This window comes from Boleophthalmus pectinirostris, unplaced genomic scaffold (genome assembly GCF_026225935.1).
Source record: "Boleophthalmus pectinirostris isolate CB_2022bp ecotype Guang Dong unplaced genomic scaffold, ASM2622593v1 HiC_scaffold_3, whole genome shotgun sequence".
NCBI lineage: Eukaryota > Metazoa > Chordata > Actinopteri > Gobiiformes > Gobiidae > Boleophthalmus > Boleophthalmus pectinirostris.
Window position 1 is genome coordinate 9,459,233 of NW_026571299.1, and position 72,089 is coordinate 9,531,321.

A 72,089-nucleotide genomic window follows, 5' to 3' on the forward strand; every position below is an offset into this window, starting at 1 on the left:
AGCATGATGTCTTTATTTACTGCACTGGAAAACAGAGAAAAAACATGCTTTTCTCCACGGACATGTTATTGCTTTGCCTGGAATGTTTCACAGTATGGCATGAAACCTTTCTATCTTTATGGAGACCAAACCAGACCAAGTTAGAGATCAGATCTGTGGAGAGGCGACCCCCTCACAGTCAGAATGTCTGTTTTTTCTAGGTATTTTTGAGCTGTAAAACCACTTGTAATTGAATAAATGTAACGTAGAGCTGTTTAATGTCATGCTTAGGGGTGTCAAATGATCGCGTTAATTGCGGTTAATTAATTACAGTCATATTTAGCGCATTAATCTCATTTTTAATCTCTAACTTTACTGTTTCTGTACACGAGTTTCCTTATTATAAAATCTGTTTTTATCGCTCCAGCAAAGAATTGTAATTTTCATTCCCGTTTCCACCCACATTTGCGATAAATTTGCACATTTATGATCGACACAAACACACACAGAACAGACTCACCTTCACCATCAACACCCTTATGTCACAGAAACAACATTCACATTCCACTGAGTCATGTCCTTTAGTCCGACAGAAGCTGAACCACATCAGCGCACAAGAGCGTTTTTTTTTCTTCGCTTAGTTTATGCAAATGAGCCATGCGGTTTTAAGTTTTGTTTCTGTAAAAATTGAGCTAAGCTGCATTAAGCACATTATAATGTCAAACGGGCTGATGTGGCTCTAGAGTGTTTATGTTTATATGTTGTAAAGTTTCATTTATTTATGCAGATTAGTAATAGTAATAATAATGATGATACTTATTATATAAAAACATTAATGATTAATCAAAAATCGATAAAAAAAAAAAAAAATCGATCGTTAATTCTCCTGGAAATCGATTAATAAAATCCCATCCCTAATTAAGCTCTATCGAACATGGAGAAGCAGAAAGGAATTGTCTAAAATGTGTGCAAGAATAGACCACGTCTGCAAATTCAGGCTGCTTAAAATGTTTTTATTAATGCCAAAATAAAATATCCAACACAAATGATGAATGAGGCAAACATGAATCATTTGTAAATTTTACTTTACACTCATATTTAGTTTGTGGCACTGTAGTTTATCATCCCGCCTGCCCGCTCCCGCATCGTGCAGTCTTGTTCCGCTCGCACAGCAATGAGCTTTCAGAATGTGTCCTGCACTGCACTGTTTTGCGTCGGGTCCCGCGGGTGCAGGGCTCTAACCTGATGTTTTATTTTATTTTTATTTTCTAATTATTTAGGGTTTGAAAAAGAACACAGAGGAATGTAAATGACTACATCTTTTAAAGTTTGTTAAACAATAAATAATTTTTGTTCTATATCAATCTTTTGATCTGCCACAATAATGTCATGATGAATTTAAATGAAAATACTTCAAGTTGAGGCTTTTCTCTGCAATTTTTAAGTGAGATTAAAAAAGAGATTAATCAGATGAATTCATTACAGATCATTATTAATTAATCTCTCAATTTTTTTTTTTAATCTCTTGACAGCATTAGTTATACTGTGGGACATTTTTGGTAGTGCAATGACATTTCCATAGAAACAAGCAGGTTACGAACCCCCCAACCAAAAAGTTACACAGTGCACCTTTAAGAGCTGCTTATACTATATCCATACTGGAGCAAGACACATGGAAAAATCAGGTAGAACCACTTTAAATAGTCAACAAATCTAAGGTGCAGGATGTCCAAAAGGCCTGATAATGCATCAGATGGGACCATTTAACCTTTATTTTTACCCAGAACTGTTCTCAAACTCAGAAGTCCACACGGTCCATGAAGATGTGCCTGGATCATCAGTCTTGTCTTGTCGTGAGTCTGCGCTAATTGCTTTAACAGTGAAACGGAGCGCTCCCCATAGACGGGGGCTACAGAGGGCTTTACGGGCTCTCTGATTGGACGATTCGTGTCAGAGGGAGATGAATAATGTGTTGTGATTGGCCGATTAATGGTCGTCGCGGGTGACTGATGTTGGAGCCAAGAGACTGTGACAGAAACACTTTGGAGAATGCGCAGAATTAATGGCACTAAATATCCAGGTTGAACTTATCCATGTGACTTATGTTAAAAACCAAAGCCTGTAGAGCTGGCTGATGTCAACATGTTTAAAGACGCACTGTGGAATGTTTTATTGGGCAAAAATACCTTGAAAAACATCCATTCTTGCTTTGAGTGGGGTGTGCTCTCCAAAGATCTGCCCTGTAACATGGTGGTGTCATCTGCTTGTCTCGAAGAAGATAAGTTGGTTTAAAGCCATATTGTGTAATATTCCAGGCAAATCAAAGGCATTTTATTATATTTCCATGGAGACAAGAACATGTCAGTGTTGTTAGCTCCGCCCTTCAGGCAGATATAAAGCAGTGTCCACTACCAATCTGACCAGAACTGAAGAAGCAGCTTGGATGATAATATAAAATGATGAATGATAATTTCTCGATGCATCAAACCGTTGTGGTGAAGAGGAGCTGAGCCGTAAGGTGAAGCTCTCGATTTACCGTCAGCCTTCATTCCTCCCCTCATCTATGATCATGAGCTCTGGGTAATGACTGAAAGGACGAGATCACGAATACAAGCGGTCGAAAGAGTTTCCTTCGCAGGGTGGCTGGGCGCTCCCTTAGAGACAGGGTGAGGAGCTCAGTCACACGGGAGGAGCTCGGAGTAGAGCTGCTGCTCCTCCACATCGAAAGGACCAGCTGACGTGGCTCGGACATCTGTTCCGGATGCCTCCTGGGCGTCTTACTCGGGAGGTGTTCCGGGTATGTCCCACCAGAAGGATTCCCTGGGGAAGCCCAGGCCCTGGGGAAGCTCGGGACTGTGAGTTCCCCCGGAGGAGCTGGAAGGAAGTGTTTGGGGTGAAGGAAGTCTGAGACTCCCCGCTTAGACTGCTGCCCCCGCGACCCGGCCCCAGATAAGCGGAAGAAAGTGGATGGATGGATAATTTCTAATAAACCTGAAGTTGTGTCTTGTTTCATTCACATATACCGTATTTTTCGGCCTATAAGTCGCACCAGCCAAAAAATGCATAATGAAGAAGGAGGAAAATTTTATAAAATCAGAGACCAGAAACTGACATTTCATCTTGAAAGTCAAGTTCTAGTAAAAACAACAGAACAGAGAACAACAGACTGTTAACATCACATATGAACAGTTTTTCAGATAAATATAACATAAACAACAGAACAGAACAAGTTTAACAAACTCTCCATCTCACTCCAAATCACTAAATCCATTCAATTCTTCATCCTCGGTGTCACTTCTGAGCAACTCCACGACCTCCAGAGGTAAACAGAGCGCCGCTTCCTCTTCTGTGTAGCTGCCATCAGACTCAGCATCAGTTCCACTTAGAATTATTCCGGCCTTTCTGAATCCCGACAGGATGGTTTCGGTGTCACTGACTGTGTGATCGACTGACATGATACAGACAGGACAGAGGCTCTTTCTGCAGGAGACATGCGCAGTAGAGCCAAGTGACAGTGGTACAGGAGGAACAGGAGCAGCAGATACTGACACACAAGACTAAAGTGCAATTTACAGTCCAAAAAATACTGTACTTGAGTGACCCTGTGTTCTCTGGTGCCGAGTTTCTGAAATTTACAAAACTCCACCCACTTCAGGTCAACAAGCCAAACAATGACTTTTCTACATCCTGGAGGGAGCTACCTACCTGCCCATGGCCTGGAATGTTTCACAGCATGTCTTAAAACAGATTTGTCTAGCATTTATTACTCTTTTTAGTTTTTTTTTTTTTTTGTCTGACAATACATTCTTACTCTGACCAGCTTTTTCCACAAACTAACTGATGTAAAACTATAAACATTTACCACCCAATATTTAAATAAATGCCAGTTATGCTGTGAACCTTTAAATATTTATATCACGCCCAGAGATCGCTTTCTGTTCTGGTTTTTGTTGTGTTGTTGTGTTTATACTTGGATTGGACAAAAAAGTGTCATGTGTTGGCATCTCTGACAGTTCAAAAAAGCAATATTAGAATCAAAACAAAAATATGAAATAAAACAAACAACTTTTTTCTCGTTCTCAATGGGTCCAATCTTGTATTTCGTCTCGGGAAAACTGTGTCTCATCTCATCCCCAGTGAAGCCTGTCACCGTCCGGGGTCATGAGGCGGAAATTTTGGACTGCTACAAGTACCTTGGCATCCAGGTGAACGACAGACTGGACTTGAGGGACAACTGTAATGCTCTGTACAAAAAAGAACATGAGTAGACTCGACTTCCTGACAGAGCTCAGGTCTTTCAATGTGTGCAGCAAGTCTGTGGATCTTCTACCAGTCTGTGGTGTCCAGCGCCCCGATCTTCTCTGTGGTCTGCTGAGGGGGGCACCAGGAAAAGGGACACTGGGCGGATTGACAAACTGATCCGTAAATCTGGTCATGTGATCGGGACATTTGTCAAAGTGAGGGACACAAGGACACTGGACAAACTGCTCTCCATCATGAACCCTACTGCTCACCCACTGCACCGGACTATAGAGGGACAGATAATACTCCCTACAGCTGTACTACAACTCACCCGCTGCACCGGACTAAAGAGGAACAGATAATACTCCCTACAACTTTACTACAAACTCATCCACTGCACCGGACAATAGAGGGACAGAGGAGCTCATTCTCCAACAGGCTCCTCAAACTATAATACTCCCTACATCTATACAACAACTCACCTTTATGTAACAGATAATACTCCCTACAACTGTACAACAACTCACCATTATGTAACAGATAATACTCCTAACAACTGTACAACAACTCAGCATTATGTAATAGATAATACTCCCTACAACTGTACAACAACTCACCCTTATGTAACAGATAATACTCCCTACAACTGTACAGCAACTCACCATTATGTAACAGATAATACTCCCACAACTCAACTCACCATTGTAACAGATAATACTTACTTTATGTAATAGATAATACTTAAACTGTACAACAACTCACCTTATGTAACAGATAATACTCCCTACAACTGTACAAACTCACCATTATGTAACAGATAATACTCCCTACAACTGTACAACAACTCTTATGTAATAGATAATACTTTTATACCAGATAATACTACAAGGTAATGACTTATAATCTGAAAAATACGGTATTTAATTTTAATGTTTGCTGTTCAAGCTGGGGGGAGCCAACATATATACTTGATTACATAACACAACTTGATTACATAACACCATCTCTTTATTCTATTCTATGCAAATTAGTTCATGTAGAATGCAGTGCTGCTGTGTTGTCCATGTCGCCACGACGATGGAATGTTCATATGGTATAAAGATCGTCATGACCTTCACTTTTCTCATTTCTGACCAGACTCTTGAACTGGAAAGACGCACTTGACGAACTCAGAGCTACTTTACGAAAAACCTCCACAGTCTACCGCTGTATCATCACTGCACATTCAGAGCAGATACACAGCTGAAGATGGCTGCTACACGAAACCACCACACGTCCACAGCCAGTGACAAGAAGACCCTGACCCAGGTTTGATAAACGTTTTTTGTAAAACTTGTGCTACTACTTGTGCAAACAGTGACACAGAAAGGAGAAAACTCTTTTCTAACTATTTTGTGTTAAGCTTAAATAATCAACAACGAAGCAAATGTATAGACAAAACATGTTTGACCAAGACAACAGTTTTCAAAATAGCTTCGTTCTGCTTCTCCAAACAGTGAGGCTTTTCAATCAGGTTCATTTTTCCAATCGAAAGACTTCACAAAAAAGATGTTGATTTAACCAACAGAAACAGCTAAAAACTTCACAGTCAGTTATCAATAAAACATGTACATGTGTCCAGAACGTACACACACCTGACTGCAGTTCACAGTTGGGTCCATCTGCTCCCTAAATTTACATCAACCAAACTAAATCTTAACTCCACTGCTGTGTCACTGATGAGCACATGTGATCTTGAGTGTGGGAATGATCATACAGTGAATATTTGATTTTGATTTGTGTTACAGGTAAACCATCTGGCAACAAAGTTCAACTTGCCCGTTGACTTTGTTGACTGTCAGGAGCCTGGCCCCGTCCACCACAACATCTACCCCACCACCATAAAAGTGGAACCTCTCTCAGCTGTGGGGGAGGCTCACTCCAAAAAACAGGCCAGAGTCTGTGCAGCAGCCAACATCCTGGACCATCTTAAGGAAATGTGCCGGAAACTGGACCTTAAACCCAATGAGCTCCTGTTGGAAGTGGCCCAGGCGAACGGGTGGGGGTTTCCGAGGTACGTGCTGTTGGACATCAGGGAAGTCCCATGGGGCTGGCTCTTCGCCATGAAGGTCTCAGTCCACGGTGTGGAGGCGGTCGCGACAGGCCCCACCTGCCAAGCTGCCAAACAAAACGCAGCAGCCAAAATGTTGGAGGTACTGGGGTTTGAGTGCCCAAGCTACAACCCCCTGCTTCATAAAAAGGACAACGTCTCAACAGCTCCACAGGTACATAGACACAGGTGTACTTTCATGACACAAACATTATATCTGTAAAGCTTAAATATCTATGAATACAAACTGCTTATCCCACATTTGAACACCAATAATAATATGTTAATTTCACTTATATTTCAGGCGAACCTGCTTAATAAGGAGCAAGTGGAGAAAGAGGACCAAAGGAAGAACACGAATTTCTTCAATTCCGAATCGTGTTTGGATCAGACTCGTCAGGATCTCTGCAGCTCTCCTGATGTCATCATTGAGGAGATTGTAGAATACCTCGATGAGGCCTCGGTCCCGTGTGAGACAGATCCTGTTCTGGACTCCATCAGTCTGTGTGAGATCCTCCTCGAGATCCAGACTGGATCAGAGGAGCAGGGTCTGTGTGAGACCCCAGACAAAGAGACAGATCCAGAGACAGAGAGAGATCCAGAGACAGATCCAGAGACAGATCAGAGACAGATTCAGACAGATCTGAACCCTGAGATTGCTGAGTTTCAACCTTCACCTTCACATAATGATTCTGATGTCTCTGAAGACTGTACTGGACCGGACCGCTCAATCCATTGTGTCCTGGACTCCATAAGTCTGCCTGAGATCCTCGTCAAGATCCATACAGAGGTGATTTCTGAAAGCAGTCCTGTTGAGGTCAGTGTCCCTGAGGAGGAGACTGAGGTGTTAGAAGACATGAGAACCCCAGGACCTGACCAAAATCATACCTCAGACCAGGACATGACTGAAAACTGATATCTCCAGGTAAAAAAACAACAACAACAAAACCAAACAAATCTAGTGCTATTTGAATATAGAAAGGTATTACGAAATAATAATAACGTGATTTTTTTTTTTATGCCTTACAGTCAAATAGAGCCCACCAGTTCTCAGATCCTGGAAGGACCTCCTGTGGCCTGCTTCATCATCAGAGCCCTGGTCTGAAAACTGGTCCAAAAATCCAACCTACAAACCAGAAGACCAAGCAGAAGTGATCAAATTGTTACTTGAAAAAGACAAAAAACAATATTCTCCATCAGGACGTCCCTATCTCCATCACAAACATGAGGGCTCTGGGCAAAGCTGCAGCCAAAGACCTCCTGAAGGAAATTGAACTGCAGGGGGGGCAGATGAGCGCAGAAGATGAAGCCTTCCAGAAAGCCACAGTGAAACACATCAACAATCACCTGAGAAACTTTCTGTTTGGTCCCAAGAAGAAGAGACTCTCTCGGCTGTTTGCAGCTGTGGGCAGATTCTTCTGTGCCCAGTGAACTTATTCATTGCATTTTAAATAAACAAATGAAAAAGCAACATGTTTTTGTTTAATGTATGTCTTTTATGGGTAGTAGTAATAGTAGTAGCAGTAGACTGATGAAGTCCAACACCTTAATCACTCGACCACCTGGTACAGACACATGAGGTTCATTCACATTATTTGCCTCAATCAGACAGTTATAGTAAAGCCATTGAACTTTACAACATTATCTTCAACCTTAAAACAGTTCCAGTGAAGCCACAGGATTTAACCTTTTTGTTGATAACCTACAGGCTGATTTCTAGATGGGATTTCTGCTTTTAGCAATTATCTAAATCTTGATTTTGTCTCCCTGTAGTTCACTGTTGTTACTGTCCAAGCTGAAACTACAGTGTTACTGGAAAACTTTCAGGCCAGTCAAACCAAGAATTCAGCTTCCATTAAACAGGAGTGGGGTTTGAACCCAAAACGGACAGTTCTTACTAGGGATGTACCGATGACATATTTTTGCCCCTGAGTTCGAGTCATTTGATTTTGAGTATCTGCTGATACCGAGTCCCGATTCAATACTTCTATAAAACATTATAAAATGAACTCAGAGCAAAGAATAAGATCCAGGATGTTTGGGGGATCAGATTGTACTGATTTCATGTGTAGTATTTGGGCTGAACGTGTGAAAAATCAAATGTCTAAAACTTTATTTTTATTAACTTTTCAAACCATTCATCATCACTGTTGAAAATCTTGACTTTTCACAGTCTGGTCTTTGAATGTGTAACTTAGTAAACTTAATGAACTGAACAAAACAGAAACCAGACCAGAATCAGATCAGACCCTGTAACTCGACTCTGCACAATCTAGAGTTTGTATATTTGATATTATATGGAGGCCTGTGCTTTACATTTTAAACATTTAGGCTCGTCTATGAAATCCAAATAATACAAAATCTTACCAAATAAAAACAAGATGACAGAAGCCCCACAGCCCCTGTCCCCCGGCCGCCCCCACTCGGGCCACAGAACCACAGGCAACAGCGCCGGAGTACGGCACGGCCCAAAAGTCCCAGCGTAAGTGCACCTCTAGTACAACAGGCGCCGGGACAGACAGTCGCACTAACTGGACGTCCTTGAGCAAATCCTGCTGCTCAGTAAAAATAAACAAAAAACTGTTGTGTGTCCTGCGTGCACTATCTGTATATTATTTATCTGATACCTGATTAGACATTAACATAACATCTGAGTCCAGATCAAGTCCACAGTCACGTGATCGGCACCAATTTCTAATCATGTGATCAGATCAGGACAACACTAGTTCCTACTCAATCTTAAGTCGAAAACCTTTACCACAGCAGCATCCTGGTACACCTACAGTCATAGTTCTTTTTTTTTTAGCTTCATATTATTCTAATTTATTATTTGCTATAGATATTCAGCCAGTGATATATCAACAAAGTGCTCCCCTTTTGAATTGTGTAGTTCAAACCTAAACATGACTCTGCCAGGAGTGGGGTTAGAACCCACAAGGACTTCTGTCCACTGGATCTTAAGTCCAACACCTTAACCACTCGGCCAAAAAGCTGTGATCAATATGAGAGTCCATGGTCCTGTTTCAACAGAAAGGTGAGAGGTGACCAATCTTGGGAAGTTTACTTTTAAAATGTATTCCCCTACAGATTACAGATTACATATCCCAAAATGTAGTTTGTAACGTAATCCATTAAATTACTTAGAGTGAGTAACGTAATCTGAATACTTTGGATTACTTGATATTGTCATGATTTTTAAAACTACATGAATGCAGCGACCACATCCTGAAAATTCATGTTTGTTCAGTCTTTACTTGACCATATTAAAAATATAATTGATAGAGAAATATTTTTTATATGAGATCACAGTTATGTCCACACTACTGTTAGTGTCAAATTGTATTAGTTTAGACCTGGTTTAAGACCTGGTTTAGACCTGGTTTAAGACCTGGTTTAAGACCTGGTTTAGACCTGGTTTAAGACCTGGTTTAGACCTGGTTTAAGACCTGGTTTAGACCTGGTTTAGACCTGGTTTAGACCTGGTTTAGACCTGGTTTACCTGGTTTAAGACCTGGTTTTGTCCTAGTTTTACTCCTGGTTTTAGTCCTGGTTTCGTTCTTGTTTAGTCCTGGTTTAGTCCTAGTTTAGCCCAAAATGTGAAAACAGGAAAATCCCGCCATGTAATCCATTTATTTCAACAAAGTAACTGTAATCCAATTACCACTCACTGAAACAGTAACTGTAACTGAATACAGTTACTCATAATTTGTACTCTGATTATGTAACTCCGGTACATGTAATCTGTTACTCCCAAACACTGGAGGTGACTAACTGAAAAACACAAATCACAAATCGTCTCACCTGTTGCAGTTTCAGTTTAGTCAGTTCTTTCTGGTCAGATCGTGTGAAATTAAAGCTCAGATTAAAGTCTAACTTGAGTAACAGATCTTTCTTCAGACAGAGCAGAGCTACATTCACATCACAGCCCCGGAGAATGTTGATGACAACAGCCGCAAAGTATCAATGAAGAACCTTCTAAACCAAGTCAGAAAAAAGTAGAAAAACCTGAAAACCTGTCATATGTACTTTGCATCCGTGAAATGTGGAGAATAGAGATCTTCACTTTAGGTTTGACAAGGAGACAGGATCAGGATCAATCCTACTCATTGATCAGTGAAAGTTGTGTCAGTGAGATCCAAATGTGCGTCCTATAATTAAATAAATACATGACCGCACAGACACAGAGGGCTGTAATCTGATTCAGAGACATCGACCATAAAATCTAATGACATTATTACACCGATGTCTCAAACGTCCATACCGAGCGACAAGAACGGAAGCACGGAAAAGAAGACATAATAATAATAATAATAATAATAATAATGAAAGGCTTTGTCTGGAATTGGTCTAAATATTCATGGTTTTGTGTGCTGAATGTGTGAATGAAACAAAACAAAGTCACCCCAGGATTTATATTTCACCCTGTGGACTCGAAGAACTCAAATAGTTGTACAGACAATGGCTCCCTCTGGTGGAAATCCTTATATCTGCACACATTTTACATTAGAGAAGACAAGGAGATGAGGAGAGAGGAAGCAAGGAGATGAGGAGAGAGGAGGCGAGGACACGAAGAGATAAGAGGGCAAGAAGATGAGGAGAGAGGAGGCGAGGACACGAAGAGATAAGAGGGCAAGAAGATGAGGAGAAAGGAGGTGAGGTTGCAAAGACAAGAAGACAGTCGTACAAGGAGGTGAGGACAGAGGAGACAAGGAGATGAGGAGGCAAGGAGATGAGGAGAGAGGAAGCAAGGAGATGAGGAGAGAGGAGGCGAGGACACGAAGAGATAAGAGGGCAAGAAGATGAGGAGAAAGGAGGTGAGGTTGCAAAGACAAGAAGACAGTCGTACAAGGAGGTGAGGAGGTGAGGACAGAGGAGACAAGGAGATGAGGAGGCAAGGAGATGAGAGGGCGAGAAGAGGAGACTATAGAGAGAGAGGAGACAAGGAGGCGAGGAGAGGAGTAGAAAGGAGGTGAGGGAGCAAGGAGACAGGAGACAATCAGAGAGGAAATGAGGAGAGAGGGGACAAGGCCAAGAGGAGAAAGCGATGAGAAGAGAGGAGGTGAGGAGACAAAGAGATAAGAGGGCAAGAAGATGAGGAGAAAGGAGGTGAGGGAGCACAGACATGAAGAGAGACGTACAAGGAGATTAGGAGGCGAGGAGAGAGGAGGCATGGACAAGAGGAGAGAGGGATGAGGAGAGAGGAGGCGAGGGGGTGAACATACCACAAAACTATCCTCCTTTAAAAAACACACAATTTAAAATGTTGAAACGTGTTTATTTAAAAAAAAAAAAATCCATTTCAATTACGATCACTAAAAAAATAATGATAATAAAAATCTTTTTAAAAATTCATTAACCCAATTATTTTTACTCTACTTTTTAAGACAACACAGACCAACCTGCTGGACTTTACCGGGAGAGAAAACTTTGACACCAGATGATGCCTCCTCACTCTGTTTTACTGAACTTTGTAAAAAATGTCACAGAATTTATTAATGATTTCTTCATTTTCTGCAGCACCAGTGTTTATTATATTTTTATATTTTGTTCAGCAACAGGCACTTGCAAGTTTTGAACTAATTTAATATAAAACGTTAATTAATTGAATGTAACTTTTGCCTCCCTACGTTATATTTACCGTAATTTATGGACTATTGAGTGCACCTGAATATAATGATGCGACAAAATTTTAACTAAATTTTAAACTTGGCGAGGAGAAATTTCAGATGGACAAAAGTTAGTTTGGTTGAAGATGTTTCGCAGCTCAGAGTAGTTAGTTAGCTCCTCCCTGCAGATATAAGGAAGTGTCCACCAGCGTCTGACCAGAACTGAAGAAGCAGCTTGGATGAGCTGTGAAACGTCTTCAACCAAACTAACTTTTGTCCAGTCGACAAACTGAATTTTCTCCTCGCCGTGGATTCTACCTGGACAACTGAGGGATTCTTCACACATCTTGAGAATAAATTTTAAACTTGTACATATATAGTCTACACCTGAATATAAGCCACACGTGTCCACATCTTCAAGAACGTTTTCAAGTTTGGGCCACCTCAAAGAACAAAAAGTCGTCTTTTTGCACTGAGTCAGTTCGTCATGCTGCCGTCACCAACGATAAAATTCATCAAACATTTTCTTCGTTCCGGCTTTAAATCCTCGATCTCGGGATTGCCAACACAGAATGTATGTCTCTTCGCTGATTGGCTGATGCCCAAACTCACACTTCCGGTGTTTTTGCGAAATGTCTAGTGTATTCTGATTCCTGACCAAGATACTGGAAAGAAATTAAATTGAGAAAGAATGTTATGGGAATCTTTACATAATCATTTTAGTTACTTGTGTCAGCATTTATGTGAATGTGTAGGTTGACTTAATTCTGGTTAAATCAGACTTTATCATGTAGTCCGAGGCCTCGTAGAAACCTCCAGGCTCCAGACTCAAATAGTTGTGTCTGGGATCTTTTGTTATCCACTTGTTTTTCACATGTTGTTTTATTTGCTTTGACCCAGCTTTGTGTTGACCGTTCTTGAAAGATGGTGTTGTGTTCTTTTTACATATTCCTACAATTGCTTTAACAAATCAGAGTCTTTAATTTGAGACAACTTCAGATAAAATAAGATAATCCTTTATTGTCTGAAATTTGTCTTGGGACATGGGGTCACATGCTTTATCAAAAAACAGGACAACACACAAACACAAAGCACCACATAAACAAACACCATAAAACAAAAATATATACGAGACCAAGTATGACCACGAGTGATGCACCAACACGACCTTTAAGTCATTCAGCTCAAACCCTTTGCATTCTTGTTTTCTATTAATAATTGCACATTCTTTAAGCCTATATGCAGTTTTGATTGCACATTTCCTAGGCCAGGGGTGTCAAACATAACCAGATCCTCCAAGACCTTTAATCTGGCCCTCGGCTGATTTTCTACTCAAATATTTTAATTATATTTTCTATAAAAATATTGGTAATTTTCTGCGGTGCTTATCACAGCAGCGTCTCCAGCGTCTCTGTACGTGGCCCCTCCCACCAGAGCAGCACAAATGAAGCCTTGTCTCTTTCCAAACGCTCTCAAAGGACGATCGTTTTGACTGTTGACCGTGACACCCTATTAAAAAAGATTTCTGTAATAGATTTGTGTTTCTCTGCACAAATATTTGAACTTATTGCTATTTTTGGGGTTTATATGACATGAGTGTTTCTGATCCGGCCCCTTTGGGATAAAAAGTAGGTTGGATACGACCCCCGGACCAAAATGAGTTTGACACCCCAATCAAAACTGCACATAGGCTTAGGGCAAACCTGTGTGCAGTTTTGATTGCACACTCCCTGAGCCTTTTACATTTATTTTTTAACTGCACTATCTGAGTTTAGCAGATTAACGGCACAAAATAATGCTTGAATCTGTTCAGTTTACAGTTTGGGACCCTGAACTCAAACTCACTGTGAAGAACATGGGTTGGGTCACTGTCCACCTTACTGCCAAAATTCCTTGCAGTCAGCTTGGGGCCACGGCCATTATTTTACCTGCTCTTTTAGTCAAGGTAAAAAGCTGTGATTAAAGATTGACTGACAGGTTACCAAACCATGCCATAAAACTGATTCCATCCACGCTCTGTAAAACATCAGCATTACTTTTGTATCCACTCCACGTAACCTAAACCTTCTTAAAAAATAGAGACGCCGGTTAATTCTTCTCAGTCTATTCTTTATTATAGAAATTCCACAACATATAGTGGGCATATTTCCCACTTTGGTCATATTTAAGGTTTAAAATTTTACTACGCTGGAAATTATAACATCACAGTAGGGAATTCAACAACTGTTACCCGGCAACCATGTTATAGAATGGTATAAAACTCCTTTAAAAAAAAAAAAAGAAAAAAACACCTTTATTTTCTTGAAATTATGTTTAAAATATCAGAATGAATGTGGATTTTTTTGTGTAAATTGTGATAAACTTTTAGATGAATAGAAACCCACATTCCCTCTGGTTTGCATTTGCATTTGCAACGAGGTCAGTAAAAAAATAAAAAGTCAAATATTCTATTAAGTTCTTTTGCTATTAGGAATTTGCTATAGACTTTTTCAGCATTGGCTCTGTGGACTCCATCGGGAAATGATTCATATTTATTTTATCTAACTCGTCTGTGTCTCCACGTTGAGGCGCTGGCGGTTTATATTTGACTTTGAAAACGTCCCATTTTTCCGGAAGCAAGCCTTTGTTGAAGAGCACGGACGTGAGCCAGGAGAATATCAAAACGGCCGCCATCGTGGTCAACATGCTGATGGTTTTGACCGGCGCACACTGCACGTACTCGCCGTCGTCCGAGGCGCACGCCGGGAAACGCAGCACGGGCTTCAGATTCAACGAGGCCTCTCCGAAAAGCATGCGCAAAGGGAAGCCGAAGACCCATCCCATTATGGACCCGTAGCCGTTGGAGAACTTGAAGTACAGGATGCAGATGAGCTGAGGGAAAATGATGATGTAGGCAACTTCATAGCCGAGAAACCAAAACAGGATAATGCTGTTTTTTAGCAGGGTCAGAGAGGTGCCGATCACACCCGAGACCACCACGGAAACACGGATCACCCACTGGATCTCCCTGTCCGACGCCTGTGGAGAGAGAGGAAATGTGTTATTGATTTTACAATGTTTTTCAGTACCGTATTTTTCAGACTATAAGTTGCACTTTTTTTCATGGTGGTCCTGCGACTTATACTCCGGTGCGACTTATATATTAACATTTTCAGACTGAAAGCTGCGAGAGGCTCTAGTCTTGTGTCAGTATCTAGTAATAGTATTACTCCTGTACCACTGTCACTTCACTCTACTGCGCATATCTCCTGTAGAAAAAGCTGCTGTCCTGCTGCTGGAGTGAGCGAGAAACTTGTGAGGGACTGGAGGAAAGCGGGGACGGAGAACACAACTTCACGGTAACCGGACGCGTGCGCCATGTAACTTTCCTGGAAATCACTGGATGAATCGACAAAGCCTGGACTTCAGTGACAATCGAAACCATCCTGTCGGGATTCAGAAAGGTCGGAATAATTCTAACTGGAACTGAACTGAAGAGGAAGCGGCGCTCTGTTTACATCATGGATATATGGTTTATCTCCGGAGGTCGCGCAGAAGTGACACAGAGGAAAGAAGAATTCAATGGATTTAGTGATTTGGAGTGAGATTGTGAGTTTGGTGAACTTATATTGTTTATGCTATAATTATCTGAATAACTCTTAATATGTTACGTTAACATATTAACACCTATTCAGTCTGTTGTTCTCTGTTCTATTGTTACTATAACTTGCCTTTCAAGATGAAATTTCGGTTCCTCGTCTCTGATTTTATAAAATACATTTCCCCAAAAAGTGCGACTTATATATGTTTTTTTTCCTTCTTCATTGTGCATTTTTTGGCTGGTGCGACTCCGGAGCGACTTTTAGTCCAGAAAATATGGTAACCCTGTATGTCTACTACAACAGATGAAAAATCTGGAGGGGTTTTCTTTTTTATTTTCACACAAATTTACCTAAAAGTTGTTTTACCTCCATCTTAAGACGTGCCAAATATCCATTCAGTGTATACGGCTGACAATCAAAGGAGCATTACAGTACCATTGTTTTGTCCCTGTCTCCCTGACACAGATGCATGTCCACAAACTCAGTGAACAGACAAACCCCCCTGATTTGGCAGCAGTTCATCAAGGACACGTGAGTGATGAAGATGAACTCGAAGGCCCTGTCGATATCCCTCTTGTTGTTAGACCTCAGAACTTCGTATGCTGCAGCTGTGATAACCTCCCATGGATTGGTCTGGTGGAGGAGGTTTCAAAAGAATTTGGTGACTATAAGATAAAGTTCATGCACCCTCATGGACCAAATAAGACCTTCTACTGGCCACCCAAAGAGAGATGGATACATGATTCAGACATACACTGTGTGATAAACACTCCTTTCTTGAAATCATCTTCGACAACAAACTACAGCATTTCACATCATGACATGTCCAACATTTCTAACCACTGTTTGAACTGGCCTGCAGATAAGGAGTAAATATCCTGATTGCATGAAACAAAGGCAGTTGTGAAATTTTTTGGGACTTTTGGTTCTGTGTGATTGACAATTTTTCTTAGAGTATATTAACTTGGACTCTGTGTATAAATGTACAGCCGTATACACTGAATGGATATTTGGCATGTCTTAAGATGGGGGTAAGTCAACTTCTAGGTAAATTTGTGTGAAAATAAAAAAATTAAATCCCCAGATGTGGATTCCTTATGATGTTTCCTTTCCAGATATACCTTGGTTTTCATATCGGACCAGTAGTTGCTGAATAAATGCAATTTGAAATTTGGCGACCATGCAAAAATTTGAAAACATGAAATTGAGATATTTTGGAAATCGTTGGTCCGATCAAACGAACATTGAAATTTTTGTCTTTTCTGGTTATGATTGACCTAAATATCAAGTTTCATCAAAATTTGAGAAAGTAGGGTCTTTGTCAAACTGTAACTGTAACACCTGTAACTGAATAAACGTAAGGCAGAGCTGTTTAACGTTCCAGGCAAAGCAATGACATATCCATAGAAACAACCAAGCAACGGCCCTCCAGAAGAAAAATTACACAGTGCCTCTTTAAAACCTTCAAACCTGCGGTCGAAGGATCTTCTTGTAGATGTTTGCGGTGAAGACGGAGGCGGCGGAGAGGAGCACCGAGTCTGCAGAGGACATGACAGCAGCGGCCACGCAGCCGATGCCCAGCACGGACACGTAGACTGGGGTGAGGTACTGCAGGGTCAGGGGCAGGATCTGTGCCACCTGCCCCCGGTCGAACGGAGTGGGCAGCCCGTAAGACGTCTGGTTCCAGTCTGAGGAGAGAAGCCACAAGTCACTGGACGTTTCTGGTTGTAGGAATCTGTGAATCATTCCTTCATTAATTTTTCAAAATAAAACTAAATAATTTTCTTCATTATTTGTCTCCAAAACCAAAATGAAAAAATGGATAATGATTCATGTTTTTTTTTTTTTTTCAGTTTTCAGTTTTGTGTTTAAATGAGTAATGGAAAAAAAAAAGTTTTTATTTGTATATTTTTGTTTGCTCAAACTAGAAATATGTTAAAAATAAACCCTCAGCCTTTTCAGCAGGTCTAAAAATTTTACTTTTCAGTTCTGCTCAAACATGCAGTGGAATAGAAAGTACAGATACCAGCTCTCAAATGTAATGAAGTAAAATAAAAATTCCAGTCAAATGAAGCTCATTGAAAGATGATATAGACATTTTTCACAATGGCCAGAAGTGCCGCGATGTAGGGTAAACGTAACTCCTACTCCACATAGAAAATGTTTGCTGCAAACTCGGGATGATTTAGGCAGACAAAGTTTTCCTTTTTCATCCTTCCTGTGGATCAATCCTGCCCATCGCCTTCACCTTTCACTATTTTTCAGTTCCGTTGGGAAGGGAAACAGTTTGAAGGGAAGTTTGCAGTCACACACATCTGATTCCCTTTTGCAGTTTTGGAGTTCGCAAACACATTTCTTGAGCCGTTTTCCGCTGTTAGGATCCAACAACCACACAATTACAATGTCCAAATCCCAAAACTAAAATATGACAATATCAGAACCAGAAACAAAAGTGATATGGTTCAAAAGACTTGAAAAGATCGACTTTGTCAATAGACGCAACCACTGGGAAATCAAACATGGCGGTTTGATGCTCACTTTTTCGGAAAATCCTTCCCAGTATGCACTGCGCAATGACTGGAAGACCGAAATTCGTGATGCACATATTTGGAGTCAGGTCCTGTATTTAAAATTCAGACCACGAGTATCATAGCAACCAAAGAGCCAATCAGCAGTGAGTCTGTGGAAGGTAACGTCCCTTTCCGCTGATTTAGCAACGCTGTCAATCAAACCTGTTGATTATTGGGAGTGATTTTGGGGAAAGAAGGAATCTGATTGGTCTGATTATCTTGATTTACAGGCAATATAGGGAAATATAAACACCTGGATCATGCAGAGTGGGTTAATACAAACATTTTAAGAGACAAGACATTACAGTAGTGATGGGCAAATGAGTCGGAGCTCCGGAGCACGTCTAGTTCTTTCTGAAACAAATTGTTCTGAAGCGCTGCCTCGGAGCTCGTCTCGCAGCAGCCGCTCACGTGACCGGAGTGTGGAAGTGTCGGTCCCTCCTTCTACTGCTTCGCTCTGCGCGTCAATCGCTTCAGTGTATCGAAGCGTTTCATCGGCTCAGAGAATGTTTCATTTTCGATGGCATCTACAAGTGGAAAAAAGCGATCCATGGTTGGTTTGGGATCACTTTGATCTAATTCCACCCAACAAGGTAACACCTATTTTCTTATTTACAGCATGATATTTATGTTGCTCTTTACATTTTATTTTAAATCATCATTATTATTGTTGTTGTTAGGTACGGTGTCGCTCTGCACACAAGTATTGTCTTACACTAACAATACTTCATCGACGCTGAGACACCTGCTGCCAATGGTTAAATTTGTCCACTAGAGGTCAGTGTTTCTCCGAGGCCTCAGACACGTCGAACCATTTGAGACAATATTGCGACTGAGGTGTCAGTGCTTCACGAGGCTCCATTCGCCCGTCACTACAATACAGGATTATTAAAAACGCAGTGACAGTTCAAAACAGAAACTCTAAAAGTGAGAGAAAAGTGTTAAAAGCTCACGAAAGTCAATATTATACACACTATGTCCCCTTTAATGTCCCAGTGCAAAAAGTGAGTTCCCAGATGTACCTGTAGAGGCCGCTGCAGCCCCCATGAGCACAGGTGGGATTCCAAACAGTAGAATAATCCAGGCCGCTGCCATACAGGTGATTTTAGCGCTGCGTGTAGAAGAGACGGCTAAAATCCTCTGGTGGAAGCACTGGTAGCCCAGACTGCCCAGAGTCTAGAGCACACACAGAGTGGACTGTGTGGTTACATGGAAAAACATTATGTAAATACACTAAAAGTACTACTACTTTTACTATTACTACTACTATTACCACCAATACTACTATGAATACTTTTAATACTACTGCTGCTACTACTACTAGGAGCACAGGCAGGGTGGACTTTGAGGTTAGATGGAAAAACATTATGTACTACTACTACTACTACTACTAGTGCTACTATTACTACAGTTACTACTACTCTACTACCGCCAACTTCTACTACTTCTACTACTACTGCTACTACGACTACGACTATTACTACTACTACTACTACTACTACTGCTACTACGACTATTACATCTACTACTATTACTACTATTGCTACTATTACTACTACTACTACGACTGCTACTGCTACTACTACTACTACTACTACTACTACTACTACTACTACTACTACTACTACTACTACTACGACTATTACTAGTGCTACTATTACTACAGTACTACTACTACTACTACCGCCAATCCTACTACTACTACTACTACCATCTTCTACTACTTCTACTACTACTGCTACTACTGCTACTACTACTAACTACTACTACTACTACTACTACTACTGCTACTACTGACTTACTACTACTACTACTACTACGACTGCTACTGCTACTACGACTATTACTACTACTACTACTACTACTACTGCTAACTACTTACTACTACTACTAACTACTACTACTACTACTACTACTACTACTACTACTACTACTACTACTACTTACTACTACTACTACTACTACTACTACTACTACTACTACTACTACTACTACTACTACTACTACTACTACTACTACTACTACTACTACTACTACTACTACTACTACTACTACTACTACTACTACTACTACTACTACTACTACTACTACTACTACTACTACTACTACTACTACTACTACTACTACTACTACTACTACTACTACTACTACTACTACTACTACTACTACTACTACTACTACTACTACTGCTACTACTACTACTACCTACTACTACTACTACTACTACTACTACTACTACTACTACTACTACTACTACTGCTACTACTACTACTACTACTACTACTACTACTACTACTACTACTACTACTACTACTACTACTACTTATGGACTTATGGGCCAGTGACTCGAGACTCGACTTGGACTTGCCTGTCTTTGACTTGGGACTTGACTCGGACTTGAGGTCAAAAACGTCTTGAGACTTACTTGAGACTTGCAAAACAAAGCCTTGGTCCCACCTCTTCTATTTACATATTTTAAAGCTGAATTATGTAACATTTCTGGTGGAGGGTCCGTCAAATGCTTTTTTTTTTTTTTTTCCATGGAGCTGTTGTTGCTCTAGTATGGCATTAAACCTTTCTATCTTCATGGAGACCAAACCAGACCAAGTTACAGGTCAGATCTGTGGAGAGGCGACCCCGCTCACAGTCAGAATGCCTGTTTTTTGTTATTTTTGAGCCATAAAACCCCATGTAATTCAATAAATATAAAGCAGAACTGTTTTATGTCATACTGTGCGACCTTCAAAATAGAGCAACAAAAAGGTATTATGTATTTGGCATCCTATTGTTATTTATTATTATTATTATTTTAAATTTTTTCTCACCATAAGAAGGAAGTCATCCATTTTGGTCCACATTTTGTCCCAGCTGAACTCTCCGATCCAGGGGGCGTGGAGGGAGTTGTTAAATACGGTCTGAGTGATGCTGACGGTGTGAGGGCTGCTCAGGACGAAGGGAACACAGATCCACTGCAAAGGTCAGAGGTCAAATACGAGCTCATTAAAATCAAGTCTAGGATTAACACAAAACACCATGGCTACATACTGTAACTGCATCTGTTTAGTAGCGATTACTGAAAGGAATCACCGTATCGGAAATGATTTGCTTCCAGACACGTTGTTTCTGTGTCCGCAATCCTTCTCTATCCACGGAGCTTTGAGCATATTTGTTCACGTTTTACAGAAACAAAACTTCAAACCGCATGGCTAATTTACATTAACCGAAAGTTCAAAAAACAACTCGCTATTGTGCACTGATGCGGTTCAGCTTCTGTCGGACTAAAGGACACGACTCAGTGGAATATGCGTGTTCTTTCTATGACAGAGGGGTGTTCTGCTGATGGTGAGTCTGTTCTGTGCTTCTATCGTGTTGGAGATGCTTCATATTAAACTTTTCAGAGATTATACGTCTGCAGGTCGTACACACAGACTGTATATATGAATGGACATATATTCTAGCCTCTTATGCCCTGTCCACACTAGTACATATTCGAGTGTTTTTTGTTGTTGATGCAGTGTTCGTCCAAACTAATCCGACTGAAAACGGCTCCAGAGATGGAACGATTTGGTGCCGCCAACTCCCACGAATTTATCTGAGTACAGATCTGATCCGGCACTGTGTGGACGCCTGAAATACACTGATGTAGGTCTGTGCACCGCAAAGTAATTCAAATGCTAAGAGGCTAGAATATATGTCCATTCATATATACAGTCTGTGTGTACGACCTGCAGACGTATAATCTCTGAAAAGTTTCACATGAACCATCTCCAACACGACAGAAACACAGAACAGACTCACCATCAGCAGAACACCCCTCTGTCACAGAAAGAACACTCATATAATCCACTGAGTCGTGTCCTTTAGTCCGACAGAAGCTGAACTGCATCAGCGCACAACAGCAAACTGTTTTTTGAGTGCTTAGTTTATGCAAATTAGTCATGTGGTTTTAAGTTTCGTTTCTGTAAAACGTAAACAAATGTGCTCAAAGCTGTGTGGATAGGGAAGGATTGCGGACACAGAAATGACGTGTCTGGATGTAAATCGTTTCCGATACGACGATATGGTGATTCATTTCAGTGTAAACGTAGCCTTAGCATTTTGGTGGTGAATTACTTCGCGGCACATAGACCTATGTCAGGGTATCAAAGTTTTCAGGCGTCCACACTGTGCCGGATCAGATCCGTACACAGATGAATTCATGGGAGCACCAGATCGTTCCGTTTTCCATTGGATTAGTTTGGACGAACGCTACATCTGCTACGAAAACAACTCGAATTCGTACTAGTGTGGATGGGGCCTGAGTGAGAAGCGAGTGAGATAGTAGCTACAGTTAGGTATAGTTTTTTTTAGTTTTGTTTTGAATGCTTAAAACTAATGGAAAAAAACGCCATGAAGAGATACTATCTGGAAAAAATCTGTTTGATCGGTAATAGGGATCCTTATGAGATACCTGCAAAACAATGGACTCGAGACATGGAGATGAAGAAAACTGGGACATTTTCTCATTTTTCCTAGATTTTGTCAGAATTACTACCGCGAACAGAGCCGGAAGTTGTCATCGCGTGTTTCCAAGCGTCTTCCTCGAGCCTTTTTTAACTCACCAGACTGACGAATATGAGGAGGAGCTGGATGACGTCAGTGTAGGCCACGGAGTAGAGTCCTCCCAGCAGAGTGTACACGATCACCACAGCAGCGGAGATCCAGATACTGAGGGAGTAGGGCAGGTCCAGAACCACGCTCATGGTCGATCCTAAACAACACATATTCTACTATTAGGATCTTTAGGATTTTTATTCATACCAAAATTGTGTATTATTGTGTAACTTTTCTGGTGGAGGGCTATTTTTTATGTTTATTAAGGACATCACAGTCGCATTAGACAAGCCAGATACGTTGCGTTGAGTGTGAGTTTTCCATATAAAAATATAAACTATGTGCATAAAAACAGACAATACAAGACACATAAGTTACATACAGATAAAATATATACAGTACATTTTCTATGGATGCATTTTTGACTGAAAACATACAACAATTTTAATTTACTTTTAAATTTGTTTGTTATAGGTTTCCAATTTTAAATCAACAGACAATCAACATTTTCTTTGGGTTTGTATGTGTCCAATCTGTTCCAGAGTTAATTTAACATTTTTGGAAATGTTAATTGAGTAACACTGTACCAAAGTTCCTGTTTAACCCCAAAATCAAGAGTTATATTAACATTTTGACAGTAAACAGATAACACTTTGTAGAGTTATCCTGATTTAGCTAAATAACACACAGAGGTATTTTATTTTTACACTTTATTTTAGTTCATTTAAGGTGAAATTATTTACAAAACTGGTTCAAACTGGTCTTCTCTCGCTGGAGTTTGACGCCAAATTAACACTAAGCAAAGTTGAATTAACTTCAACCATATCAACTCTGACAAATAACCCCAACTCGAACCCCCATTTAACTTTCAAATAGTTAAAATAACACTTTTTGTGTTAAAAACAACTCTGAAATGTTTCACCCTGAAATTTTCATCCTCCAGTTTTTGCTGTGTACTTGTATTTGAGTTGTGTTTCTTGCCTAGCTCCTTCAGATACAACATAGTTTTTCAAATTTTTGGTCTACACTTTTTGATTTTGTGCATTATTTGATGTTTTGTCCTTAAAATTAAATCAACTTTAGATGTTACGTCCAGACAGATACTCAATTACTTTTACTTTTTGCTACTCCACCCATCGTTTTTAATTTTTTTAATTTGACTTTTATTTAACCAGGATCAGGGACCATCGTGCATATTTGGTCTTATCAGTTTCAGACTTCATCTCAAACGTCTGCATGCCCCAATGACACCCCTGTGTGTTTTTCCTGCACTAATCCATGTTTGTTGACAGGTTCTCCATTCTCGGTATCTGCAGCCTGAAAACGCTCTGTTTGATGGCAAAACATTCGCTTCCAATTAGTCTGAGCTGCAGCATGACTTATTTGGTAATAAAGCGTACACTCAAGCGTTCAGTATCCGGAACTTTGGAACTCACTGCTGACGAGCTCGAACCCGTTCACTTGTGTAAATGTTCACGAGAATATTCAATCATTCTTTAAGGTCAAAATTGAGTTGTGCTTTAAAGAAAATGTATGTACCCTGCGCTCTTACTGTGTTACTGTAATCACAACTGAGCCCAAAGATTAAAGGACGCATACGAGTTTTTCTAATTCTCAGTTCATGGACGCATCTCATGTGAAAGTTCAGAACCTCCAGAATTCACTCACTGAGCTGCAGCACAAAAAAGTAATGCTTTTCTCAATGGAGATGTTTGATTCCTTTGTCTGGAATGTTTCACAGTATGGCATTAAACATTTCTATCTTCATGGAGACCAAGCCAGACCAAGTTACAGGTCAGATCGGTGGAGAGGCGACCCCACTCACAGTCAGAATGTGTTTTTCTAGGTATTTTTGAGCTATAAAACCAACTGGAATTGAATAAATGCAGTGGCGAACCGTGGACCTGGACCCTGGGCCTTCACTAGGACCGACTGCTGGCTATCATTACATCATTTACCATCATTTAAGCCTCCAACCCCATCAAAAAACGACTGCACGCCCCACAATACACGAATCCACTCAGGTGTCCCAGCACGACTTCAGTAAACTACAAAGCCGCACCACCCACAGCGAACGCAAACACACACGGAGCAGACAGCGACCGCACAGCGAAAAACACCCGCAGACACACTCATCACTCCACGCCGACGAGGAACGGAACGGAGGAACGAACCGAAAAAGCGAGCGCAATGTGCCACTTCTAGACACGACTGAACAACTGAGTCACTGCGAACACGCCGACAATCCAGCGATCCCAGACAGCACCTCCCTACACGCCACAACTGAACAAAGCCCAGAGTCACCGTGAACGAACAAACAAACAAAACCACTGACCCATCCAACTGTTGTGTTTCATTTAATGTCCGGTGCGGTTTATTTGTGAAAAATTTAATGACAGTGCGCCTTATAATCCAGAGCGCCTAATAGTGCGGAAAATACGGTATTTAAAAAAAGTAAATGAAGAGACACACACACACACAGTGATCACACATTCACTTATTTCATATATTTGTTTAATAATCATTAGCTACTAGGGGTGTAACAATGTCCAAGTCTCACGATACGATATCATCACGGTATGAACCTCACGACACGATATTTATTGCGATATCGTGGAAAAGCTCACGATATGGTGGGGAGGCTCGTGATTAGGGATGTAAACAATATCCAAATCCAAATCTCTCGGTATATTTTCGGTACGATACGATATTTATTGTGATATTTTGTGGAGACAAACAAAACTGTTTATATGCTACTTTTTCCTCTTAAAATGCCTTGACGAGACTTAATCCAAAGAACTAAGACTTAAAAGTGCTTAGAACTGTTATTTCTTCTTATAGTCTGCACTGAAATAGAGCAAAGGATCATGGTCTATGTAGTTCCCTCTGTCTTTTTTTAAAAAATCTATTGCTGCACCATAACTCTTAATTTAAGCAAAAAGACTTGTAATTCAATATATTGTGATGGTCCACGATATTATTGTGAGAACTTTGACGATACGATATCACGATATTTCGATTATTGTTACATCCATATTAGCTCCTGTTCAACAACTACGCATGGATGGATCTTCCATTTCCACTATATTAACCCTTTGTTTGCCAAGAAATATCAGTCCAAGTTTATAATAATGATCTAGAAATGATTACTTGTGTAGTGTTTATTACTCACTGAATAAAAAATATTGAAAAAAATCTGAATAAATGTAATGTAGAGCTGTTTAAAGTAGGGATGGGCATGATTAATCGATTAATCGATAATTGATCATTAAGAATTTCATCGATTACATTAATTTTAATCGACAAACCGAATGTAGGTTGCTGTACGTAGCGTAACCAAACAGGTGTGTACATGTGTCTCTCTGCATCAGAAGGAGCGAGACACAAACATTCGGTCAGTCTGCAACGTACCGAAGCACAAATGTGGATTTAACGATGATTTGTACAATAAATTCCAGGCTTTCCGTTGCGTTCGGGACAAGTGTGAGTCCATGTGCACAGTGTATAAAGCAGCACATATGTTTCGGTGTCCAGTGGGAAAAAGTTTTCCAGGTGAGAGTCGCGCAATGTCGATGACGAGTCCCCACCTCCCTCCCCCCGTACGGTGTCCTGGTTTTGACAAATGCAAATCTGGTCACACTAACCTGTATTCACCTGAGTCATGTCTTTTAATCCGACAGAAATTGAACCGCATCAGCGACACAAGAGCTGTAGTTTTATCTTCGCTTAGTTTATGCAAATTAGCGATGCGGTTTTAAGTTTTGTTTCTGTGAGAGTTGAGCAAAACTGAATTAAACACATTATAATGTCAAACGGGCTGATGTGGCTCTAGAGTCGTTACGGTTTATATGTCGGAAAGTTGAATTTATTTATGCAGATTAGTAGTGCAGATAGTAATAATAATGATGATCATTACGTTAATGATTAATCGATAATCGATCGTTAATTCTTCTGACGATCAATTACGAAAATTTCATCGAATGCCCATCCCTAGTTTAAAGTCATACTGTGGAGCATTCCAGGCAGAGCAATGACATATCCATAGAAACAAGAAAGTGACACAATGCACCTTTAAGTAAAAGTACAGATACTAGAGCAAAAACTTACACAAGTAAAAAGTAAAAATATCACATAAAATCTACTTAAGTAAGCATTAAAGTACATGTTTAAAAATGTACTTAAAGAGTAAAAAGTAAAAGTATTTTGTGCATGTTTTGAGGTCTTATAATGTTGTGTTTTTTTGTTGTTTTTTTTCCGTTCTTATTTGTATATTTTTGTTTTCTCAAATTATAAATGTGTTAAAATAAACCCTCAGTCTTTTGAGCAGGTCTCAAACTTTTTTTTCAGTCCTGTTCAAAAATGTAGTGGAGTAGAAAGTACAAATACCTGCTCTAAAATGTAGTGAAGTAAAAGTAAAAAGTATCCACTGTAAAATGTACTCAGATAAAGTGCAGATACCTAAAATGTACTTTATTACTTTTACTTTTTTCCACCTTTGGCACTGGTTCACGACTGTCTGCAGGAGCTGGGGTTTAGGTAGTGACCGTTCAGATCAGAGAGAGGTATTTTAGGTTTAAACAAATTGGATTTCAGCTTTGAAACTGGCAATGCAAATTATAACATAAACATTTTGACCATCATGTCCAGTGTTTGTTGTAATTGGAATTGTTACCAGTAAAGGCTGTATTTGATCTGAACATGTCAACCTTGTATCTGAGGACACTGGGAGGTCGCAGTCCAATCAGGTTCATTTGGTCTTCCGGTGATTTATGTCATTAGGTTCTTTTTTCAGATTGTTTGTTTTCATACCTGACAAATTCCACCGCTCCCTGCAGGCTTCCTCAGAGTCACGTGATGTTGCTGACGTGTCGTTCAGCTGATTGTGGGAAATTATGTGGTGGCCATGCTAATTCACCTAATATTATGGACTTTGGAATGACAACAGGGTGGAAAACACGTATGACTATCTATAGGTCTATATAACATGTTTTTCTGTACTTGGAGTGCCATAAAGAACATGTTTTTCTGGACTTTGAGATGCCACGAAGCAGAAAAACTGACATATGTGGACCCCGTGGCATGTTCCCACCCATGATAAGGTGCACTGGGTCAGCAGTATTGTTCATTTTCTTGCTGTATATGCTAAATCAACAAGTTAATGTTTTGTCAAGATGTAGTATAAAGCTACCCCTGATTTTGAGTTGGTCAGAGACGTCGTTCCGGGGTGGCAGTTGTACTTGGTAATCAACTTGAATCCCTCTCAATGGAAAATGACGAAATAAAGTGGCCTGTTCTCTCGGATTCTCCATCTCCTGTGCTTCTTTTTAGGACACGCATTGAACCTTCCGAAAAAACCCACATGATTTAAACCGGTTTTGGCGCTGTCTTACTTCCGGTGGAGGCAGGACGACAGCGCCATCTGCAGTCCGACTTCCTCAGGACAGTATCCCGGGTGTGTGAGAGTAAAAAAGCCCCCTCGTCCCGGTTTATAATCCCGTGGGCACGTTCCTGTATTACGATTGCCTCTTTAATCCAGCTACGGTGTTTGTTTTCCTCTGTTCCAGTCCAGAATGTGGTTCTCTCTTTTAGGGTCATCAGAAACGGCTGATTTGAGTTGTTCCTGTTCTGCTTTGTGTTTTGTTGCTGGTGTTTCGCCTTCGCTGTTTCCTTCTCGTATTCTGTTCTATGTTCCTTTTTAGTGGACTGAACACCCTCCCTGTGTTCCCGATGTGTGTTTTATTCCAGGACATGCAGGGTATTTCATATTGGACATTACATTTATGCTCCAGTTCTATTTTATCTTTTGGGTGGATGAGTAATTGCTTGAGTTTTCTGTACGGTTTCACTGATGTGTTGATATTGTGTTTTCTCATTGCTCTAAGCACTTTTTCTGTTATGCCCCTGATGTATGGTAATGTTACCATCACTGTTGGGCAAGTGACTTTAAAACTGTAATGTGTTATTAATGACTTATTACTGTCATTTAAAAGTAATTCGTTACATTACAATATTACTGTGTTTAAAATGTAAGACATTACATGACTATTTCAGCACTTTTAAGTTACTCTCACCAAAATAACTGTGAAGATGCTGAAATTTTGTGCTGTATAATGGACTGAACCAGGACTAAACCAGGACTAAACCAGGACCAAACCAGGATTAATCTTGAACTAGAACTTGGAATCTAGGACCGCCCCTGAGAGAACCCCGAGCCTGTGGAGCAGGGTGTCTAAAAGGCGCGATAGGGCGTCAACTGCGGTTAGTCCCGTGGAGCATGGAGTTGTTGTGTTGTGGAGCTGATCACGTGGTGATTCGTATGAAGAAAAACCCACCACTTCAATCCAGATTAAAAAAGCATTGTAACGCACGAGTAAAATATTAAATTTTTTTTCCCTGTAATGCCGAACATTACTGTGTTACTTTTATAATGCATTACTCCCAACACTGGTTACCATACCTGGGCTCTTTTTTCCATTTTATTTTTGTTTTTCTAGTTCTGTTTTTCTTTCTCTCCGGGAGGGCGTTTAATATACGAAAAAAGGAACATAGAACAAAATGAGAGAAGGAAACAGCGAAGGCGAAACACAAGCAACAAAACACAAAACAGAACTGGAACAACTCAAATCGGCCATTTTTGAGCACTATAAAAGAGAGAACCACATTATGGGTGGGACGGAGCAAACGTCACTGGGACAGAGGAAAACAAACACAGTCGCTGGATTAAAGCCGCAATCGAAATACAGAAATGTGCCCACGGGACGATAAACCGGGATGAGGGGTCGTTTTTACTCTCACACACCAGGGATACTGTCTTGAGGAATTCGGACTGCAGGTGGCGCTGTCGTCCTGCCTCCACTGGTAGGAAGACAGCGTCAAAACCTGTTTAAATCAACTGAACGACACGTCACAGCAACATCACGTGACTCTGAGGAAGACCGCAGGGAGCAGTCGAAACTGTCAGGTACGAAAACAAACTCTGAAAAAATCACCAGGAGGACATGTTTATGGAGTTTTAAATCAAAATAATATATAGTTCCCTTAAAAAAGTGAATGATGACTTACCCAGACCTATGAGTGTCGTTCCCAACCACAGCACGTCCAGCAGCACAGAGGCCAGACACAGAGGAGCCGTCAGGATTTTACCGTATTTCAGGTGGAAAGGGTCCATCATGGTCACGCACTTCAGCTCCCTCATCGGCTTCACGAACACAAAAGCACCTGATTTTACACAAAAGCAACAAAGCTAAAAATACACCGCTTGGTCACATGGGGTTTCACTTTTATGTTTGTTGAGGCAACGGTCTGCACAGTGCACTCACACACACGCACAAACACACACACACACTCACACACAGGCACAAACACACACTCACACACACACGCACAAACACACACACACTCACACAATGATGGCATGATTTTAGAAGGACAGACAAGCGTATGGGACAGGAGTATGAGAATAGGTCTGTTATTTCCTAAAACTGGGTTAAAGAATGTTTATGGACCCTTGTTGTTTGTAAAGTAAAGTTTTCCCACAAACACAACAAGGACCATATATGAAAACTGTTTAATGGGCTTTACAATGGAACTAATACATTTGGTAGCCAGGTTGGTGCCACCTAGTGCCTCTGCTCAATTTCATTTCTCTCCAGTGGCCAAGTCAGGAATCGGAATACACTAGACGGTTCGCAAAAATTTCCGGAAGTGCGAGTTTGGGCATCAGCCAATCAGCAAAGAGCCATACATTCAGTGTTGGTTCCCGAGATCGAGGATTTAAAGGCAGAACAAAGAGAATGCTCGGTGAATTTTATTAAAGGGAAAGACGTTATTGCCCATCATGACTAAACAGCAGCGATCGGTTAAATCAGGCATGTCCAAACTACGGCCCGGGGGCCAAATGCGGCCCTCAGACAAATTTTTCTAGGCCCTCAGGCTTCCAGGTGAATTGGCCCAAATTAACTTGCATCAATTAAAATTTTACTTTTTACTGCAAGTTTTTTGAAAATCTACCTTGATAAAGCCAATATTTCATATTTAGTTTGTGGTTTTAAGGATCTTAGCATGAATAAAGTCTGATGACTCATTCTAATGTGTTAAACCTGCACATATTTCAATTATTCGCTGTATTGAGCTCCAGTCTACGGCCCTCGATCAGCCCTCTGCTTCATCTGTGTTTAGACATGTGGCCCTTGATGAAAAAAGTTTGGACACCCCTGGGTTAAATGAAAAACATACCCGCCTACTGTTGAGCGAACCAATTCTAATGCCGCAAGGTCAGCCAGTCAAACAGGCTGATGAATCAGGCTAAACATTTGGGGCTTTCTGGTCAAAAACAGCTAAACCCAACTATGTGCTGCCTTCAGTGGCCTCTGACATCAGGACTGCCCTGATCACTGCTTGGTGTTTCAGCTGACTGCAGGGGCGCAGTCTGAAGTGTGTGCTGTGTATCAGAGCCTTCCCCATGACAGCACAGAAATATGCCCACCCATATCATAATTTTACTGCACAGCCCCAGTAACCTGCCCAGTAAGAATCGTTTATATAATCGTGTTGGTGCCATTTTCTATGTTGTAATTTAGGCTCTTTTTCAGTTCAGATTCAAATTAATATTGTAATTTGTGTTATATGAAGTGACTGCTTGTTGCTACTAAATTTAGGGTTACATTGCTGTACTATGTTTGATAATTTGTATTTAAGGTCATTTTAATTTAGTTTGAATTGGTTCAGATTGATTAGTTTGGAATTTCCGGATGTGTAGCCAATGGGAGCTGGGGCATTGAGTTCACGCATGGATGTGGAGAAAAAACGTTGCTTTTTTGTTTATGTGAGAACTTCATTAAAAGACGGGGCGAACACTGTTTTTCTAACGTCGTTGAAACCTAAACATGAGTAGACTCGTTCTTTCCGTCTGGAAGTGGTTGATTTCATGAATATGCAAGGGGAGAATTCACGGAACATCAGAGAGGAAATTTAGCCGCTACAAACAGTGATCATTAAAGAGTTAAGTTTTTAAGCTATTGTGTCTTGGTCCTCGTAGAGTGCTGCGGGCCTTTGCTGACCATCACATTGTTTCTGTTTCATGTAGATCAGGAGCTCTTCACCCCATTCCAAGTAGCTCGCCAAGGGGTTTCTGAATCTACATGTATTGTCCTAAATAAGTAAAATTTGATCAAATAAATGTCTATTACCATTGTACATGTATCATTTTGACTAACTTAACTTTGCACAATAATAAATGGACAATGGTCGATGTTTTATAGGTATGTAACTGGACTTCATCTAAGGTAGGGTGACCATATTTCCGTACCTGGACACCTTACCGGGGGTGGGGCCTCGACATTGAGCTACTCTCACCTCACAACCTGTGCGCATGGCCTCCCACTTGCCGGAAAACAGAGAATTTCTTGTACAAGTCATCGTTAATGCGCATTTGCACTTCGGCATGTTGCAGACTGACTGACTGTTTGTGTCTGCTCGCTCCTTCTGACTGCAGAGAGCTACGAGAGCCGCTCAGTTTAATGGCCCCAATGAAAGATCATGAAAACCCGGACATTTCCACCACTTAAAAAAAAAAAAAAACTCGGACGCCTAGGACAAGACGCAAAAAACAGACATGTCCGGGGGAAAAACGGACATTTGGTCACCCTAGTCTAAGGCTCACCGTGACTCTTATATATGCTCAATTTCTTGTGACTGCTAAAACGAGTAGCTCCCTGGCATTTCTGTTTTATAAAAGTAGCTCACCAGAGGAAAAAGGCTGGCGACCGATGATGTAGATTAACACCACAACATACAGTACAGCGGAGTGTTCTGGCCATTATTCACAGCACAGAAAACTGCAACAGTCAAGGTAAAACTGCACCAAAGCTGTCGGCTGTCACTGACACACTACAGACTGAGAACCAGCGGTGTGTAGACCAAGCAATATGGAGGTTCACGTACCCACAATGAAGGAGACGGAGTAGGCCAGGATCAGCTGCAGAGTTTCAGCCAGACCTAAAGACGGCGTGTACATCATCTCCGTCAGGCCTACGATAAAACCTCCTCCGATCCATGTGGCTGTAGAAACACAACACCATGTAAGACTCCAGGAGACTGAGAAGCTCCGACTACAATCCTGCACGTTTACAGGTACATGTTTTTGCATTTTCTTGATTTTAAAGAGAGGGTATTACTGTATTTTCCGCACTATAGGGCGCACTTAAAAGTCTTTAATTTCATCAAAAAACTACTGTGCGCCTTATAATCCAGAGCGCCTTATATATGAATTTATTTGGGTGTCTTAGTACGACTTTAGTAAACTACAAAGCCACACCACTTGCAGCATTACAGCTCCTGTAGTCAGGAGCATCGTGGAGTAATACATACTGTGATTCATTTTAATATCAAAATGCACCTGTCAAGAGACACGCTTACAGCGCCCACTTTAAACTCAAGGCTGTTATAAAGTGAAAGTGCGAGCTGCGTGGGAGCAGTGGATGAGAGAAGGAGAACACACATTCACCATGACAGGGAGACAGTGCAGAGCGACTTACGCCACGATCTGCCAATGGATCGTGGACGCCTGGGCTAAGGATCAGTATCAACTGTGGTCCAAGCTTTCACCAAGACCAGAATCATCACTGAACTGCCAGGGAACAGTAACCACACTGACTCGGATCATGACGAGAGGGATGTGGACGTGCTGGACGCCGTAATCACCCAACTGTTTGAACAATTATGACTTACTGTGAATACACGAACAATTTAGTGTCTCAGACAGTGTTTTTTTACACATTACAATTGAACAAAGTTGAGAGTTAAACGCGTTAAATAAAGTTTGACTGACTTATCTAACTTTTGTGTTTCGTTTAATGCGCCTTATAGTCTGGTGTGGTTTATATGTGAAAAAAGTTTAAAAATAGACCATTCAATGACAGTGCGCCTTATAATCCAGAGTGCCCTATAGTGCGGTAAATACGGTATCCTAAATCGATTTTCATTTAGGTTTCTACCTGTTATAACATTCCCTCATTAAAAACATGAGGCACCATTAGTAGTTTTGCCTCTAACCCTCTTTAAAAGTTCCCCATTCTGCAAAATTGACTCTTCTGATCTTTTTGCCGTGTTATAATGTTCCTTCATCATAAACAGACCTGGAGTTGTGTTTTGTTTCGTTCACACATCATCATCATCATTATCATCTTTATTCCGGACTCATGGTCCATTTTAAAAACAGACAAGGACAAAACAAAACAATAAACATTCATGTTTTTAACCAGCCATTTGTGAAATCAGTCTTGTTCTGACCTCTCCACTAAAATGATTGCATGAGTGAACTCAGTTGCATATACACAAGTTTCACACTGTATGTCTTACACTTTGGCACACACCTAAAAAATTATTTTTCTCATCCGCCCAAATTTTTTTTGTTAAAATTAAGGTGTAGAAAAGCTGCAGTAGGTAGCTGGGGACTGAAACACTCTATATTTCTATTGAAAACCATGTTGACTTTTACATTTCAAATTTGATGAGAATATCTATAAAAATAGGATTTTAGACTACTTTTATTTGCAGTATATTTAGGCTGTTTTCCAGAGGACTTTTGCTTTAAAATTTATCAAACCTATCCAAACCTATCCAAATGGAGACATTTTGGAGAACGTTTGGAAAAAGCAATAACTTTTGAATGCTTCAACCCAAGACATCAATGAGGGCTCTACTGAAGGCTCACACTTAGAGGAATCTTTATCTACACACCAAGCTGCTCTATTCCTTATGAAAATATATATAGCATATCAAAACACAATATAAAATGTATATTTATATATAAAATATAGTCAAAACAAGTGTTATGGGTCAAAATAAATGTATATTTACAAATGTATAACAATGCAAACTGTAAACAAACACATTTCAAACTGTAAACAAACACATTTCAAACTGTAAACAAACACACTTCAAACTGTAAACAAACACACTTCAAATCAATCGTAAACACACATTTCAAACTGTAAACAAACACACTTCAAACTGTAAACAAACACATTTCAAACTGTAAACAAACACACTTCAAACTGTAAACAAACACACTTCAAACTGTAAACAAACACACTTCAAACTGTAAACACACACACTGCAAACTAAACGCAAAAACACTTTTTTCTATTGTCCTTGTTCTTTGTGCCAATCATTTATAACAGTCCCTAAACATTTCTTCTTCCACTGAGTCCACCGCGGAACATCGCTCTCCGGTTCCGACAGCTCCTGTCGAGGTGTCACTCAGCCTTCTAGTACATATTTCCGCAGCTTCCAAGGCTGAAACCGGTCTTCTCTGTTCGTTTAGCCATAACTTCGAAAACAAAGGCAAAGCACCAACACGCACGGAGTATGTACTGGAGTATGTACTGTACTATACTGTACTATACTGTACTGATGTACTGTGTACAGTAAACACCTCAAACTGTATATATAAACTCTTTTTTTGACTGCCCATTGGCTATTAGGTAAAGCGTCACTAGTGCGTACGCGTAACCATTGGCTGCGTAAAAGACGCATGCTTTACGCACACAGTCCTTTGTGTTTGTGCCGGCGGTTACGCATGATCCAGGCGGCGCAGGTATACAGAAAACCATGGCTTGTGATATGTCATTGTGTTCATTGGCTCGTTGACTGTAAGGGAAAATATCACTCCGCGCCTGTAATCAAGTTTGGGTGATTGTGCACGAGTGGGGAGTAAACTTTCTGAGTTCTGTAACTGATTGGCGGTGTGGGGCTTTAGTAACGAAAACTGCACTCTTTTGTGACCAAAGTGCCAATTAAATGCTAACTCTTTCGTTTAGCATAGACAGTAGCGTTATCGTGCTCAGTAATATCTTAGCCCTGAAATCGCCAGAAGAAATGCAAAAAAAAGTGACGGATCACTTTTCACGTTTGGAATTTTTGGAATACTTTCCGCATAGAAGAACTAATTCATTTTGTGGACATATTTTCTTCACTGGATTATATTCTCTGGACCTGTACGGACCAAATGAGACCAACTTTCTGGGGATATGTGGATGTTTGACAGAATGAGAGCCCTCAAAAGGTAGAAGAACAGTCCAAATCCTTTGCACGTGCTTTTCTTGTCAGTGCTCTTGTGGTTACTGTGGAAAATGATTTAGATATTCAAAAAGACGAGACTTGTAGCTTTAATTTGATGTGTATATTGTTAGTGTGGACGACGGAGATTCATATGCAAATTGCTGTAGCCGGCGGGCCGTCAGATCCTTATCAGGTTAAAAGACAGCCATACCAGTGTCTCCACATATTGGGCTGATGTCTTGTTGCACTGAATCTCAGATTTGTGAGTGACATTATTATTTCATGTCTGATTTGTTCAGTCTGCAGATAAAACTGTACATTGAAATTCTAAGTGCAGCTTGCAAAGTGTTCACTCGTGCAGTAACAAACATTTCAATCGCACTTATCCATCGTGGCCTCCTCAAAGGCTACGTTCAGACTGCAGGGCTTAATGTCCAATTCCAATTTTTTTGTGAAATCCGAAAGTCGTTCACATTTCCAATTAAATGTGACTTGTATGTGACTCCAGTGTGAACTTTAAACGGCCCGAAAGTGTCCCGCATGCGCACTGGAGACATGATGACGTCAACTGCAGCGAGCGTGCTCTGTGTTTACGGAAGTTGTCAAAAACATGGACGCGAGCATTGAGCATCTGGAGATTTAAAAGTTTCTCTTGTACCGGAACCAGAACATGAACAACTTACTTGTTTTAAGGAGGAGATTGAGAGGGAGAAGGACGAGGTTTTTGGACATGGCGTTTTGTGGTTCAGTCTATTGAAAAGAACATGTGGATGTGGAGACGTAGCCAAGAGTGGTGGGATAGCGATGTGCTTCACTTCAGTGACACGGATTTCATTAACAATTTTCGTATGACGAGAAGAACGTTTGTGTACAATTGTGGCTTGTTGATAACGTGTAGGTCGGATGAATGCGCTTTGGCCATTCAGACTGAAGTCGCATGTCAAAAGATCAGATATGTATCGGTTTCAGGACCACATATCCAAGTGGCCTGGGTCACATTTGAAAAAAATCGGATCTGTGTTGTTCAGACTGTCATTAAAAGATCAGATACAGGAACATAGGGGCCAAAAAATCTGATTTGGGTCACTTCAGGCTGCAGGTTGAGCATCATTATAGGCACCTGCAGTCTTTACAAACTGGCTTTTTTATAATTAGTCCAGAGGTGAGCTGTATACAACGTGAACAATATGATTTAAACAATAACAACTTTACATCATTTGTACAAGAACCAAACTTACGCATAAGAGCCTGAGCATAGAGCGTCGTACGCTGGCTGCACATGTTTGAGTAACCCTTTATTATGAGTCTGTCTACATCTCCAAAGCTCAAAATGCTCTGCTCCACATTGTGATGTCAAGAAGCAGCCATTTTCAACTTAAAGGTTGTATGGAGGATTTTTCTTTTTTTGTTTCAAATTGTCAGTGAAAGTTTAAAACACCATTACAGAGATGCAGCAGCCTTGTAATTATGATGACCAAAAAAAAAAAAGAATGAAAATCTATCAACTGTGGACGTAGTGAGGCCAGATAAACATCAGCCAATAGAAAACAAGGCTACCTCATTATCTATTGGCTGTTAGATTGTCAATCAAACTTCCTACGTTTCTAGTGTAACTGACTCATGGTGTGCGGGGATTACGTGGTTTATGCAGCGGTTCTTAGAGGCTTTTTTAAACTGTCGCTTCCTTGCAGTTTGCACAGAGTTTGTTGCGACGGTGGACGAAAATTCACAACCAGTTCGCCGCAAAAGAAAGTTCGTTGTTGAGGTCACGGAAAGAAAAAGAGAAGGGGAAAAGGAGCGAAGCCAAACTGAGGTGATTTTGGGAGATTTCTTCCAGCGATGGCGCGAAGGAATCAGACAAAGGGTCTAAAAACTGACGTGTCGGTCGCTAAATTATTTCTAGACAGGAAACTTCAAGAGTAATTCTGAATGCACACTGACTGTAAACAAGCGTGATTTCTAGAGTAAGGAAAGGAGGCGGGAGGGAGCTCTGGAGGAAGAAGGTAGTGTCACGCATGCACAACATTTGAAAAAGGAATGTCGCTGTATTTCTTTTCCCTTTAAAAAAAAATCCTCTATACAACCTTTAACAACTCTTGAAAACGTTTTACCTTAACTTCTGTAGAGATCGGCAATTCCAAGGCTGAAATGATCCAAATGATTCTCGTGAAGGTGTATGGAGTTTGAAAACACACCGGAGCACTTCCTGTATTACCACATGACATCACAAGGTTGAACAGTGTGTTTTGTGTTTGAGAGAAGCCTAAATATGCAGGGTTTGTGTGTTAAACATGTGTGAATGAAACAAAACACAACTCCAGGTAGAATGTTTGTGATGGGGGAAACAACATTTTTATCATTAATCATTTATAGCATAATATGGGCTCTTTAAAACTGGCAGTACAATCCTCACCAAAGCTCAGTCCGCAAGCCGACATCACCCAGACTCACACGGGACAATTTTCCGTGGATATACAAAAGCAGGACACAAAACAAACGCGCAACTTCACAAACCTGATGCAATGTGCAGTATTTTCTGTAGCAAAATGCACGGAAATGTGACTGTGATAGTGATCTGGAGGGGAAATGAGGGCGCGCAGAAAGCAAAGCAATGTTTAGCACACAAACACCGCACGCTGTTCCACCTTGTGATGTCATGTGGTAATACAGGAAGTGCTCTACTGTCTTTGTACACTCTATACACGTTCACTAGAATCAGCTGGAGAATTTCAGTCCTGGAATTGCCAAACTCTACTGAACTAAATGTAAAAGGTCGAGGTTAACTTGAAAACTCAACAAGTGCTGAATAAGTAAAATTTGATTCATTAAATGCCTTTTATCGTTGTACATGTGTCATTTTGATGCCTAACTTTGTGCACTATTAATACTGTTGGGCAAGTGACTTTAAAACTGTAATGTGTTATTTATGACTTGTTTCTGTCATTTCAAAGTAATTCAATACATTACAATATTACTGTGTTTAAAATGTAAAGCATTACATGACTACTGCAGCACTTTTAAGTTACTCTCCCCAAAATAACTGTGAAGATGCTGAACGTTTGCGCCGTATATGGACTGAACCAGGACTAAACCAAAACTGAACCAGAGCTGAACCCGGACTGAACCTAGACTGAACCAGGATTGAACCAGAACTGAACCAGATTGAACTGACCTGAGAACCATGAAGCAGAGCTGAACCAGATCTGAACAACAACTGTACCTGGACTGAACCAGAACTGAACCCGGACTGAACCCGGACTGAACCAGGACTAAACTAGGTCTAAACCGAGGACTGAACCGAGGACTGAACCAGGACTAAATCAGGACTAAATTAGGTCTAAACCAAGGACTGAACCGAGGACTGAACTAGGACTAAACTAGGTCTAGACCGAGGACTGAACCCAAGGATTGAACCAGGATTAAACTAGGTCTAAACTGAGGACTGAACCGAGGACTAAACCAGGACTAAACTAGGTCTAAACCGAGGACTAAACCAGGACTAAACTAGGTCTAAACCGAGGACTGAACCAGGACTAAACTAGGACTAAACTAGGTCTAAACTGAGGACTGAACCAGGACTAAACTAGGACTAAACTAGGTCTAAACCGAGGACTGAACCAGGACTAAACTAGGTCTAAACCGAACATTCACACGGACAGTGGCTCCCTCTTTTTTGCTTCACTCGAGGAAAAAGAAAAACTCAAACACAACACTACCCACACCAGTTCATCTTTCCCACAATCAGGGAATAATTTAGCTCCATAAAATGCTTCTTTATAAAAGAAAAATAGATATTTTTCTATATTTTCTCTCTAGAAAAGTAGTTTATCAAAAATGTACAAAGTTTGTTGTCTTTAAAATGTTTTTAAAAATAAACTGTTCTGTGCCGGTCCTTTCTCTCGCGGTCACCCGACGGTCTACGCGGGCGCTTCTCTGGCGTTTCACTGCTGCTGTTATCGCGGTGATTTTAGCAAATTTGTATGAAGAAAAACTAAAAACCCACCACTTCAATCCAGGTTAAAAAAGCATTGTGATGTACTTTATTGACATTTGTACCGAGTAAAATATAAAAAAAAATGTTCCCTGTAAAGCTGAACATTACTGCGTTACTGCAAAAAGCAACGCATTACAGTAATTCGTTACTTTTATAATGCGTTACTCCCAACGCTGACTAAGTCGCTCACCGGAGGAAAAATGTTGGAGAGCCCTGATGTAGACAGACTAATGATAAAGAGTTACTCAAACATGTGTGAATGAAACAAAACAACTCCAGGTGCAGTCTGATTTTGATGAAGGAACATTATAACATGGCTTAAAGCTCACAAAAGTCAACTTTGTGTAATAAAGCTGACTCTCCTGTATAATTAATACAGTTTTCAAAACAATAAAAGGTAAAATGGTGAGCTAAATCATTGTTTCCCAAAGACTGGGTCACAATGAAAGATTTTTTTTGGTCGCCTTGTCACAATTTGTATTCTGGATCATCATTTTGTCAGAGTATCCTGTCCTAAGTAGGGACAGTATTTCTATTTTCTCATTCACTACTACTGTACATATGTGTGTGAATTGGGATTTTTTGTGTTCACAAAAAATGAAAACAAAGCTCAGAAACAGACTGATATGCATGTTGTAGTCTCCTGCTGCAGCCCGGACTGGAACATGCTACAAAAACACAGACAGTCCCACCTACCTCAACTGAAATGCTGACATGTCAAGACAAGTTTTGTATAATTTCTAATCTTTTTGTAATTATTTTATTGACTATTTTGTTCCGATATTGCTGGTTCAATTGAATGTTGAAAAGAAAAAGAAATGGGCTACACTTAATGTCCAAATAGGCGACTTATGGATTGTTCAGCGAGACACGATCACTCAGTCAACAATAAAATATCCTCATTAATGTTCAGTAATGGTCAAATCCAACTTTATTTTGTGATTTACGAATAATGTCTATTACCTTGGGTTGTGAAGGTTTGTGACTTTTAAAATCCCCAGAAAAAAAGTTTGGGAAACACTGATCTAAGTAAGTTAAGTGTAATAAAATGGAAGATACCCTCAGTGCTTTCTCTTTGCAAATGTAGCGTCATGTGACACCCACAACAGAAGCTGTCTGTATTTCCACGTAATGTTTTGGGTATTTTCCAAGCATATCCAAGGACACCTCCAAGTCACAGATAGTAGCAGCACAGACATGTCAACAATGATAAAGCAGTGAGAGGAACTGGAAAGGTTAAAGTTGTCAATGGGACCATATGTTTCTGCTCAGTATTTGTCTTGTCCTTAAGTATCTAATAAATACAATGACATTCACAAATATAATTCACAACTTACAAATAAATGTAACAACATTCACAAAAGCATTTCTCGATTCAAAAGAAAATGCGATTCACAAATGTCAGTGCAGTTACATTTATTTGCAAACCGATGAACCATTTCAAGCTTTTCAGAGGTGGGACCAAGTCTTTGTTTTGCAAGTCTCAAGTAAGGGCCTGTCCACACAACAACGTTTTTTGGTCAAAACTGAGAAGTTTTTATTCGTTTTGGACTTTCGTCCACATGGAGCCGGTGTTTTGGCGACTGTCCTTGAGCCATGTGGGTAAATAAAACTATTTTAAGGGTTATTTGTTCTCTGTTACTGTTCTTTACAAAGCTCTGTATTTTACAGTCCGCTGCAGATTTGTGACTGAGCTCTTGGAGGTGAGACATATGGCTCATGTTCAATGGTTTTACCTGCTCGCTCCCACCTGCACCACACCTCTGATGATGACTCAACCTACATCGTAAAATTCAAGAATGCCTTCCCAAAGGTTATATCCCAACGTGCAGCTGCACTCAACCACAATTGGCTCAAGATGGCTCCTGTGCTTGCTTAAGGATTTCAAGTGTTTTGCAAGGGGAGAGTGAGAAGAGGTTTGGACCAGCCTACAGGCCTTGTGGCAGCGTCAGGGTAAAGATGCTACCGAACAAGAGCCAGCAAAGAAAAACAGTTGCCTGCTCTTTTCATTGTCTTCTGACTCTGATTCAGATGAGGAAGGCCTGTGTAACAGGGCCCTGAGCAGAATCCTGTCTGTCCGAGCCCGCAAGTATTTGTTTAGCCCTCCCACTTCTGTCCCATGTGAGAGGCTGTTCTCACCTCCAGGTCACGTAGTAACAAAAAAAGAGAACAGGCTAGTTTGTGTAAACGACTGATTGAAAGAGAAGGAGAAAAATATCAATGGAGGTATTGTGTGGCAAATGTGTTTGTTGTGCACTGTTGCACTGTTGACCTAACTTTTATCCAAAAGTACACAAATTCATTTGTGCTTAGAGTATTTTCAGAGTAATTATTAGAAACTGCAGTTTATGTTTATTTATTTTTATAGATTTTTTAAAAATTGCACTACATCAAGAAGTCAAGACAAACTACATTCAGAACAGAAAAACTTAAAGTAAAATGACACTTTGACTTTAGTCTCTTTGATTCTGGACAGGGACTTTACCTTTGTCTATTATTTTTTTGAAATGCAATGCAATTTATTTCTTCAAGACAATAAAAGAGCTTGAGTTTGAGTCTGTGTGTATTATTTAATTAATTCATCCACTAAACTTCATTTACATAAAATACTTGTTGCTTTATATCTATCTATCTATATCTATATCTATATATATATATATATATATATATATATATATATATATATATATATATATATATATATATATATATATATATATATATATACTGCACAGAACTCTCAAGCTCTCAGGCCTCTTTTGACTTAGTTACTTTTATTCAACCAGCAAGTTTTTTCTTGATTGGAAATGACACAGGCGTCTCCCAGAAGATAATAAGACAATGTACAAGAAGCACCATAGTGGCAAAATATATTTCTCAGCTTTTATTTACATTTGAAGAAAAAGTAGGATGTCCAAAATTATTCATACCCTTTGTAAACTGTCACAGTCTATCAGAATATCCAAAGTTCTATATCTTTCCAAACAGCCTGAGCTGTTCTAAAGCTTCCTAATTCCCCTGATTCACTGGGAACAGTTGTTGTGCAACTCAACAGGTGAAAAACCTGTTTAGCCTTTGCAAATGTTCAACTGGACATAGAAGGTCTTCTGTTTTATGGTCAGATGAAACAAAAATTGAATTGTTTGGCCACAGTGATGTATCCTTCATTTGGCGTAAAAAAGGAGAAGCCTTCAACCCTAAGAACACCATCCCCACTGTCAAACATGATGGTGGGAACCTAATGTTTTGGGGATGTTTTTCAGACAATGGACCAGGGAATCTAACCTAATGTCTCAGTGAACAGCACCATGAACACAGAGCAATACGTCTCTCAACAACAACATCAAGCAGTCTGAAGTGGAACTTGGGCATCAAGTGGACATTTCAGCACGACAACGACCCAAAGCACACGGCGAAAGTGGTGAAGAAATGGTCATCGGACAAAAATGTTACGGTTCTGCAGTGGTAGAGTCAGAATTGAGAATCTGTGGAGGGAGCTAAAGATCAGGAAAGTCTAAAAAATCTGAAAGCACTGGAGCTCATCGCTGAAGATGAATGAGCAAAAATACCAATGGAGACATGTAAAAAAAAACTGGTCAACAATGATAGGAAGTATTTGATTGCTGTAATAGCCAATAAAGGATTTTTTATTGATTACTGAGAAGGGTATGAATAATTTTGGACATGCCACTTTTTGTACGCTTTTGTAAATCGTCTTATCTTCTGGGAGATGCCTGTGTCCTTTCCAATCAAGAAAAAAACTTGCTGGTTGAATAAAATAAAAATAACTTTAAGTCCAAATTTGCCAGGAGTATGAATATTTTTGGGCTGGACTGTATACATATTTATATATATACACACATACACAGCAGTTTAGTAAGTTTTTCTCTTACCTGTCATAGTGAATATCCCCAGTACCAGGTTAATGCTGCGGTTTCCCAGTAAAACGGACTCTAATTCTCCGGCAGATTTCTTGCGCTGGTCTCTCTTGGACTTACACGAAGCCCAGATCCCCGTGCCGAGAACCAGCAGGTAGAACAGAACCATCACCACCACTCCCAGTATGTTCACAGCCATGATGAGTCTACAAGTGTGAAAACAAGGAAAGTGTGAAGAGAAACAGTGAAGGCTGAGGATTTAAAGAGAAAGAGACAGAGGGAGGGGGAGAGGAGAAGAGTAACTGGAAGAACCAGTTCTTTTCTTCTTTTTTATTTCTTTTGTAATAATTTTTTTGCACATAAAGCAGATGTCACAAATAGCAATTAGCAGTAATATAATGTGATCATTTTCCCCTCCCCCAGACCCTCCTCCCTTTGCCCTCTCCTATTGTCTCCAGAGAAAATAAAGATAAATAAAAGAAATGGCAAAGGAGAAATTAAGAATAAAGTCTGTTTAAGTCCAAGTCTACAATGCCGGTTCTGAATATTGGCGCCGATATTGAAAATAGTGATGTATTATGTTGTGGAAAAAGTTATATAGATCTTGAAGAAAAAATTATTCATTTGCGAAGCCTGATGAGTTTTTGGAATACAGACATGCCTCCTGGGCGCGTCCTTCAGGAGGTGTTTCAGGCATGTCCCAGCAGGAGGAGACCCCAAGGAAAACCCAGGACACACTGGAGGGACTATGTCTCTGGGCTGGCCTGGGAACACCTTGGGGTCCCCCCAGAGGAACTGGAGGAACTGTCTGGAGTGAAGGAAGTTTGGGAGTCCCTGCTTAGACTGCTGCCCCCGCGACCCAGCCCCAGATAAGTGGAAGAAAATTGATGGACGGCTGTTTATACTGAAGAAAATAAAAAGATGTGGAAATAGAAAATAGATCAACACTACTTTTGTATGTGGTTTATCCACTCTGTACCTTGTGACTTTTCTGAGTAAAATCCCTTGTTGATAGATTTTTAGTGCTCACAAATATTTGTTGATGTTTGAGTCTGTACATTCAAAAAGACAGTTTGGGCCACATCCTTTAGCAGATGTGGACAGACCTGTAGAGTTGAAAAAACAATGTGAACTCACTGTTCATGTGTTTGTGCATGAGAGCTGTGTCAGTGTTGTGAGGAAGAGTCTGAGAACTGTGTCAACTCAGGAGAAATGTTCCAAATGATGTGAGAACCTGAGCCCCTGTGCAGATACAGGTTTGAACCAAAAGATCAAACTAAACCAAGTTTTAAAAAATGCGCCATGGAAAAATAAAACTGTAATGCCACAGTGTGGAACTTTCCAGACAAAGCTATAACATGTAGCTGAAGGACACTCCCCTGGAACATTTAGTGGATCTTTAAAACATGAATTTGAAACGGTTTAACTATAATTGATCTAATGATGTTGAAGATGTTTCATTTATTTATTTATTTTTATCACACTCAGCCCGAGCTCTAAATGATTTTACTTGGATCATTTTTGGCCCTGTCCCACAATTAATGTACATAAAACAACACATCTGGTGGAGGGTCATCAAATGTTTCTCTTCATGGAGTTCCTTTGTCTGAAATGTTTCACTGTATGACATTAAAGCTTTTTATCTTCATGGACACCAGACCAGGTTACAGGTCAGATCTGTGGAGAGACCCACAGTCAGAACGCCTGCTTTTCTAAGTATCTTTGCTATAAAACCACCTGTAATTAAATAAATGTAAGTGTAACCCTACGTTGGTAGCACTGTTGATAATAGCTCCAAATGTCTAAAGTGAGGGTTATCTAAATCTAGGTTCAATGAGGAGGTCGGTTGAAAATAGGTCAACTAGTTAATAAACTGATAGATTCCACCCCCAAAAGAAGCACACTACAACAGATTGGTGATTAAATCTAGAATTGATAATTATTATTCAGCTCTTTTGTCTATTCACAGTAAATTACAATAACACACAAAATATCTTTACACATTTGGCCAAACAACATCTGAGATCTCAAAATAAAATATTGTCCAATCCAAACAAAATTACCCCCTGAGTGCACTCAATTAGAAAAAATGTCCTACCGCCCCTTTAATACTCAGTGTCAGTACAATCGTTGCAGCGCTGTTAGTTGAGGAGGTGGACCAGGGAAGCAGGCACCAGGGTGAACGAAGAGAAATCCAGCGTTGGTAGAACCAGGAATAGGACCAGGAATCAGGGAGAACCAGGGCTCAGAGCCAGACCCTCTAAAAAACCAGTCTACAAAATGTACAGGAAATTACTACAACTGTCCATTTTTTTCAGATTAACTGTACACTTGTAAACACTGAACATAAACTAAAATTGGTCTTTAGCATACAAAATTAAAATTAGTTCTCCTTTTTAAAGTACAAATCATTAGATTTTCCAAAACTGAAACTTACAATTCACCCCAACTGGTTTTATCAACAATAGGGCAGTAACACAACAGAAATTGACTCACCGGGATAACATGTACTTTTTCAAAGTTTTCTTCCAGTTCCAATTCAGTTCAAATATTCACAGAACCTTTAGAATATCATTAGTTAGTTTCAGGATTTAGTTAAATTACAAAATCTACATTTATTTCGATTTTACCTCTTGTGGTCTCAGTCTATGTTTCTAAGTCTGTGCTGCTTAGCAAAATGGCCGCCAGCGGAAGCATTCCAGAAAGTTCTAAGTATTTCAGTGCACTGCCACCTAGTGGCAAAACTGGGGGTTGCAGTTAAATTCGGTTTGAAGTTAGATTTCATGTAGGGACTTTATTGGGCAAAATTAACAGGGTTACACCCTCCCCCCCTAAACCGCATGGGTCTCTGCATGCGCTCTAAACCCTACAGGGCATCTGATGTTCAGGGATAATATCTTGGAGCTTCCCAAAAAACTGACTGAGGGCAAGGATTAGAGGTTTTCCCAACTCTTCATAGGTGAACTTGGATGGAGGATGCCTTTCTCTCAGTGAACGCCTGAGCTCACTTGGTTCCTCTCCAGCATTAGTCTCTGAGGTACTTTGAGAGATTTCAAGGTAGGTACTCTGAGCATTGTCTGATCCTTGAACTGTTGTTGTGTCTGTGACCACTGAATCTTGACATATGTCACTTTCGGGAATGTCTATGATAACATGGTCACCTTGAGGTGGAGAATGGTTCACAGCTCTTGTTGTATCGTGTGACGCAAGGGGTGAGACTGGGTTATCAGGACTGGTTTGGAGTTCTGAAGATCTGAACTCAATAGCCATGGGGTTCAAAGAAGACTGAGGGTCACTGGTGGAAGTACTTTCAAACTCTTGCACATAAGGTCCCCATGTCAAGGGCTGTAAAGGCTTACTCACATAGCTATCATATTCCACATATTCCCCATATTCTTCATCTGAATTACCACAATCCGTATCCTGAGTCTCATGCTGGCTTCGTAAATGCATTTTATGTTGTTTACTTTGATGTGACTTTGGGTCAGGAGTAATCTCAACTGGCAAAAATCCACATGGTAATAGTAAGTCCCTGTGAAGCGTGCGCTGAGGGCCTTTTCCTGTCTCAGGCTTGACTACATACACAGGACCACCATCAATCCGTCTCACAACAACATGAATTGTTCTTTCCCATTTATCAGCTAACTTGTGTTTTCCTCGGATGTTGACATTTCTCACTAAGACACGATCTCCTTCTGCCAACTCAGCCGTTTTCACTTTGGCATCAAATCTGAGTTTGTTCCTTTCACCGGACTTCCTGGAGTTCTCTGCAGCCAGTGCATAGCTTTCTTTGAGTCGCTGGCGTAAGCTTTGGACATAATCTGAGTGTGTGGTATGGGTCTCAGTTGGAGGTTTCAAGCCAAGGATGAGATCAACTGGGAGAGTCGGCTGCCTACCGAACATCAGCTCGTACGGTGAGTAGCCCGTCGAATCATTCCTCGTACAATTGTACGCATGTACAACAGGCTTCACAAAATCTCGCCAATGATGTTTGTCCTTCTCCTCCAGAGTTCCGAGCATACTGATCAGGGTCCTGTTAAAGCGTTCCACAGGATTCCCCTGGGGATGGTACGGGGTGGTACGCACCTTGTCTGCTCCAATGAGTGAACACAGCTCCTTGATCGTGTGGGATTCAAAGTCGCGTCCTTGATCACTATGAAGACGGCTTGGGAACCCATAGTAGATAAGGAAGTTTTCCCATAAAGCTTTAGCAATTGTTCTGGCCTTTTGATCTTTCGTGGGCACAGCCACTGCAAACCGGGTGAAATGGTCAGTGATGACTAATATGTTTCTGGTGTCACGATTGTCAGGCTCTAGGGACAAGTAGTCCATGCAAACGAGCTCTAGAGGGTAGGTTGTCTTAATATTTACCATGGGTGCTGCTCTCTGTGGCTGACTTTTCCTCCGGAAACATCGTTCGCATGTGTGACATTTCCTTTCAACTGACTCTTTCATCTTTGGCCAGTAACATCTGGCACGGGCAAGACTGAAAACGCGCTCTGGCCCTAGGTGTCCAACGTCATCATGAAAGCCTTTAAGAGCTCTTTCTCTGTACATCTCAGGTAAGATCAGCTGATGAATTTTGTCACCTCTGTCAAAACCTTTCCTGTAAAGAACACCGTCAATGAGCTCAAGCCTATCCCATTCTCGAAGGAGCAACTTAACTTCAGGTGGCTCAGCCACTACAGCTTTGAAGTGAGGCTTTTGTCCTTGTTCCACTAGACCAATGACTCTCTGGATGGATGGATCATTTCTTTGTGCATTGTACCAGTTTTCCTTTGTCATTCCAGGTAAGGTGCTCTGCCCATTGCCTGTGAATAGTTCAGGTAAGGAAAAAGCATCAAGAACAAGAGATTCAGCAAGGACAGGTAAGTACGTGGTTACTGAATGCCGTTGACAAACAGCTGAGACTGCATCTTTTGGGATCTCCCCCTCTAGAAGGCGTTTTGTCATTGCCATTATCCGTTCCTTTTCCTCCAGGTAATCATGATCCTCTTGTGGAGCTGCCTGGGGTCTCCGTGACAACCCATCTGCATCACCATTGGTATTGCCTGCTCGATACTTGATGTTAAACTGGAAGGTCGAGAGAGCAGCTAGCCAGCGGTGTCCAGCTGCATCAAGCTTGGCGGATGAAAGGACATAAGTAAGGGGGTTGTTATCGGTTAGGACAGTAAAATCTGTACCATAGAGGTAATCACAAAACTTTTCACAGACCGCCCACTTTAATGCTAGAAACTCTAGCTTGTGAGTTGGGTAGTTCTTCTCACTCTTGGATAACCCTCTACTGGCATAGGCAATCACTCTTAACTTCCCGTCCTGTTCCTGGTAAAGAGCTGCTCCCAGTCCTTCACAACAAGCATCCGTATGAAGCACATATGGGAGTTTGGGGTTTGCAAATGCCAGTACAGGAGCAGATGTGAGCTTTTCAATAAGAATCCTGAAAGAAGACTCACACTCGGGTGTCCACTCGGCGCCGAAGGGTGTTCTGGGGCTGATACCAGGGTTTGGCCTTGGTGCTTTGTAGGTTTTACCCCTCTTCCTAGGTGGGTAGTATCCAGCAGTAAGTGTGTTGAGAGGCCGGGCAATCTTTGAGTAGCCCTCAACAAATCTTCTGTAATACCCCGCAAAACCGAGGAAGCGCTTCAACTCTTCCCTGTTGGCAGGGCAAGGCCAATCTTTCAGGGCGGAGACCTTATCCGGATCTGTGTGGACTCCTTGAGCATCAACAACATGGCCAAGGTATTTCACGGAAGATTTGAAAAACTGACACTTCTCCGGGGATAATTTTAGGCCATAGCTTTTTAAACGATTCAACACCTTCATGAGCCTAGCCTCATGCTCTTCGAGAGTCTGGGAAAAGACAATGACATCGTCTAAAAACACTAGAACTTCGCTCAGGTGGAGGTCACCAACACACTTTTCCATAAGACGCTGGAAGGTGCTAGGTGCGTTGGTGACTCCTTGTGGCATACGATTAAATTCGTAGAAGCCCAAGGGACACGTGAAAGCAGTTTTGGCCTTATCTTCCTCTGCCATTTCCACCTGGTAGTAACCAGATTTTAAGTCCATCACTGAGAACCACCTTGCACCACTAAGAGCTGAAAATGTCTCCTCGATATTAGGAAGAGCGTAGGCATCTTTAATAGTGCGGCTATTAAGCTTCCTATAATCAATGCACAGCCTAATCTTTCCATTCTTCTTTTTTACAACAACCACTGGGGAAGCAAAGGGACTCTCAGACTCTCTTATAATGCCTGCATCCAGGAGTTCTCTGAGGTGTTGCCTAACAGCTTCTCGATCACTGGGGTGTATTGGCCTAGATCTTTCTTTGAAGGGCGTATCATCCTGCAGACGGATGTGATGTTTTACAGTGGCAGTATGGCCAAACGATAACTCATCCAGTGCAAACACCTCAGGAATGGAGTTCAACCTCTCTCTAATTCTTTCTTTCCACTCCTCAGGCATTGGGGAGTCGTCAAGGTTAAATGAATGGTTGCCATTGGATGATTGTGAACTACCTTCTGTAGTAGAGGCCAGGGGCATTATTCTCTGAACTACGGACACTTCACCAATGACACACTTTGGGGGCAGGGTGACATTGTGATCTGTAGTGTTACTGAGGACAACGGGAATCTTATTTGAGGCTCTTGTGTTAATGTTAATCAGTGCACTCTGAACGAACAGACCACCTGGCAAGAAGGAAGACTCAGGAGGTTCAACAACAAAGTTGGTGTTGAGATTGGCTTTCCCCACCCTAACATCTCCCAAAAGGCAGATTTTGTGTCTGGCCGGAATGGTTATGGACCTTTCTCCATGCAGCTTTACAGGGCAAGCTTTGGTTTCAGTTTTGTGCACCCGAGCTACATGCTGGAGCAGTGCTGCAAAACTGTCGGATCTTTTGAGAAATTTAGACTTGTCATGACTGACACCACGCTGGTACAGCTTGAGTAAAACATTTGTACCAATCAGCACTGGGACTTTGCTATTGAACTCATATTCAGGGACAATGAGTGCTAAAACAGGCATTTGTTCCTCTGTTCCAGTAACATCTTCTGGGAATGTTAAGTGGGCTTCTACATACCCAAGGTATGGTACTGCTTGACCTCCAGCGCCTTCCACCTCAAGAAGGTTGTGTATTGAATGAATAGGTAAGTTTGACAAGTATTTGGAGTGGAAGGCCTCCGAAATCGTCGTTACTTGGGACCCAGTGTCAAGAATGGATTCACAATTTATGTCTCCAATTGAGATAGTTGAAGTGCACCGTGGGCCCACAAGTCCATGAGGTAGTCTACAGTTTGGATCGTCATTGCTTTCAGAAGACCGTTCATTGTGTATCATTGCTATGGGACTTTTCTGCTCTCTGCCTCCAGCTCCTGATCGTCCCGTAGCAGGAGCCTCTAAAAGTTTAAAGGAGTCTGGCTGGTTGCCTGCCGGGCCCAGAATTTATTTCGTTTTTCTTTGAGCTCCGCATTCTTTTTACGGACAAGGCTTGGATTTGGCTCAAAAGTGCAGTTTGCTGCAATGTGCCCATCACCCCCACATTTAAAACAGAACCAAGGCTTGGGTGGCGTTGGTGTTCGGGAATTTGAGTCTCTGTTTGAAGCTTGAGCGAGTAAACTTTCACTCTGAACAGGTTGTTCATTGTGGGCTGGGTGACTCTGCACCTCTTCATGTCTTTGCCCTTTCTTTCCTTGCTCTAATAGCTTTGCAACTTGTTTCCTCAACTCTGCTACTTCTTTCTCAAGTTTCAAATTTGTTTCATGTTTCCTTTCTGTTGCAGGGATGGGCTCATTTTCAATTACTGGCATACTCATGACTGAATGAACGTGTGCAGTGGCTCTTGAACTTCCAAGGTGCTTTTTCATACGATCCATTTTTGCTGCTCTCCTGTCTTCCTCTGTCCCTCAAAAGCAGAAGCAACTCTGGGAACGTAGGGGGGTTGCTTTTCCTGTGCTCAAGCTGGAGACCAATGATGATGCTCTGGTCCCAACACCCTCTACAGAACTGTCGGAGTAAGTACCTGTCGGACTCAGCAGCTGAAACTCCCCCTCTAGATATGGCTTTTGTAATGAGGGTTTGGAGGCGGTTTAAATAGACTGAGGACTTTTCACCTGAATTTTGGTTAGAGCCCAGGAAAGTCGCAAAAAGCTCCTCTCCATCTTCTACTTCTCCAAAGGCTGACTCAAGTTGAGTGAGGTAAGCTTGGGGAGTTGCATTTGTTCCAAGTGGTTTGACAATATCCGCAGCTGGGCTGAGGAGGCTCTCCAGTATTCTCCTTACTTTCTGTGAATCAGAGAGGGACATGTCACTCAGAAGTAGATCCACTTGTGTACGCCAAGCATCATAATCAACCTCTCCATTTGGTTTTGGCAGCCGCCCAGAGAATGTGCGAATTCTACTTTGGCTGTAGCTAGAAGGTGTGGAATCACTGCGAATGAAATGTTCAACTATGACCTTTTGGACGTGAGGTGGGTTTATTGTACCTTCATCAAGAACAGGAATGCTTGGAGCAGCAGCGTGTGGAATGCTGCGGGTACCTGGATCAGGGACATTCGTTGTAGCATTGCTGGGCTGTTTTCCACTTTCTACATCACTATCAGTGGTAGAGGCAAAAACAGGNAATACATGCACCTGAATTCTGGACACAATGCATACTGGGAAGGATCCTCTGAAAAAATTAGCATCAAACCGCCATGTTTAATTTCCCAGTGGTTGAATCTACTCTCGAAGCCGATCCTTTCAAATCTTTTGAACCATATCGCTTTTGTTTCTGGTTCTGATATTGTCATATTTTAGTTTTGGGATTATGGTTGTTGAATGTCCTAACAGTGGAAAAACAGGCTTCGGAAGTTTGCAAACTCAGTAAATGCAAAAGGGAATCAGATGTGTGTGTGACTGCAAACCTCCGTTCAAACTGTTTCCCTTCCCAATGGAATTGAAAAATAGTGAAAGGCGAAGGCGATGGGCAGGAGGACTGATGCAGAGGAAGAACAAAAAAGGAAACCTTTGGCTGCCTAAGAAATCATCCCGAGTTTGTAGTGAACATTTTGTATGTAGAGCGCAATGCATCCTTCCCAGCATGCATTGTGCAATGACCAGAAGTCTGAAATTCAGGATGCATTTATTGTCATGTGGGAGCATGGGTGATGTAAGCTTGTGGGCGGAGCCTTGTACAGGATCAGCTAACCACAAGGAGGGTTCGAATAGGGTTCGAATAGCAGATGTGGACAGACCTGTAGAGTTGAAAAAACAATGTGAACTCACTGTTCATGTGTTTGTGCATGAGAGCTGTGTCAGTGTTGTGAGGAAGAGTCTGAGAACTGTGTCAACTCAGGAGAAATGTTCCAAATGATGTGAGAACCTGAACCCCTGTGCAGATACAGGTTTGAACCAAAAGATCAAACTAAACCAAGTTTTAAAAAAATGCGCCATGGAAAAAATAAAACTGTAATGCCACAGTGTGGAACTTTCCAGACAAAGCTATAACATGTAGCTGAGGATACTCCCCTGGAACATTTAGTGGATCTTTAAAACATGAATTTTGAAACAGTTTAACTATAATTGATCTAATGATGTTGAAGATGTTTTTGTTTTTTTTATTGTTTTTATCACACTCAGCCCGAGCTCTAAAGATTTTATCATATTTTGGCCCTGTCCCACAATTAATGTAAATAAAACAACATATACTGTATATGAACTTATATTTGTATATTGTTACTTTACACTGATACTCCCTACAACTGTACAACAACTCACCCTTATGTAACAGATAATACTCCCTACAACTGTACAACAACCTGTGAGTTCACTTTTTTTTCTTTGTCTCTGTTTTCATTTATTAAGTCATTTGAGATCAATATTGTGATTTAAAACATGCAAAATATAAAACATGCTGGGCGCTCCCTTAGAGACAGTGTGAGGAGCTCAGTCACACAGGAGGAGCTCGGAGTAGAGCCGCTGCTCCTCCACGTCGAGAGGAGCAGCTGAGGGAGAGGCATCTGTTCCAGATGTCTCCTGGTTGCCTCCGTCTGGAGATGTTCTGGGCATGTTCCAACGGGAGGAGGCCCCAGGGAAGACCCAGGTCACGCTGGGAGTCCCTGCTTACACTGCTGCCCCCGCTTCCCAAAAAGGAAGAAAATGGATGGATGGAAATATAACATAATGATCTATGGGTGTCATTGATGGACAGTATAGAAATATGTTTTTTTATTTACATTAAAGGTGCATTGTGTAACTTTTCTGGTGGAGGGTCCATCAAATGTTTTTCTTCATGGAGTTGTTATTGTCTGAAATGTTTCACTGTATGACATTAAAGCTTTTTATCTTCATGGACACCAGACCAGACCAGGTTACAGGTCAGATCTGTGGAGAGACCCACAGTCAGAACGCCTATTTTTGAGCTGTAAAACCACCTGCAATTAAATAAATGTAAGGTTAAGCTGTTTAATGTCATACTGTGGAACATTCCAGACGGAGTAATGACATATCCATAGAATAAAGCAGGGGACAGATACCCAACCAAAAAGTTACATAGTGCACCTTTAAATATCTCCTTTCTCCCAAATGCCAAACTACATTTTGTTGTTTTTATGTACATTAAATTTTGTATCTATTTTCTGTTCAGTTTCCTTTCAATCTTTAGTCTGCTGAGAAAATAAAAACAATACTGCCCTCTTGTGGTTCACATGAGCAAATTCATGTTTCTTCTTTCTTAATAAATAAGTTACAGGGCAGTAGACAGAGACAAAAGGGCCCAGGGTTTTAGGGGCCCAGAATTGGACCCTCTTCCTATTCATGAGCAATTTCTGAATTTCTATCACAAATTTCTGTCGCCTGTGAAGCATAAACAGTAAATACATTAAATATTTGTAGTCCAAACACTGCATTTGCCAAACAAGTCCTGCGGTGAACGCGAGGTGTGGCAGCCTCGCCTTGATATCTATTGTTAAAAATGAAAATAAAATGCATTTGGTTTGGAAGTACGAAGACAGAACAAGCTCTCCTGAAAACGCCAGACTAAGAAAACACATCTGTAAGTGCCTATATGGTCAATTTTATATTTTCTTTTACATTTTTTGCATGAATATCATAGAAATATGTATCAATAGCACAAAATCACACTTTATTTTGGTCTACTTTTTGGCTGAAATGATGCTAAATTTGCTGCTAAAATTTGTCATCACTAAACAAAAATGTACAAAGGTTGTTGCAAGGAGGGGCCCCTCACAAAGCCTGTAATGTGCATTTTTCATTAAACAACATGTAGTGTGGGCCCACCAAGGTGATTTGTACCCAGAGTCCTGAATTTGGAGCTACACCCCTGTAAAAAAAAAAAAAAAAAAAGTGTCTATATTGATTGATTTTTTTTTTCATTTCAAGTTTCTGCTAAGAAGGAAACAAACTTGAGGGAAAACACATACTACTTATAAAGTATAAACAACAGAAAAGCACATTTTTAAACTAATAATAATGATGAAGGCACAAAAGTTTACGATTGTCTCAAAATAAGCAAAATAAGAATGAAGAATGTAAAGATAAATTTTTGTTTTCAGTTTACAGTCGTACAAACTAATAATAATGTTAACGAAGGCACAAAAGTTTATCGTTTATGATACAAAATAAACCACAGTAAGAATGACAAAGAAGCCACAAAATTTCTCGTTTAGTCCTGGTTCAGTCCTTGTTCAGTCCTGTTTTAGTCCTGGTTCAGTCCTGGTTCAGTCCGTATGCTGTGCGAAAGTCCGGCATCGCAGTTTAAGTCACGGAAACGGGAAATGAATCGTTATTTGTTTTTTCATTTTAGTTTTGGAGACAAATAATGAAGAAAATGTTTTTTTTCATTTTCTCATTTTTGGTTTTATTTTGAAAAATGAATGAACGAATGAATATTATCTGGGAGCAGGTTGTATTTCGCTTTAAATAAGATTTGGTATGTTTTAAATTTTACCAGGTCCCCAAATTTCAGTATCTTTGACTGTCAAAAAAGTGCATTCCTATGTTTTCTTTATCTGACTAAGTGAGCTGTTCCTATTCGTATTTCTTTTATTTTGTAATTTAAACAATAAGTCTGTGATACATAATGTAGAAATGATTGCATAAAAGTAAAAAGTTGATTTGTGAATGTTGTTGGATTTAAAAATAGTAGTAGTGATAATTAGTGGTAGATAATTAGGTTTTGGAAGGAATGTGATCTTTCCGGACAAACAACTCTTTCTATTCAGTTCAGATTTAACTTGTACAATGGTTTTATAGTGTCCAAAGTTCACCATGTGTACCAGAGCAAGAAATGACCTACACTGTACTATCATGAACTAATAGAATCATATGCAGTGTTTCCCATAAGAAATTGGTCAGGCAAGGCGGTGCTGGTGAAAAAGTAAGGAGAAAGTTCGCGGAGATTCGCTGAGATGACAGTAGTTTTGCGAGGATTCACGTGTTTCGGAGGGATGTAGTCAAGGCGGGGGCCACTTGTTGTCAAGGTGGATGGCAGTTACAGCCGCGGACTTCGCAGCTAAACCGCGGGTCGGGTGGATGACGTGATGAACCCCCTACGCAAAGCATCAAATCATCCCGAGTTTGCAGTGAACATTTTGTACGTGGAGCACCAACAAAGCAAAATCCCATTTGTTAAGCGAGAAGTGCAGAAGACAAACAGACTGCGCTTGCACTTTCTTGTTCTTGTGGTTTTACAGCAACATCACGTCTTGGTCGCTTTGCAGTGGAAGGTGTTTCTTGGCGAACAGCTGGTGCCTTTTGCTTTGGCATTGACTTTTTAAATTCGTAACCGAGGTTGAGTGAGGATCAGCTCCACATACAAAATATTCGCTGCAAATTCGGGATGATTTAGGCAGTCAAATGTTTCCTTTTTCATCCTTCCTGTGGCTCAATCCTGCCCATCGCCTTCACCTTTCACTATTTTTCAATTCCGTTGTGAAGGGAAACAGTTTGAACGGAGGTTTGCAGTCACACAGATCTGATTCGCTTTTGCATTTATGGAGTTCACAAACAAATTTCTCGAGCCGTTTTCCACTGTTAGAATCCAACAACCACACAATAACAATGTCTGAATCCCAAAACTAAAATATGAAAATATCAGAACCAGAAACAAAAGCGATATGGTTAAAAAAACTAGAAAAGATCGACTTTGTCAACAGACGCATCCCACTGGGAAAACAAACATGTCGGTTTGATGCTCCCTTTTTCTGAAAATCCTTCCCAGTATGCACTGCGCAATGACCAGAAGTCCGAGATTCTTGATGTGTGTATTGGTCAAAAAACATTGGTGAAAATAGATAGCGGACGGATGATGAGTTTTTGTGATGTGGTTGAGGATGAAAAAATAGCCCATCTGCGCATCTCCATAAGGCAGTCGCCCTAACTATAAAGTGCTGTGGGAAACACTGATATTATATTATATGTGATATGATATTACATTGATATCGTTCACACATGTTGAACGCACAAACCCTGCATATTTAGGCTGAGTTCTTCTCTCAGACAGAAAACACTCAGCCTAAATATGCAGGGTTTGAGTGTTAAACATGTGTAAGTGAAATAAAACACAACTCCAGGTCTGTTTGTGATGAGGAAACAACATTTTAACAGAGATCAGAAGATAGTGTAAGATGGGCCCTTTAAGGCTTTATTTCTGGCAAATATAGCATTCTCAAAACAACAAAAAGTAAAATGGTGATGTAAATATGTTTGCATGTCTTAGCAATGAATACTTCATAGAAATAAAGTATTGTCCCTTTAATCATAGTTGCTATATTTGCTTTGAACTCCTGTGTGTTTTGTTTTGCAGGTGCACATCATGTCTGATAAACCTGACCTCACCTGCCCTATTTGCTCCGACATTTTCCAAGAGCCTGTTATCTTGTTGTGCAGCCACAGTTTTTGCAAAGGCTGCCTCTCAAACTGGTGGACCAAAAAACCTAGCCGTGAATGTCCGGTTTGCAAGGTACCATCGTCGCTGCAGCATCCGCCTCGCAACTTGGCTCCGAAGCACCTGTGTGAGGCCCATGTGCAAAGCCATCCAGAGGAGAACTGTGATCTACACTCTGAGAAACTCAAGCTGTTCTGTTTACACGACCTGGAGCCAATCTGTGTTGTGTGTAGAGACTCCTCCGCGCACAAGGATCACGGTTTCAAGCCTGTGATTGAGGCAGCTACTGAGAATCGAGACGTGATCCGCACGTCCTTGCAACCGCTTGAAGAAAAACTCAAAATCCTACGAGAGTTCAACATCTGCTGTGCTCAGACCGTGGACCATATCAAGAAGCAAGCCCAAGATACCCAGAAGCAGATCCGTGAGGATTTCAAGAAGCTGCATCAGTTTCTGGTGGAGGATGAGGAGACCAGGATCATGGCTGTGAAGGAGGAAGAGGCGCAGAAGATTCAGAGCGTGAAGACCAAAATGAAGGCTGTGAGTAGAGAGATAAAAGCTCTGTCAGAAACCATCAAAGCCACAGAGGATCAGCTGAGAGCCACAGACGTCTCCTTCCTGCTGGAATACAAGGCTTCAGTGGAAAGAGTTCAGCTCTGCCCCCTGCAGGAGGAACCACAGCTGGCTCCAGAAGCTCTGCTAGACCAGGCCAAACATCTGGGCAACCTGATCTTCAACATCTGGACCAGTATGAAGAAACTGGTGGAGTACAGGCCTTTTGTTCTCGATCCTAACACAGCCCAAGGAGAGCTGCTTTTGTCCAGTGATCTGACCAGTGTGAGCCATGACACCAAGAAGAACCTCCCAGATAATCCTGAGAGGTTTGATAAGTTTCTGTCTGTGCTTGGGTCTGAAGCTTTTGACAGCGGCGCTCACAGTTGGGTTGTTGTCGTGGAGAAGAATTCAAACTGGCTTCTGGGTGTTGTCTCAGAGTCGTTCCAGCGAAAAGGAAGCATGTGCTCCGACTCGGGCTTGTGGAGGATCAGTTTGTGTGGGGACGAATGCTATGCTTTCTCCACGCCCAACGTTGCCGTCAAACTCTCCCTGAAGAATAAGCCTACAAAAATCAGAATAACCTTGGATTTTAAGAAATGGAAATTGTCATTTTGCGATGCGGATACAAAGGCATGCATCCATACGTTCACGTATAATTTCAAGGAGAAGATCTATCCCTTCTTTAACACTACTGATAAAACGCCTCTGAGAATTGAACCTCAGGAGCCGCCCGAAAACAAGAACTCACAGTGGTGGTGGTTTTATTAAGGGGGGGGGGGGGGTCTTTTACTTCTATGGGGTATTAACTGGTTACACACAACATATTTAGAGCACCTTGTTAGATTTTATTGTTTTGCAAATGCCATTGTTTTGTATATTTATGGAGAATACATGCACCTGAATTCTGGACGCAATGCATACTGGGAAGGATCCTCTGAAAAAATTAGCATCAAACCGCCATGTTTAATTTCCCAGTGGGTTGAATCTACTCTCGAAGCCGATCCTTTCAAATCTTTTGAACCATATCGCTTTTGTTTCTGGTTCTGATATTGTCATATTTTAGTTTTGGGATTATGGTTGTTGAATGTCCTAACAGTGGAAAACAGGCTTCGGAAGTTTGCAAACTCAGTAAATGCAAAAGGGAATCAGATGTGTGTGACTGCAAACCTCCGTCAAACTGTTTCCCTTCCCAATGGAATTGAAAAATAGTGAAAGGCGGAGGCGATGGGCAGGACTGATGCAGAGGAAGAACAAAAAAGGAAACCTTTGGCTGCCTAAGAAATCATCCTGAGTTTGTAGCGAACATTTTGTATGTAGAGCGCAATGCATCCTTCCCAGCATGCATTGTGCAATGACCAGAAGTCTGAAATTCAGGATGCATTTATTGTCATGTGGGAGCATGGGTGACGTAAGCTTGTGGGCGGAGCCTTGTACAGGATCAGCTAACCACAAGGAGGGTTCGAATAGGGTTCGAATAGCAGATGTGGACAGACCTGTAGAGTTGAAAAAACAATGTGAACTCACTGTTCATGTGTTTGTGCATGAGAGCTGTGTCAGTGTTGTGAGGAAGAGTCTGAGAACTGTGTCAACTCAGGAGAAATGTTCCAAATGATGTGAGAACCTGAACCCCTGTGCAGATACAGGTTTGAACCAAAAGATCAAACTAAACCAAGTTTTAAAAAATGCGCCATGGAAAAATAAAACTGTAATGCCACAGTGTGGAACTTTCCAGACAAAGCTATAACATGTAGCTGAAGGACACTCCCCTGGAACATTTAGTGGATCTTTAAAACATGAATTTGAAACAGTTTAACTATAATTGATCTAATGATGTTGAAGATGTTTTTGTTTTTTTATTGTTTTTATCACACTCAGCCCGAGCTCTAAAGGATTTTATCATATTTGGCCCTGTCCCACAATTAATGTAAATAAAACAACATATACTGTATATGAACTTATATTTGTATAATGTTACTTTACACTGATACTCCCTACAACTGTACAACAACTCACCCTTATGTAACAGATAATACTCCCTACAACTGTACAACAACCTGTGAGTTCACTTTTTTTTCTTTGTCTCTGTTTTCATTTATTAAGTCATTTGAGATCAATATTGTGATTTAAAACATGCAAAATATAACATGCTGGGTGCTCCCTTAGAGACAGTGTGAGGAGCTCAGTCACACAGGAGGAGCTCGGAGTAGAGCCGCTGCTCCTCCATGTCGAGAGGAGCAGCTGAGGGGAGGGCATGTGTTCCAGATGTCTCCTGGTTGCCTCCGTCTGGAGATGTTCTGGGCATGTTCCAACGGGAGGAGGCCCCAGGGAAGACCCAGGTCACGCTGGGAGTCCCTGCTTACACTGCTGCCCCCGCTTCCCAAAAAGGAAGAAAATGGATGGATGGAAATATAACATAATGATCTATGGGTGTCATTGATGGACAGTATAGAAATATGTTTTTTTATTTACATTAAAGGTGCATTGTGTAACTTTTCTGGTGGAGGGTCCATCAAATGTTTTTCTTCATGGAGTTGTTATTGTCTGAAATGTTTCACTGTATGACATTAAAGCTTTTTATCTTCATGGACACCAGACCAGGTTACAGGTCAGATCTGTGGAGAGACCCACAGTCAGAACACCTATTTTTGAGCTGTAAAACCACCTGCAATTAAATAAATGTAAGGTTAAGCTGTTTAATGTCATACTGTGGAACATTCCAGACGGAGTAATGACATATCCATAGAATAAAGCAGGTGACAGATACCCAACCAAAAAGTTACATAGTGCACCTTTAAATATCTCCTTTCTCCCAAATGCCAAACTACATTTTGTTGTTTTTATGTACATTAAATTTTGTATCTATTTTCTGTTTAGTTTCCTTTCAAGCTTTAGTCTGCTGAGAAAATAAAAACAATACTGCCCTCTTGTGGTTCACATGAGCAAATTCATGTTTCTTCTTTCTTAATAAATAAGTTACAGGGCAGTAGACAGAAAGGGCCCAGGGTTTTAGGGGCCCAGAATTGGACCCTCTTTCTATTCATGAGCAATTTCTGAATTTCTATCACAAATTTCTGTCACCTGTGAAGCATAAACAGTAAATACATCAAATATTTGTAGTCCAAACACTGCATTTGCCAAACAAGTCCTGCGGTGAACGCGAGGTGTGGCAGCCTCGCCTTGATATCTATTGTTAAAAATGAAAATAAAATGCATTTGGTTTGGAAGTACAAAGACAGAACAAGCTCTCCTGAAAACGCCAGACTAAGAAAACACATCTGTAAGTGCCTATATGGTCAATTTTATATTTTCTTTTACATTTTTTGCATGAATGTCATAGAAATATGTATCAATAGCACAAAATCTTACACTGTGGAGGAAATCCCACTTTATTTTGGTTTACATTTTGGCTGAAATGATGCTAAATTTGCTGATAAAATTTGTCACTAAACAAAAATGTACAAAGGTTGTTGCAAGGAGGGGCCCCTCACAAAGCCTGTAATGTGCATTTTTCATTAAACAACATGTAGTATGGGCCCACTGGGTGATTTGTACCCAGAGTCCTGAATTTGGAGCTACACCCCTGTAAAAAAAAAAAAAAAAGTGTCTATATTGATTGATTTTTTTTCATTTCAAGTTTCTGCTAAGAAGGAAACAAACTTGAGGGAAAACACATACTACTTATAAATTATAAACAACAGAAAAGCACATTTTTAAACTAATAATAATGATGAAGGCACAAAAGTTTACCATTTATGATTGTATCAAAATAAGCAAAATAAGAATGAAAAATGTAAAGATAAATTTTTGTTTTCAGTTTACAGTCGTACAAACTAATAATAATGTTAACGAAGGCACAAAAGTTTATCGTTTATAATACAAAATAAACCACAGTGAGAATGATAAAGAAGCCACAAAATGTCTCGTTTAGTCCTTGTTCAGTCCTTGTTCAGTCCTGTTTTAGTCCTGGTTCAGTCCTGGTTCAGTCCGTATGCTGTGCAAAAGTCCGGCATCGCAGTTTAAGTCACAGAAACGGGAAATGAATCGTTATTCGTTTTTTCATTTTAGTTTTGGAGACAAATAATGAAGAAAATGTTTTTTTCATTTTCTCATTTTTGGTTTTATTTTGAAAAATGAATGAACGAATGAATATTATCTGGGAGCAGGTTGTATTTCGCTTTAAATAAGATTTGGCATGTTTAAAGTTTTACCAGGTCCCCAAATTTCAGTATCTTTGACTGTCAAAAAAGTGCATTCCTATGTTTTCTTTATCTGACTAAGTGAGCTGTTCCTATTCGTATTTCTTTTATTTTGTAATTTAAACAATAAGTCTGTGATACATAATGTAGAAATGATTGCATAAAAGTAAAAGGTTGATTTGTGAATGTTATTGGATTTAAAAATAGTATTGATAGTGGTAGTGATAGTGCTTTGGTGAGAGAAGGAATGTGATCTTTCCGGACAAACAACTCTTTCTATTCAGTTCAGATTTAACTTGTACAATGGTTTTATAGTGTCCAAAGTTCACCATGTGTACCAGAGCAAGAAATGACCTACACTGTACTATCATGAACTAATAGAATCATATGCAGTGTTTCCCACAAGAAATTATTCAGGCAAGGCGGTGCTGGTGAAAAAGTAAGGAGAAAGTTCGCGGAGATTCGCTGAGATGACAGTAGTTTTGCGAGGATTCACGTGTTTCGGAGGGATGTAGTCAAGGCGGGGGCCACTTGTTGTCAAGGTGGATGGCAGTTACAGCCGCGGACTTCGCAGCTAAACCGCGGGTCGGGTGGATGACGTGATGAACCCCCTACGCAAAGCATCTGCGTTGACCGACATGCACTTCAGAAATTTTCATTATACCTTATTCAACATTATACACTGAATAATAATGTGTTTAATGCAGCTTTGTGCATATTTGTTTATGCTTTACAGAAACGAAGCTTAAAACCACATGGCTCATTTGCATAAACTATAAGCACTGAAAAAAAAAAAAAAACAGCTCGCTCCTTGTGCCCGGAGGCGGTTGAGCTTCTATTGGACCTAAAAAGAAAACCGTGGATTATATGTGTTCTTTCTGTGTTAGAGGGGTGTTCTGCTGATGGTGAGTCTGTTCTGTGCTTCTGTTACATTGGAGATGGTTCATGTGAAACTTTTCAGAAATTATACATCTGCAGGTCGTACACACAGACTGTATATATGAATGGACATACATCGTTTTGGCACTAAATTACTTGGCGGCGCATAGACCTCAAAGCAGAGCCATACACCAAAAACGACGGCAGTGTGCTTTGCGTTGATGTAGAACTCCACTTTGCCCCTAACTTCTCAAATTAAAAACTCGGAACTCAGATGGTGGGCGGGTGCGGTTTTGACAATACACGCATCAAGAATCTCGGATTTCCTGTCATTGCGCATTACATACTGGGAAGGATTTTCAGAAAAAGTGAGCATCAAACTACCATGTCTGTTTTCCCAGTGGGATGCGTCTATTTACAAAGTCGATCTTTTGTAGTCTTTTGAACCGTATCACTTTTGTTTCTGGTTCTGATATTTTCATATTTTAGTTTTGGGATTCAGACATAGTAATTGTGTGGGTGTTGGATCCTAACAGTGGAAAACGGCTCGAGAAATGTGTTTGTGAACTCCATAACTGCAAAAGGGAATCAGATGTGTGTGACTGCAAACCTCTGTTCAAACTGTTTCCCTTCCCAACGGAATTGAAAAATAGTGAAAGGCGAAGGCAATGGGCAGGGTTGATCCACAGGAAAGACGAAAAAGGAAACCTTTGGCTGCCTAAATCATCCCGCGTTTGCAGTGAACATTTTGTACTTCGAGCACCAACAAAGCAAAATCCCATTTGTTAAGCGAGAAGTGCAGAAGACAAACAGACTGCGCTTGCACTTTCTTGTTCTTGTGGTTTTACAGCAACATCACGTCTTGGTCGCTTTGCAGTGGAAGGTGTTTCTTGGCGAACAGCTGGTGCCTTTTGCTTTGGCGTTGACTTTTTAAATTCGTAACCGAGGTTGAGTGAGGAATCAGGATTTTGCTTTGGTGGCGCTCCACATACAAAATATTCGCTGCAAATTCGGGATGATTTAGGCAGTCAAATGTTTCCTTTTTCATCCTTCCTGTGGCTCAATCCTGCCCATCGCCTTCACCTTTCACTATTTTTCAATTCCGTTGTGAAGGGAAACAGTTTGAACGGAGGTTTGCAGTCACACAGATCTGATTCGCTTTTGCTTTTGCATTTATGGAGTTCACAAACAAATTTCTCGAGCCGTTTTCCACTGTTAGGAATCCAACAACCACACAATAACAATGTCTGAATCCCAAAACTAAAATATGACAATATCAGAACCAGAAACAAAAGCGATATGGTTAAAAAAAAACTAGAAAAGATCGACTTTGTCAACAGACGCATCCCACCGGGAAAACAAACATGTCGGTTTGATGCAAACATGTCGGTTTTGATGCTCACTTTTTCTGAAAATCCTTCCCCGTATGCACTGCGCAATGACCAGAAGTCCGAGATTCTTGATGCGTGTATTGGTCAAAAAACATTGGTGAAAATAGATAGCGGACGGATGATGAGTTTTGTGATGTGGTTGAGGATGAAAAAATAGCCCATCTGCGCATCTCCATAAGGCAGTCGCCCTAACTATAAAGTGCTGTGGGAAACACTGATATTATATTATATGTGATATGATATTACATTGATATCGTTCACACATGTTGAACGCACAAACCCTGCATATTTAGGCTGAGTTCTTCTCTCAGACAGAAAACACTCAGCCTAAATATGCAGGGTTTGAGTGTTAAATATGTGTAAGTGAAATAAAACACAACTACACGTCTGTTTGTGATGAGGAAACAACATTTTAACAGAGATCAGAAGATAGTGTAAGATGGGCCCTTTAAGGCTTTATTTCTGGCAAATATAGCATTCTCAAAACAACAAAAAGTAAAATGGTGATGTAAATATGTTTGCATGTCTTAGCAATGAATACTTCATAGAAATAAAGTATTGTCCCTTTAATCACAGTTGCTATATTTACTTTGAACTTCTGTGTGTTTTGTTTTGCAGGTGCACATCATGTCTGATAAACCTGACCTCACCTGCCCTATTTGCATCCGACATTTTCCAAGAGCCTGTTATCTTGTTGTGCAGCCACAGTTTTTGCAAAGGCTGCCTCTCAAACTGGTGGACCAAAAAACCTAGCCGTGAATGTCCGGTTTGCAAGGTACCATCGTCGCAGCAGCATCCGCCTCGCAACTTGGCTCTGAAGCACCTGTGTGAGGCCCATGTACAAAGCCATCCAGAGGAGAACTGTGATCTACACTCTGAGAAACTCAAGCTGTTCTGTTTACACGACCTGGAGCCAATCTGTGTTGTGTGTAGAGACTCCTCCGCGCACAAGGATCACGGTTTCAAGCCTGTGATTGAGGCAGCTACTGAGAATCGAGACGTGATCCACACGTCCTTGCAACCGCTTGAAGAAAAACTCAAAATCCTACGAGAGTTCAACATCTGCTGTGCTCAGACCGTGGACCATATCAAGAAGCAAGCCCAAGATACCCAGAAGCAGATCCGTGAGGATTTCAAGAAGCTGCATCAGTTTCTGGTGGAGGATGAGGAGACCAGGATCATGGCTGTGAAGGAGGAAGAGGCGCAGAAGATTCAGAGCGTGAAGACCAAAATGGAGGCTGTGAGTAGAGAGATAAAAGCTCTGTCAGAAACCATCAAAGCCACAGAGGATCAGCTGAGAGCCACAGACGTCTCCTTCCTGCTGGAATACAAGGCTTCAGTGGAAAGAGTTCAGCTCTGCCCCCTGCAGGAGGAACCACAGCTGGCTCCAGAAGCTCTGCTAGACCAAGCCAAACATCTGGGCAACCTGATCTTCAACATCTGGACCAGTATGAAGAAACTGGTGGAGTACAGGCCTTTTGTTCTCGATCCTAACACAGCCCAAGGAGAGCTGCTTTTGTCCAGTGATCTGACCAGTGTGAGCCATGACACCAAGAAGAACCTCCCAGATAATCCTGAGAGGTTTGATAAGTTTCTGTCTGTGCTTGGGTCTGAAGCTTTTGACAGCGGCGCTCACAGTTGGGTTGTTGTCGTGGAGAAGAATTCAAACTGGCTTCTGGGTGTTGTCTCAGAGTCGTTCCAGCGAAAAGGAAGCATGTGCTCCGACTCGGGCTTGTGGAGGATCAGTTTGTATGGGGACGTCTGCTATGCTTTCGACATGTCCAACACTGTTACCAAACTCTCCCTGGAGAATAAGCCTACCAAAATCAGAGTAACCTTGGATTTTAAGAAATGGAAATTGTCGTTTTGCGATGTGGATACAAACGAATGCATCCATACGTTCACGTATAATTTCAAGGGGAAGATCTATCCCATCTTTAACACTACTGATAAAACGCCTCTGAGAATTGAACCTCAGGAGCCGCCCGAAAACAAGAACTCACAGTGGTGGTGGTTTTATTAAGGAGAGGGTCTTTTACTTCTATAAGATATCAACTGCTTACATACAACATATTTAGAGCATCTTGTTAGATTTTATTGTTTTGCAAATGCCATTGTTTTTGTATATTTATGGAGAATACATGCACCAGAATTTTGGACTTTCAGTCATTGCGTAATGCATACTAGGAAGGATCCTCTGAAAAAATTAGCATCAAACTGCCATGTTCGATTTCCCAGTGGGATGCGTCTATTGTCAAAGTCGATCTTTTCAAGTCTTTTGAACCATATCGCTTTTGTTTCTGGTTCTGATATTGTCATATTTTAGTTTTGGGATTATGGTTGTTGAATGTCCTAACAGCGGAAAACAGGCTTAGAAAATTTGCGAACTCCATAAATGTAAAAGGGAATCAAATCTGTGTGACTACAAACCTCCGTTCAAACTGTTTCTCTTCCCAACGGAACTGAAAAATAGTGAAAGGCGAAGGTGATGAGCAGGATTGATATAGAGGAAGAACGAAAAAAGAAACCTTTGGCTTCATTTACAGCAAACATTTTGTACGTGGAGCACCAACAAAGCAAAATCTCGTTTGTTAAGTGAGAGGTGCAGAAGATAAACAGACTGAGCTGCACTTTCTTGTTCTTGTGGTTTTACAGCAACATCACGTCTTGGTCATTTTGCAGTGGAAGGTGTTTCTTGGTGAACACCTGGTGCCTTTTGCTTTGGTGTTCGTAACCATGGTTGAGCGAGGGATCGAGATTTTTCTTTGTTGATGCTCCACATACAAAATGTTCGATGCAAACTCGGGATGATTTCTTAGGCAGTCAAAGGTTTCCTTTTTGGTCCTTCCTGTGGATCAATCCTGCCCATCGCCTTCACCTTTCACTATTTTTCAATTCCGTTGGGAAGGGAAACAGTTTGAACAGAGGTTTGCAGTCACACTGATCTGGTTCCCTTTTACATTTATGGAGTTCGCAAACTTCCGAAGCCCGTTTTCCGCTGTTAGGATCCAACAACCACACAATTACAATGTCTGAACCCCAAAACTAAAATATGACAATATCAGAACCAGAAACAAAAGTGATATGGTTCAAAATTCTAGAAAAGATCGGCTTTGACAATAGACGAATCCCAATGGGAAATCAAACATGGCAGTTTGATGCTCACTTACGGGAAGGCCCAAATTCGGGACGCATGTATGTGGGAGTGTGGGTGACGTAGGCTTGTGGGCGGCACCTTGTACAGGATCAGCTAACTACAAGCAGGGTTCGAAAAGGACCTGGGAAAGATCCCTAGATTACTCAAACATGCAAGAATGACATCTGAAACCTCTTCAGACATGTTTTCGATGAGGGAACAACGTTATAGCGTGGTAGGAAGGTAAAAAATAATAACATAATAACGCATTTGTCTAACCCTTTTCCAGATGCTTAAAGTCGCCTTGCATTACTCAGTCAATCAATTCAGTCAGTTCAATTAAATTTTAACCACAATTTTAAATTATAATCCCACTAAGGCACACATTTATACGTATATGTAAATATGTTGCATGTTTATTCACTCCCTCCACACTCGGAGGTGATAAACTGTTCCTGTGTTAGGCTGACAGAAGAGAGGCTGCCAGTATGTCCTCTCCGATCATCACCAACACGCACCACATTCATACTTGGCAATGTGGGTGGAGTGTCTTGCCCAAGGACACAGCAACAGTACTTTCAGTGTAATTTCATTCTTTGTACCTGTGGAGACTATAATCGTATGTGTTGCCTTTTTATTTTTATCTTCTTTAAAAATAAGTTGGATTTTGTTTGTTTTGTTTCATTGTCTTTGTGGTTTGCTTGTGGGCCTAAAAACACAACAAATAAAGACGCAGACGGATTTTAAATGAATCCCAAACTTTATTTACATAAATACATAAAGAGCCCTATACAATACAATGCAATATATATGTATACCTTTTATGAAAAATTTACTGATAAAGCTTTTAATCATTACAACTGTGTCTCCTTCTCTTTTCCCCTCCTAAAGTTATATTTAGAGTGTTCAGTGTATTTTTGAGTATTTTTTTTATGCTTTTGTATTCAAGCTATGTGAACAGACAAATAGGATTTGGGTTTGTCTGTTGTCTGAAAAACCCTGAAGAAAACAATGAGCAGTGTTAATGTCATCACACACCACAATGAATACTTCATTTTATTTATAGAATTAGATTGCCACGAAGGACAAGTTACAGGTCAGATTTGTGGACAGGCGAGACCACTTACAGCAAGAGTGTATCTTAATTTAAGGTATTTTTGATCAATAAAAGGAGCTGTAATTGAACAAATCAGACACATGACAGAGATGCACTTACGCTGGGACTTTTGGGCTGTGTCGTGCTCGGGCGCTGTTACCTGTGGGTTCTGTGGCCCGTGTTCACACCGATGGAGTCGTCGCACGGCGCTGTTTGTTTGTATGTTGCGCAGTGGAGCTTTGGTGGAAAGGGTGGGAACAACGGCGAGAAGTGTTTATTGAGCGGTGGGGCTGATGTTGCGGTGTGGTGTGGTGGTGGTGCAGAACAGAGACTGTGGGGCTCCTGTCATCTTGTTTTATTTGGTAAGATTTTGTATTATTTGGATTTCATACACAAGCTTAAATGTTTCAAATATAATGCACATGCTTCCATATAATATCAAATATACAAACTCTAGATTGTGCAGATTTCAGTCTCAGGTCTGATCTGATTCTGGTCTGGTTCCTGTTTTGTCCAGTTCATTAAGTTTACTAAGTTACACATTCAAAGACCAGACTGTGGTAAAAGTCAAGATTTTCAACAATGATGGTTCATGGTTTGAAAAGATAATAAAATTAAAGTTTTGGACATTTGATTTTTTACAAGTTCAGCCCAAATACTATATGTATATATACTATATGTATGACATCACCACATTATAGAATCTGAAAACAACCAAGTTTTTAGATGATTTTAGATTTTTCAGATGATTTCAGATTTTTCAGTTGACTTCGGGTGATTTTTTTTAGATTTTTCAGATGATTTCGGCTCATTTTATTTATTTTTTGTTTTGTTTTGTTTTTCTCAGATGATTTCAGATTTTTCAGATGATTTTTAGATTTTTCAGATGATTTCGGCTCATTTTAGGTTTTTGTTTTTTTCAGCTCATTTCAGATTTTTCAGATGACTTCAGGTGATTTTTAGATTTTTCACATGATTTTGACACATATTAGGGTTTTTTTCAGATATGTCAGATAATTTTTAGATTTTTCAGATGATTTTGGTTAATTTGGGGGGGTTCAGATGATTTCATATGATTTTTAGATTTTTCAGATGATTTCAGATGATTTTAGTTTTTTCATCTGATTTCAGATTTTTCAGATGACTTCAAGTGATTTTTAGATTTTTCAGATGATTTCAGATGATTTTAGTTTTTTCAACTGATTTCAGATTTTTCAGATGACTTCAAGTGATTTTTAGATTTTTCAGATGATTTAGGCTCATTTTAGGTTTTTTTTTTCAGATGATTTCAGATACTTCAGATCATTTTCAGATTTTTCAGATGATTTTTGATTTTTCAGATGACTTCAGATGATTTCGGATGTTTTGGATAACTTCAGATGAGTTTAGATTTTTCAAATGATTTCAGGTTTTTCAGATGATTTCAGACAATTTCAGATTTTCAGAAGAGACAGCTTTCCCTGTTAATTATATTGTACTTCACTATGAAATATCTAAAAGGTGAATTCACAAATGTTGAACTTGGTGATTTCTGTTATTGCCTAAACCCAAGAACTCACTGTATTACAAAGATAATCTGAATTTGAACAATATTAATGTGATCTGCCCCATCTGTATTAAATATAATTGACCTATAGAGTGGGGTGGGGTGATGTCATATAAAACTCATCAGTAAGAGCACAGAGCTAAAGCAGGTCGGACACATAGGCCATAGAGGCATTAAAAACAAATAAAGGATTTAAAACTCAATACAATAAGAGAAAGGGCATTCAAATGAAGCCTAAGTGTCAAATTTGACCTAATAAGTGTGTCAGGTTCCTGTTAAAGTACATGTAAGTGATGTGACAGCGGCAGGTTTTCATGTTTATCTCATTATTTTTTGGCTCTGGTGGGAAAGTACCTGTGTAAATAGCTTGAACATGAGTGAAGTGGCAGAATGAGGAAGAACAATTTAAATGAAAGGCATGCTACAAAAATACATGACATCTATACTGAACATTTAGCGATGTCTTCTTCCAGTGCGTATTTACTTTAGTTGTCTGTGAAAGTGGGGGCATATTTGCGCTGTTCATACTTATGACTTCTTATAATCTCCCATTCAAAATACATAAACGCGCAGATTTTCACTCCACCGCGAATTATTGAGTTTTCTAATTCACTATTTTAATATAGATAATGATTTTTTTGTTTTGTTTACGGTTTACTTCGGGTGTAAAACAAAACACAAAACCTTATAATGAAATATACATCATAAAGTCTGTGCGTGTTTGAGTAGAGGTGAAGGAGATGAAGAGATGTGAGTTTTGAAAGTAGAGAAAAATATGAAACTATGTGGATTTGAGAGAGACATTTCTTGTGTGTCTGAGCACAAAGCTTCTGTTTGACCTTTCAAAGCTTCAATGCAAAAAGTTCAGACGTTTGTACCAGACTGCTCATTTACACGTCCAGTTGTCTTTTTATAAATCATACACTTAAAGGTGCACTGTGTAACTTTTTTGCTAGATTACTTGTCTCCATGGAGATGTTATTGCTTCACCTCCAGGATTCAACTGTAAATCTACACAGGAACAAAAATTTGGGGTCTTGAGGAATCTGAATTGTGTCATTTCTGTTTTTATTGCGGTAGACTCTGTTGAGTATTTATTTTGGTATTGTCATGTTGTTGGTGCCTTTTGGGGTGAAATACAAAATATATTTTGTAATATTATTAATGGTTTTGAGCTATGCCCCTGTAATCAGTATTATTGGGTTTTGTGGGAGGAACAGAGCGTAGGGATATTGTAAACTTGATTATGCTTTTGGGGAATTTATTTTTAAGATGAAAATGAGTCTATAAATATTGTTGTTTTTTTTTCTTTTTTTGTTGTTTTCAGTTTGTAGAACATTGTTATATTTTGGAGGAGCAATGTGTTTAGTTTGAAAAAGATAAAAAGTCTCATCAAAAACGGTGGGCAAAAATTACCCTTTTGATTATTATTATTATTATTATTTTAAAAGGTGTGTTGCCATACCTTGTATGTATTCAAATGTATATCTTTCTGTGTGCGTGCATGTATGTGCATGTGTATACACGTGTGTGCACATGCACATGTATCTATATGGATATGAAATGTAGATCTGTCAATACATGTTGAGATATTTATGAGTATGTATGTGTGTGTATGTCTGTATATGTACTTCTGTGTGGGTATATGTGTGTGCGTGTGTGTGTGTGTGCGTGTGTGTGTGCGTGTGTATATGCATATATGCACACACACATATACATATATGTAATGTGTATATATGTATATGTAGGTGTAATTTAATTCTAATGTATTTTTAATGTCTTTGTCATGACTGTATATCTGTATGTCCCAA

At 40.4% G+C, this 72,089-nt stretch overlaps 2 protein-coding genes and 1 pseudogene across 2 annotated transcripts; 2 read left to right on the top strand and 1 right to left on the bottom strand.

Annotated features, from left to right (window-relative positions):
* Positions 1 to 14,339: 14,339 nt before the first annotated feature.
* On the bottom strand, positions 14,340 to 43,805 carry LOC110170927 (high affinity choline transporter 1-like). Its single transcript, XM_020936607.2, has 8 exons — positions 43,610 to 43,805; positions 32,603 to 32,719; positions 29,723 to 29,878; positions 22,669 to 22,817; positions 20,893 to 21,036; positions 19,090 to 19,243; positions 16,968 to 17,185; positions 14,340 to 14,934 (listed from the first exon to the last, which is right to left on the bottom strand). The coding sequence occupies exons 1-8, from the start codon at positions 43,791 to 43,793 to the stop codon at positions 14,383 to 14,385; spliced, it is 1,674 nt and encodes a 557-aa protein (XP_020792266.1). The 5' UTR covers positions 43,794 to 43,805; the 3' UTR covers positions 14,340 to 14,382.
* Positions 43,806 to 54,569: 10,764 nt separating this feature from the next.
* LOC110170930 (zinc-binding protein A33-like) lies at positions 54,570 to 58,845 on the top strand. The gene is made up of 2 exons (XM_055160423.1): positions 54,570 to 54,626; positions 57,399 to 58,845. Exon 2 carries the CDS (start codon positions 57,408 to 57,410, stop codon positions 58,800 to 58,802), a length of 1,395 nt encoding a protein of 464 aa, XP_055016398.1. The 5' UTR covers positions 54,570 to 54,626; positions 57,399 to 57,407; the 3' UTR covers positions 58,803 to 58,845.
* Positions 58,846 to 65,127: 6,282 nt separating this feature from the next.
* Positions 65,128 to 66,634, top strand: LOC110170928 (zinc-binding protein A33-like; annotated as a pseudogene).
* The last annotated feature ends 5,455 nt before the right edge of the window (positions 66,635 to 72,089 follow it).

Coding starts and splice junctions, on each gene's coding strand:
- LOC110170927 (XM_020936607.2), bottom strand. CDS start 43,793: ATGGCTGTGAACATACTGGGAGTGGTGGTGATGGTTCTGTTCTACCTG. Junction 32,720..43,609: donor GGGGATATTCACTATGACAG/GTAAGAGAAAAA, acceptor GTGTTTCTACAG/CCACATGGATCGGAGGAGGT. Junction 22,818..29,722: donor AACGACACTCATAGGTCTGG/GTAAGTCATCAT, acceptor TGTGTTGTTTAG/GATCGACCATGAGCGTGGTT.
- LOC110170930 (XM_055160423.1), top strand. CDS start 57,408: ATGTCTGATAAACCTGACCTCACCTGCCCTATTTGCTCCGACATTTTC.